At 36.2% G+C, this 72089-nt stretch overlaps 1 long non-coding RNA gene and 1 pseudogene across 1 annotated transcript; both read left to right on the top strand.

Moving 5' to 3' along the window:
• The first annotated feature begins 25681 nt into the window (after positions 1–25681).
• LOC120207393 lies at positions 25682–35302 on the top strand (annotated as a pseudogene).
• A 16133-nt stretch (positions 35303–51435) lies between these two features.
• LOC120207389 lies at positions 51436–52967 on the top strand. Its single transcript, XR_005524202.1, has 3 exons — positions 51436–51792; positions 51877–51936; positions 52583–52967. It is a non-coding gene; the product is annotated as an uncharacterized LOC120207389 (long non-coding RNA).
• Positions 52968–72089: the final 19122 nt, after the last annotated feature.

The following is a 72089-nucleotide window of genomic DNA, read 5'->3' as shown; positions in this document are numbered from 1 at the left end:
CAAAAATGAAACCAAAATATAACGTTAGATATGATTTTGAAACAAAAAATAGTTAGATGACCAAAACAAAATAAAAGTTATAATTGAAATATTAAACGTTTAATTTACCCTTGGTCATAGATTTTTCGATCACCATCATCCTCTTCCCATATTTCTATTAAGGTCCGAAACCCACTCGGAATGCGAGGCCTGCAAAGGAAAGTTTGAAGGACTAATAAATGCCAAATACCGGAGAATACTATTATAAGTTCCATAATTGTGTAACATACTAAAAATAACTAATTATTATCAATTACATATATTGTCATTCATAATGTTGTAGCATTCAATGTGTTCTTCACAATGTTACAGTTTATTGTATTTATTTTTTAAAATTCACTAATTCAGTTGATGTTATTTAGCTATGATATTAAGTTAATAAAAAATATTAACATATGATATAAATATAAAAACAAAAGAATACACATTATATTTGTTTTTCTAGTACTTAATGCATCTTGTTTTGAGGAATAATTGGATTGTGCTTAACGTATAATACTTTGCTTTGAATGAAAAGCAAGATATGTATCCTACTACCCCAAGGGAAAATAAATTAACATATAAGTTTTAAATAAATCCTCCAGAAGAAGTAAAGAAATTTTAGAGTTCATTATATTGTGATTTTTAGAGTTGAGATTCGTGGGACCTATGATGATTGAAGTCCTATAAATAAAGGTGATGTACAAACTTATAAGATAAACAATAGAAAGAATATTTTGTCCTCTTATTTTGCGTTATATAAATCACATAGGCTATCATTCATAGTGTTGTAGCATAATTAATCAATGTGTCTTTGTGTTGTAATTTATTGTATTTATTTTTTTATTCGCTAATTTAGTTGAAATTATTTAGTTTATGATATTAAGTTAATAAAAAAATAATATTCGATATAAATATAAAAACAAAAGGATATAACTTGTTTTGAGTGAGGCTTAAAGGAATAATTGAGTCATGCTTAACATAGAATACTTTGCTTTGATTGAAAATCAAGAGAAGCAACCTACTACCCCAAGGGAGAAGCAAATGGTTCTTTTTCCTTTTTAAGAGGGAGAAGAAAGATGTAGATGCTCGTTTTTGTTCGGGGATTGCATTCGATTCTCGCTCGTGTTTATATATTATGAATTATTTTGATTAAATAGTAATATATTATTATTATTATTATTATTATTATAAGAATATACACACATTAACAAAACAAATTTTAACATTTTACAGGCTGAAATAGTAGCTATGGCCCAAACCCGAAGTGACCCAGCTGAAGTAGGCCCAAACTCGGATGCAGCCCAAGGGTTTGAGAAACCCTAGTTGCACCAAGCTTCCAGCCGCCACCCCATCTCAACCGTTGGATCAGATCTGATCCAACGCCCAATGAACCCAAGCTAGGGTTTTGACCTAATCAGCAGCCACCAAGTGCCAAGCCGCCGCCACGCGCTCCCTCGAGAGTTACACGCCCGTGATTCCCCTCTGGCCAAGGACTGCCACCACCGGATTCGTCGCTGGCTGCCTCGGGACGGACGAAGATAGCCTCGGGGTAAAAAATATTTACCCCTGTGTTGCTGCCATCACCATTGAGTCTCTCTACTTGGACAGACCATCCGAAGCCGAAAGAAGCAAAAAAAAAATCAAATGGGAACAAAAGAAAAATCAGTCCCAAAACATGCAACCAACTCAAAATCAAATATGGAAACTCCCTATATCAACAGACAGAATCGAAAAAGTGAGGAGAGAAAAAAAACAACAATCAAAAATAGAGAAAAAATCAGGAGCATTTGGAAAGAAAAAACAAGAAAGAAAAACAACCGAGAGAGAAAAAAGAAGCTTACCACACCATCGAAGCCGAAACGTCGCCGGAGACCACCGTTTTTTCGAAGGTATCCCTTTGGTCTCGTGTAGATCTAGGGTGGTAGGGGTGTCTTTAGGTTTAGTGGGCTCGGTTCGGCTTTAGAGGAGAAAGATGAGCATTTTGGGTGATTTCCCGAACTCCAGCCGTCGTTGGCGGCAACGGAGCGCTCCGACAAGCGGTGGTCAGAGACCACCGGCTTTCCTCCGGGGAGGGAAAGTAGAGAGAAGGTGGAGAGAATTTTTTCTCTTTTTTTTAGAGAGAGAGAGCAAAGGGAAAATGAGAGGTTTGGGCCATTTAGGCCGAATTTTGGGTATTTATACCCTGCTTGATGCAACGTCGTTTTAGGGAGGGGGTATTGCGTTAACGCATGGGTAAACCCTTCCTCGGGTCCCCTAATTTTGTAAAATCTCGATTTGGTCATTGAAATGAAGGTTCACATATTTTAAATTGGATTTCAAGTTTTGCTTTGTTTCTATTTTAGTCATTGACCTTATTTTCACGTGTTTTGGGTAAATATCTGATTTAATCCTTATATTTTAATAATTTTCATTTTAATCCTAGATATTGGTGATGGTTAAATTATATTCCAGTACCTAGCTTGCATGATGTTCTGTTTATGGCCATTACTTTTGCTTGATTTACAGTTTAGTCCTCAAGTTTTAATATTTTTTATTATTTTAGTTCTGAATAATAATGTTGGTATATTTACGATTCTGGTGCCTAATTTATACAATATTCACAATGGTGACCCTAGGCTTTGCTGATTTTGTAGTTTGGTCTTTAAAGTTTCTGTCTTTTTGTCATATTTTAGTACAGTCTAATCGATTTGGGTTGTGTTGTGTTTTAATCTTTTCTTATTGGTTACATGCTATTAGGAAGCTATTAAACGTGTATGAGTTCGATCAACATATGCATATTAGTATTTTCCTTTTCAGAAAATATCTATTAAATATTATTTTGTGCGAATAATTTATAGAAACGCGCCTTAACAGACAAGGATTGTGTTTCCAATAATTGTTCGAACAAAATAATACCTTTTATATTCGAATGATTTTTTAATATATGTATTTTATTTATAAGCTAAGGCAATATTATTTTGTAAAGGGAATCTATGGAAACGTGCTTTAACTAACGAGGATCATGTTCCCGATGAATGTTCGTACAAAATAACACCTCTTTTATTATTCAAGTTTTTTTTGAAAAAATATTATTATGTATATATGACTTATTAAAATTAGGGCAATATTATGGTGTATAGAGAATCCATGGAAATGCCCCCTTAACTAACAAGGAAGGCATTTTCGAGAATTGTTTGTACAAAATAATATCCCTTTTATTTTATTTTTAAGAGGATCATAATTTAAATGTATATTCAAATTCCACTTTCAACATTCAGATAACATATAATCGCTTAGGTACCGATTTCGGGCGCTGTGGGGTGCTAATCCTTCCCACGCGTAATCGACTCCCGAACCCTTTTCAAAACGAATTTCTGGTTAAACACAAATCATTTTTATCTTTTAAAATTAATTTTCTTAAAATTATTTTAGAAAGTATTTTTAGGTATTCGACCTACCTAACCCCAAAGGTCGATGGAGATTCCAAATTTATTTATTTTTTATTTATTTTTAAACCCGATATTTTCTAAAATTAAGTTGGATCGATCCCCGTCATAGCCCTAAAAAACTTAAGGACCGTTCCGACAAAAGATGAACAATAATATAAACTTATTCAAATATTATGACTTAAAATCTTATATTTAAAATTTTAATTAGATATTATTGCAAATCCTTTTATACTGGTTGAGGAGTTAAAATTTTAATTATTAAAATTATTAATATTGTAAAGATAGTCATTTTATCAAAACTATTAATATATTTCGAAATCTCAAAAGAACAATTGATATGAGGTAATTTTACTCTATTGGTTCAATGTCTCAATTAGAGTATTAGTTGATTATGTACAAACTCACGTATCTATTATATTGTGACTTTTAGAGTTCAATATTTATGGACCTATAATGGTTGAAGTCCCATATACAAAAGCTATGTACAAACTTATAAGCCAAACAATAGAAAATGTATTCTCTTCCCTCATTTCGTGTTTTATAATTTTCTCTCTAAGTTATAACATATAAAAAACGGTAAACTACACAAATGGTCACTGATGTTTGAATAAGTTTTCCTTTTCCCCATTGAAGTTTTAAAAGCAACAAATTTATCACTAACGTTATTAATTTGTAATAAATTGGTCACTTATTGTTAACTGCCATTATAGGCACTTGAGTTGAGTTACTTGGCATCGTTTGACCAGTCTTCTTTTCTTCTTTCTTTTTGTCGGCACGAAAACAATCCCCCATGCAAAATCTACAGCATATCAGACTTACAAGCTGCTTCCTTTCATTAACAAAATATCCTCCTCCATGTTCAGAACCTCTGAGACCGAATTCTAATTACGAAGATCCATTCGCTATTGATGTTCATTTTTTCATCGAAGAACTGATATCCGTTCTCACCTCATTGATACCTAGGATACGAGCCATCAATATGTTTTCCGTGTTTTGAATGGTCAGCTAGGTTGAAAACCTTGTCAGCTGAGGAACTTAGCGTTGGGATTAAAGCCTTTTTATCTGATATTTTTCATTTGACGGAGCAACAAGTATCCAAACTACAGAAGAAACAAAGATGGCCTTTCTGTATTAACATACGGTGATACAACTGATGATGTTTCTTCCACCTTGAGCTCAATACAAGCAAGTTTGACTTGGGTTCTTGATAGACTAAACAAATTCTCCGAGGCCTCATTGAAGATCTACGAGGATGTTTGACAAAAAAGTGATGCTGCTTGAATTGCATACCTCAAGTTGCAGGCTAACTAGATTCTGTAAAGCTATGTGATGATTAAATATAAGCAACATTAAGATTTTGGGTTCTAGAAATAGATGGTTATAGATTAAGAAAGTTGCAAGTATACATGCAGGATTTGATAATCTACATTACAACCCGTCGTACAATATTGATTTTAATGTAGTTTAAACCAAATTTTCCTCAGTGTCATCACCATTTACGATAGGTATACCATTAGAGGTGCCTCAAAGTTGGAGGGTTTGACAGCCATGAAAATACATGCATTGTTATTATGTTTCATGCTTTTCCGTCGTGTAAAGATCATTTGAAGAGTTATTGACATTAATCTTGAGGATGAACTATTCAAGCTTCAGATTGAATTTTTAATATCAAGTAAACAATGATAACTCTAACCTATCCCAAAATTTTATGCTACTTGTAGTGGCTAAGTTGATGATTAAAAGAGGATGCGATGTTGGTCAATAAAGTGAGATTAAAGAAGGGTTTGATTCGTCTTAGAATGATGATGCATCGAATGACAGTTTTAGCAATGAGACTAAGAATTCCGAGCATTGAGTGGTGGAGGTTGCCTAAGTCATCCTCAAATAGTTGTAGGTCACTGGAGTGGTGTATTCCAGTGTTGTTGATATGCTCATATCTTGCTCTTGTTGAGTTTGCTTGAAATGTAACCAGTTTTACTTCTTACATTGGATTTGTGGGTAACAATGTATATTCTAACGTGTTAAGGTTGTTTTATAGTGATGATCAGCTGCTTACATTTGGTCGGACTTTCATTATCAAGGGTATAATTAGTGAGCGTGCTGGTGGGGACCGTGGGGTGGTGGAACAAATGCAGAAACATAAAGAAAGAAGAATTTCCATTAAACCTGGGAGGTCAGACTGTGTCAAGCAAGTCAACCTAAGTACGTAACGTGCCACATCAGCCTTCTATTATGGGTAACGGATGTTAACGGCCGAGTGATCGATTTGTTATAAAACAATAGCATTAATGACCGTTTTATTACAAATCAATAATGTTAGTGATTAATTTGTTACTTTTGAAACTTCAATAAGAAAACAAAAATACTCAAACATTAGTGATCATTTGTGTAGTTTACACTATAAAAAATACTCATTATTAAAAATCACTTATGAGGTCATTTATAATGTTGTAGCATACACTTAATGTGTTTTGCGCCGTAGTTAGTTTATGATATTAAATTAATAAAAAAATATTAATTTTTTATAATATAAAAACAATAATACTTGTCAGATTAACTTTTCTAGTACTTAATACATCTTGTTTTGAATGAGGCTTGAAGGAATAATTGGCCGTGCTTAACATATAATGCTTTGCTTTGATTGAAAAGCAATAGAGGTATCCTACTTGTAGAAAATAGTTGTAGGAAGTTATTTTGTTTGTACAGTTAGAAAGTTAGTTAGTTTGTTTTTGGTTAGTTTGTAAGTTAGTTAGACATCTAGCTATTGTATAAATACATTAGTATGTAACTTTATGCATATATGAGAATGAGGCATTTTCCAGTATTTCTTGGGTTACTATTTTAACATGGTATCAGACGGTACATTTCTGGGCTCTTGGGTTATTCAGCTTATTTTTCACTAGTCCATCTTCTTCATTCTCGTTTTTGTTTCTGGCTATTCCCACCGTGAAAAATTTCCCAATTCTAGTTCTGTTTCTTTGCAATTTTTTTTCTTGCTTCATTTCCTCTTTGCGATGCCTCCACAAGACGTTTCGGAGATCGATTTCACGCATCCCTTGTATTTGCATCCGCCCGATACACCGGGTGTTGTTCTTGTTTCTCACCAGCTCACGGACGTTCATGATTACAACGTTTGGAGTCTATGCGTATTTCTCTCCTTGCCAAGAACAAATTAGGGTTTATTGATGGGGTTTGTCGTCGGTCTGATTTTGTGGAGCAGCTTCAACCGCAATGGGATCGGTGCAACGCAATTGTTCTTTCTTGGCTGATTAATTCTGTTAGCAAGGATCTTTCAGCTGGTATTGTTTTCTCTTCTAGTGCTGCTCTTGTGTGGTCTGATTTGAAAGAGCGGTTTGATAAAGTTGATGGTTCTCGGGTTTATTTTCTACATCGAGAAATTATAACCCTTGTTCAAGGGGATTCTTCAATTTCGTCATATTTCACCAAATTGAAGCTTCTCTGGGATGAATATGGTGCTTTGGTGCCTCTTCCTTTGTGTGATTGTGCCAATGCTCAGCAAAATACTGCTAATGCTCTTCAACAATGTCTTTTTCAGTTCTTGATGGGTTTAAATGAATCATACTCTACTATACGTAGTTAAATTCTTCTGATGCAGCCATTACCATCTGTTAATCAAGCTTACTCGATGATGGTTCAAGAGGAGTCTCAACGATCTCATTCCACTGGTATACCTTCAATCAATGATTCTACTATTTTTTATTCTAATTCTTCTGCATCTCCTGGCAGTATGGGTCGGCGTCGATTCAATGGAACTTGTGACTATTGTAAGGTTAAAGGTCACAAAAAGGATCAATGTTATAGATTTAATGGTTTTCCTGCTAACTTCAAATTCAATCGAAAGAAGGATGCTCCAGCTACTCTTACTGTTCAAATTGAAGATCATGTTACTACTTCAGCTCCAGTTTCTGCTATTTCATCTCATGTATCTTCTGCCCCAATTTTTACTCAAGAATAGTACAATCAAATTCTGAATTTGTTGCACCAAGCTCCTACCTCTGAGTCCTCTGTTAATCTTCTGGTATTGTTTCTTCTGTAAATTGAATCTTGGACACTGGTGCTACTGATCATATTACCTTTGAATTCTCTTGTTTGACAAATCCTATTGCATGTGCTTCAAAAAATTGGTTTTTTCATCTTCCTAACGGAAAAAATCCCTCATCACTTATACTGGTTCTTACATTCTTAGTAATGATCACATAATTCATGATGTTTTGTTTGTCCCTGAATTCAAAAATAACCTTTTGTCTATCACTAAACTGACTAATGAGCTTCACTGTGTTGTTTTGTTTTATCCTGCATTTTGTATCCTGCAGGACATCTCCAGTGGAAAGATCAAGGGGATTGGTAAGGAACGTGGAGGTCTTTACTTTCTTGAGTCTTCTTTTGCGTCCTCTGTTTTGAATTCATCACCTATTGATGCTTCTTCTTTTTAAAATTCCTCTGTTTGTAAACCTGTTGATCATCATTCTCCTATTGTTACTGAACTTTGGCATGCTAGACTTGGGCATGCTGCCATTAATAAAATACACAAGTTGCCTATTCTTCAGTCTGTTAAATTTAATCCTAGTGATGTGCAACAATGTTTAGTTTGTCCTATGGCTCGACAAACACGTTTTCCATTTCCTTTAAGTACCTCTAGAACAGACAATCCTTTTCACTTAATTCATATTTATATTTGGGGTCCCTATGGAGTTTCTACTCATAGTGGACATCGTTATTTTCTCACTGTTGTTGATGATTTCAGTCATATGACTTGGTTGTTTTTGTTACGACTCAAAAGTGATATAGTTATTCATTTAAAAGCTTTTTTCTGATGATTCAAAATTAGTTCTCTACTTCTGTTAAGATAATTCGCAGTGACAATGGGTCAGAATTCTTCAATTCAGTATGTTCCCCTTTGTTTTCATCTCTTGGCATAATTCACCAATCTAGTTGTGTTCGTACTCCTCAGAAAAATGGGGTAGCTGAGCATAAGCATAGGCATTTACTTGAGGTTGCTCGTGCCCTACGTTTTCATTCTAAAGTTCCTTTGAAATTTTGGGGTGAATGTGTTCTTGCTGCCTGTTATTTGATAAATAGGTTACCTTTATCTGTTTTTTCTTGGCTTACTCCTTTTGAATTGTTGTATAAAACATCCCCTTACTTGTCTCATATTCGTGTGTTTGGGTGTCTTGCTTATGCAACTCAGACACATTTAACTATTAAATTTGCTTCGAGAGTTATTCCTACTGTGTTTCTTGGCTATTCATCCACTCAAAAAGGCTACATTTTGTTTGATCTTGAAAAAAAGGTTTTTTTTGTCAATTGTGATGTTGTTTTTCACGAATCTATTTTTCCTTTTAGTTTCCCTCAACAATCTGACACTTTTTTCCCTGCTCAGACTTATGAAGATGATTCTGATTTCTTGGTTTTGTCTCAACCTCCTATATCTCCTGGTAATTCTTTGTCACCAGCTTTACCCGAATCATCAGGTTCTTCGGTTGTTCCTTTGCGTAAGTCTTCTCGAGCATCTAGACCTCCAACATGGCTACAAGATTATGTGTGTTCCAATCAGTCTTCTTCTTCTTTTTCCACTTGTAAGTACCCTCTTATTCATAGCGTTTCTTATGATCATTTACATGTTCATACTCAACATTTTCTTGCTACCACTTCATCCATTGTTGAACCACAATCTTATTCTGAACCCAATTAAAACCCGGTTTGGATTAAAGCCATGCAAGAGGAAATTCAAGCCTTAGAAAACAATGGTACTTGGTTTGTAGTATCTTTTCCTCAATGAGTGACTCCCATTGGTTGTAAATGGGTATTTCGCGTCAAATATAGAGCTGATGGTACAGTTGAGCATTTTAAAGCATGTCTTGTTGCTAAAGGTTACAATCAAAAGAAGGGTGTTGATTTTGTTGAAACATTTTCCCTTGTAGCAAAATTAGTCACTGTCAGGATTGTTCTTGCTCTTACCGCTATGAATGATTGTCCTCTTTTTCAAATGGACGTGCATAATGCTTTTCTTCAAGGTGATCTCTTTGAGGAGATATACATGAAGTGGCCTGAAGGTTTTTGCAGCCAGGGGGAGAATATGGTATGTCGGCTGGGAAAATCTCTTTATGGTTTGAAAAAAACTTCATGACAGTGGAATTTGAAGCTTACTGAAGCATTGGTAGCTGCAGGATATCAGCAGAGTAAGTTTGATTATTCGATGTTTACAAAAAGAAGGGTGAAAGATTGGTGGTGATGCTTATTTATGTAGATGATCTCCTATTGACTGGTAATGATTTAGCTTTGATTAATGAGCTGAAAGATATGCTAAATCACAATTTTAAGATGAAAGATCTAGGAGACTTGAAATATTTCTTGGGGCTTGAGGTTTTGAGGTCAGAAGAAGGAATTGTGTTGAATCAGAGGAAATATGCCTTAGAATTGTTAAAGGAAACTAGTCTTGAAGGAGTTAAACCAGCTTTGACTCCTTTAGAGCAGAACCTAAAACTTACCTCCACAAAATACGATGAACATTTGCAGCAAAAGGAAGATGAATTATTGGTTGAAGAGAAATCAACATTTCAAAGGTTAATTGGAAGATTAATATACCTAACACATACTCGGCCAGACATTACATTTGCAGTTCATCATCTCAGTCAGTTTATGCAACAACCAAAAAGAACACATTTAGAGGCAAAATTAAGAATTGTCAAGTATTTGAAGAAGGAACCAGGACAGAGTATACTGTTAAAGAAAGCAAGCAAGAGCCAATTGATAGCATATTGTGATTCAGACTGGGCTTCATGTCCTGTGTCACAAAAATCGGTTACTGGTTTTTGCATAAAATTAGGTGATTCTTTGATATCCTGGAAATCAAAGAAACATAATACAGTAGCAAGATCCTCAGCCGAAGCTGAATATCGAAGCATGGCAATTGTTGTAACTGAAATAGTATGGTTAAATGGTATTTTGAAGGAGTTACAAACTGATATTTCGCGACCAGCAAAGCTGTACAGTGATAGTAAAGCAGCTTTGCAAATTTCAGCAAATCCAGTATTTCATGAAAGGACCAAGCACATTGATATAGACTGCCATTTTGTTAGAGAAAAGATACAAGAATGAGTAATCAAGGTTGAGTATATATCTTCTGCAGAACAACTTGCTGATATTTTAACCAAGGCACTTGGGATACAACAACACAATCATTTGGTGGGTAAGTTGGGGATGAAAAATGTTTTAATCCCTCAACTTGAGGGGGAGTGTAGAAAATAGTTATAGGAAGTTATTCTATTTGTACAGTTAGAAAGTTAGGTAGTTTGTTTTTGGTTAGTTTGTAAGTTAGTTAGACATCTAGCTATTGTATAAATACATTAGTATGTAACTTTATGCATATATGAGAATGAGGCATTTTCTAGTATTTCTTGGGTTATTGTTTTAACACTACTACCCCAAGAGAGGTTTATTCCTTTTTAAGAAGAAGAATAAAGATGAATAATAATATAAACTTATTTAATCATTATGGCTTAAAAACTTATATTTGAAATGATAATTAATTATTCTTGCTAATCTTTTTATAATAGTCTATGAGTTAAATTTTAAGGAATGTAAGAACAAGTGCCCAAACTATACTTAAAGTTAATTTTAGGTGTTTAATTTTTTTTTTGTTAAAAATAGGTGGCTAACGTTTCCAACGTTACACTTTTAGGTGCCTAGATTGTAGCAGACGTTAAATTTATCCGTTAAGTGACATGTGTCGCTCTCATATTTTTTTGAAATTTTTTATTTTATTAAAAATTTAAGAATATTATTAATTTATAAAAAAACCCAATTTTTTTAAATTGCAAAATAAACCCCAAAACCTTAAAATCCCTAATTCCAATCCCCATAGCAGTCGTCGGCCATCACTGTCCGCCTTCACCATCGTCAAACGACCACCCCACCCGTTGTCGGACCTCCATTGTCGGACCTCCATTGTCGGACCTCCATTGTCGATCATCCCTCTTGTCGTCGTTCTACTCCCCTTAAATCTCTAAACTTAAATCCCTAACCCTAATCTCAAATCCTAACCCTAATCCCAACTCTCATCAGTGTCACCGACCATCATCGGTTGTCGTCGTCGTCGTCGAACGGTCATCCACCCATCGTCATCCACTCATTGACCGGTCATCACCCTTCTCGTCACCCCAACTCCAAAATCGCTAAACCTAAAACACTTTCTTCGCCCCATGCTTGTCGTCACCCATTACCCTATCACTTTATCCTTTATAAAATTCAAATCACCTGTAATTTGATGAAAAAGAAAACCTCCCACAACAACTTAAACCCCACTGCAATTTTGTAATTATTATTCATTTTTATCCATTTTCTCTGCAATTTGTAAATGAAAAATCCCTACTATAATTCTGAAAGTATAATTTAGATGGCGACCAAAGTCCAAATGACCATTGCACCACTGCACTAACACCAAACGGTTGTCTAGGACCGCTACGGCCACTGGGTTGACGGAAACGGTTGCGACGGGGCCGGCTGGCAAGTTTTGGGGGTTTATAAAATTTAGGGGGTTTTATGATATTTTAAAAATTTTATGGATTTTTTAATATTTTAGAAAAAAGTAGGATCTTTTTTTAAAATATTAAAAACCCATAAGCTTGAAACGTGTCAGAATGATCGAATCTAACGGTCCTAACGGACCAGACATCTAAAAATGTAACGAAGAAAACATTAGACACCTAAAAGTGTAACGAAAAAAACGTTAGACATCTATTTTTAACAAAAATTCTTTAGGCATCTAAAGTTAACTTTGGGTATAATTTGGACACTTATTTTTATATTAAGTCAAATTTTAATTATTAAAATCATTAATATTATAGAGATAATCTTCCAATCTTGTCGATGTAAATAATACAAGATCCACTATCGAGAATTGTAAACGATACAAAAAAATGATAAATACGATTAAGTTTCAAATTAATGTTATATAGCTATAATTTCGTTTCATGTGATTGTAGATTTTAATTGCCTGTACATTATATAAGTTTCAAATGAATCCTCCAGAAAAGCTAAAGAATTTTTAAAGTCAACACTCTGAAGCAAGATTTCGGCTTTTGTTTAGGACTATTCTATCTACTCATAAGTAAATGAAAAGCAATCAGTAATGCATCTTTTTCATTATATATATAAACTATACAATTTTCATCGTTGAATAATTTCTACTTTCAATTTATCCTCTCACTCTCTCACTTATTGTTATTATTGTTTTGTTTGGTCTTCTAAAATAGAGTTCCGACATTTTTTTCACCCGCATAAGCTAAGCTATACGGAGAAGAATGGCACTATCCAGTGCTTTGGGTGCTTGGACTCCATTTATGGTCCGGCTTATATTTGTAAAGAATGTGGGAGATTTGAGATGCACAAATCATGCGCTGAATTGCCACCTGAAATACAAAAACATACTTTTCACCCTCATCCACTCATATTCAATCTAGTGGACGTGATTGTGTGCAATGCATGTAGAAAATTATCGGCATGCTTCTTAAGTTACAGGTGCATGTACTGTGAGCTGAACCTTGATTTCAAATGCGCTGTGGCTATTTTCAATGAGATTGAGATAGCTAAAAGTGTCGAGGAGGATCATCAAGGACCTCAATTCATCATTTTAGCCACCAGCACCAACTGACTCACTTTAAGTTTTCTTTTCCTACGACTCCATATGGGGAAGAATTTTTTCGAGCTTTATGGAAGTCGGGAAATTTGAAGTGTGTGGCATGCAAATGGGAGATCCATGGAACTGTAATTTATATATGCCTTCCTTGTAAGTTTATCATTCATGAATCATGTATGAATGAGATGCCGAGGCAAGTTGAAAGGAGTCTGTTTCACCCGCACCATATTCTTCTCGCTCGAGCATTCCTTCATTATGAGATGCCTAGGCAAGTTAAAAGGGGTCTAGAATCCCTTCATTATGATTATGAGCATGCATCGAGACAATTTCGATGTTATGCCTGCAGGAAGATAGTTGAAGGTTTCGGCTTCTATTGTAATAAATGCAATGTCAATTTGCATTTTTCATGTGCAAAGTATCAAACTCGTACTATAAAGCATGGTTGCCATCCTCACAATCTCCTACAATTGGGGAAAATTATTGTCAATAACGTATCATGTAGTAAATGTGGCAAACGTTGCAAGGATTTCAGCTTCAGTTGCAAAGAGTGTGATTTTAATGTGCATCCTGAATGTATTCCTCTGCCGTCTAGTTTTAAACATAGATACCATTTGCATCCACTTGTGCTTGTAACACCTATTGTTGATGATGATTCAGGAGATTATTACTGCGATATGTGTGAGACAGAAAGGAATCCAGAACTCCAAATTTATTCTTGCAAAGTATGCAATTACATTGCACATATTGATCGTATCATTTCTGAGGTAAAACACCAATAGCTACTCTCTTTTTTTCTTCTCTTGAATATTTGATATATGTTTGAAACTTAACTTTTTTACTTATATTCTTGAGCCTGCTATCAAGAATTCACCATGATAGCTACACAAGAATTAACAATGGTGAACTGAGAGAGAAGCAAGGATGAAGATGGCAGAAAATATTGACTACAGTCAACAAGAGAAGAGTTTAACAGCTAAGTGTATGAAAGCTTAGAAACGGATTACATTGATCTGCGTGGAATAGTGGACAGACCCATTATATATACAACAACCAAGACAAACCAAATAGCCCAACTGAATAGAAATCAGTTACAACAAACTAACCATAACGGTTACAACTAACCAACTAATCACATATGAATAATACTCTAATATTCTCATGGCTTTCTTATGATCTGAATTACCACTTCAACATTTTCCCGGTTTCTTTAGATTTGCTTCTCATGGCTGCCAATATTGATTTCTGCCCAAGACTTTACACCAAGACGAGAACACATATCACTAAATACTGCAGGTGATAGTGGTTTGGTGAGTATGTCAGCCACTTGTTCTGCAGAAGGAACAAAATTCACACTGAGTTGTTCTGCCAGAACTCTTTCCCTCACAAAATGAATATCTATTTCTACATGTTTTATACGAGCATGATGTGTTGGATTTTCAGCCATAGAAATTGTAGAGGTATTATCACACCATACAACTGGCTTTCCAGTTACAACAATCCCAATTTCATCAAGTAGTTGTTCAATCCAAATCAATTCAGAAATAGAATTAGCAAGGCTTCTATACTCTGCTTCTGATGTAGACCTAGAGACAACACTTTGTTTCTTAGAACACCATGCAATCGGGTTGCCTCCAAGGTATATACAATAACCTGTTGTGGTTCATCTATCTTCCACCGATGTTGCCCAGTCTGCATCAGTGCAGCAGACTAGACTGAATTTTCCAGCTTGAGTGAAAACAATCCAAGCTCAAGTGTCCCACTAAGATATCTCAATATGTGTTTCACTGCCCTCCAATGGGTATCACATGGACTATTCATGTACTGATTGACCTTGTTAACAGCATAGGCTATGTCAGGTCTCATTAAACATACATATTGCAAGATGAACATCACCAAACAACTGTCCATCGTTTGCCTTGAGTTTATGAGCAAGGACCATAGGAGTAGGAGTGGGTGTTGACTCATCTAAGCTTGATCTTTTCAACAACTCATAAATATACTTCTTCTGATTTAAAATCAAGCCTTCTGAAGTATGTTCAACTTGCATCCCAAGAAAAAGCTCTAACTGACCCAAATTTTTAAGTGAGAACTCATCGTTGATTGCTTGCACAACGACATCCACTTCTATTTCCTGACTTCCTGTGATGACTATATCATCAACATACACCATTAAGAGCACTTGAGAGCATGCTGAATTTCTGATAAACAGAGCCTTCTTTAAAACCATCACCAGAAATTTTCTCAAGGTCTCAAACCATGCTCTAGGAGCTTGTCTAAGCCCATAAAGAGCCTTCTTTAAAAAACACTCTAACTCCTTCCCATCTTCACTTCTCTGCTCAAATCCTGGAGGCTGACACATGTATATTTCCTCAGCTAGCTTTCCATTGAGGAATGCATTATTGATATCGATCTGTCTAAGTGGCCAATCTTTCATGATAACAACAACCAGAATAGTCCTTATTGTACTTGCTCGAACCACTGGACTAAATGTCTCAGAGAAGTTTCTTCCCACCATTTGTGAATAACTCTTGGCAACTAGACAAGCCTTAAACCTGTCAATTGACCCACCAGGCTTCTTCTTCACTTTAAAAAGCCACTTGCAACCTACTGCTTTGCGTGTTGGTGGCAAAGGCTTTAACTCCCATGTACCATTTTTCATAAGGGCAACATACTCACTATGAACAACTTCACGCCAAGCAGGATGTTGCAATGCTTCATAGACATTAGCTGGCTCTTGAGGACTTGTCTCAGCAAGCAACACTTTAGGTTTAAAAATGTCAGTTTTCCCATGAGTGACCACGGAATGAGTATTCTGATCTAGCTGAGATGGTGGCGGTGGAGATGGTGGTGGTGGAGGTGATAGTAGTGAAGATGATGGTGGTGGAGGTAATGGTAGCGATGTAGTAGATGTGAATGGTTTTGAAATGGATAGATGAGATGGAAGAGATGAAGATGAGGTGAATTGTTGTTGTGATGAAGATAAGTCATGTGGTGAAGAAGTAAAAGATGGTGATTCTACTGGTTCAAACGAGTCATGTGATGGTGTGGAAGATGGTAGATTTGAAGGATGAGGTGATGATACTGGAGATGATAATTCTGAAAATTGTTGTGGTAAAGTAGGAGATGATAATACTGACTTGTGGTTGTGTGTGTTAGTGGAAGAAAGAAAAGAAGGATGAAATAAACTGTTTTGAGAACAAATGTTTTTGACACTTGAGTGCTTTTGACTAGTTCCATTATGATTGTTTATCACTGATTGAGTAGAAGTATTAGGAAAATTTTGATGTTGTTGATAAGGAAACTCATGCTCTTCAAACCGAACATGACTTGACACATATACACGACCACTAGAATCTAAGCATTTATATCCCTTATGAGCAGAGGAATAACCCAAGAAAACACAGGCAGAAGAACGAAACAGAAATTTGTGTTTATTATAAGGCCTTAAAAATGGGTAACACATGCAACCAAAAACACTAAAAAAACTATAATCTGGTGTTTTATGAAATATCTTTTCATATGGTGATATGCCAGACAATGCCTGTAACACTCCTAACTCGTATCCGACCCGGATACAAATCTGAGGTGTCACATTTGACTTTTCAAATCATATACAATTCATAATTAAGAATAAATTTAAAGTTTTATTTCAAAATAAGATAACATATACCTCTTTAATAAGATAACCATTTAACATACATTTTTACATAAAAACATAATAATTTACATAAATACCAAAAGGTAGAAGTTTACAAAATAGATCAGAGCATTTCCAAATTAAATGCTTAATACATGCCAACATTTACAATAATACAAAACACCTACATTTAAATTGGTTCTGATCTGATCTTCAAAATGTACGCTATCCATGCTAACTTCACTCTTCTGCTTTCTTCAAACCTACGCGTGAGAAAATCACAAGCTAAGTCGATGACTTAGTGAGGTAAATACTAAGAGTGCTAAATAAAATCTTATTTGTTTTATTCGAAATGTTTTACAAAGAACTTCCATTATTTTTTTGTATCAAAGTATACTTATGAATAGTTTCTCTTTGTATATCTTTGTTCCAAATGCCCAATGTATACTACTGAGAACTCTAGGTATTTGAGTACTATGAGGTTGTGCACTAATGCTGTCACCACAGCTCGTAATTTGCACCGAAGTGCCACATAATTGTCCCGAAGGACCACATAGGTTTGCACCGAAGTGCCACATATATTTGCACCGAAGTGCCACATATTTGTCCCGAAGGACCACATAAAACCCTCGACTCTTGGCATGCCAACTATACCTCTAATCCTCATACATATACTTGGGCTATTAATCACATAATTATGTTCAATCATTATTCGAAGTGTTTCTTATTCACATAGTTTCTCTCTCATAGAGTCTGTTCACATTCAATGGTTCAAAGTTCACATTTCCATAATCGTATAATCATAAAACATAACTTGTATAATAAAACTTGAATAAAACATTGAAATATAACATAAAAGAAATTATAACGTTTTCGATCGAAAACACTGAGGTTGGTTTATCGCAAGCCTTCCTCAATTCTATTGCAAAACTGAGAAGTTGCACTCACCTTTGCCTCACGGAAGTCTAATCCAAATCTTTAACCCTTTCGAATCGATAATTAATATTCTGAGCTGACCGGAATTCGATTACGTTCAATCACTACACAAAACAATCAAAAATTCAATATCGTTCCTCAACTCAATTATATCGAATCAAAATAACTTGGGATACAAGAACCCTACATTTCCATTTCATGTTTAGAAGTATCGATACTACTTTAACAGTACCGATACTTCCCTTCAAGGGTATCGATACATTCTCATGATACCGATACCAAAATAGAATTCGATGTTTCAAGGGTATCGATACCTCCTCAAGGTATCGATACCAATCTGGCATTCGATGTTTTAAGGGTATCGATACCATCCTTCAGGTATCGATACTACCCTTACAGTATCGATACCTCTTCAACAGGTATTGATACTACCCTTAATAAATTCACATATTTTTCCCTTGAAGTATCGGTACTATTCTAACGGTACCGATACTCCAAGCCCAAAATTGCCACTTTTACTTCAAAATTACCAAAAATCCTCTCAAATCTATTATAACATCCTTCCTTAAGCCTTTAAACTAAATCCCTTTCATTCAAACCAACTTGTCAACAATTTCTACTCTTAAACACACCAAATTCTCACTAAAACACTTACCTTTAAGAATCATGCCATGTTTTCAACCAAGATCTTAATCATTTCTAATACTCCTAACCCTTTAATTAACTCATTGACAAGTCAAAAATCTCACCAAAACTCTAAAAACCAAACCATATCAAAAATTCATCTTAAAACCCATTTTACAAATCCATCTCTAAAGCACTCATCTTATTGCTTTAATACTATATAAGCTTTCCTTAAGCTTATATAACACCCCGAATTCCACTACCAAACCAAAAATTAAAGGAAACCATAAAATTCAGATTCTTAGCTTATGGATGGAGCTCACGTAGAAGAAGAAGAGATAAGAAAATGGTTCCAGACTTCTCTTTTCTTTCTTCCAAAACCCACGTGCATATCTCCCTTAAAAAGGAAGATAAAATCCCTCTTGGAAAAGACCATATTGCCCTATTCACTAAACCAAACTTCCATTAAGCCCTACACATAAATTCCACTATAAATCCTTGAGTTTAATGATTTATTCTAATTCAAACGAGTTTAGAATTCTTACAATTTGACCACTGACCCGATGATTGGGATGTTACAATGCCCGTGTAGGCAACCGATTAATAAGAAACACTGCACTAGAAAAAGCATCATTCCAAAAACGTAAAGGCATTGAAGCTTGAGCTAGCATAGAAAGACCTACCTCAACTACCTGTCGATGCTTCCTTTCTACCAAGCCATTCTGTTCTGAAGTATGAGGACATGATAATCTATGCACTATACCTTGCTCTTTCATGTAGGCTTGAAGAGCACCAAACTAACCCCATTATCCGACTGAAACACCTTGAGCTTGACACCAAATTGTCTCTCTACATGTCTATGAAATTGAAGAAAAACATACTTTACCTTAGACTTTTGTTTTAAGAAATAAATCCAAGTATATCTATTGTGAGCATCAGTGAAAGCAACATAGAACCTAAATCCATTAGAATATACAGGAGCAGGGGCCGACACATCAGATATTATAAGCTCTAGAGGTTGTGTATAAACAGTGTGTAAGTCATAAAAAGGCAGCTTGTGTGATTTAGCAAGTTGACATGCTTTGCATAGCATTTGTTCTTTATTTATATCAGAAGGGATTACATTGCAATGTTTTAGTGCAGAAAGTAAAACTTCTTTAGAATGATGGCCAAGTCTTTTGTGTTACATGTCTACAGACACCCTAGCACTTACAAAGTGACAACTTATTGAAGACAAAGAATTATTATCAGAACTATTAATATGAACCCTATCACCAGTAGCCATGCAACAATCATTATTAACAGAGTTATTCATAGCAACATTGAGTTTGTACAACGCTCTATCTTCACTTCCTTTTAATAGCACTTTCCGAGTATACAGGTCACAAACTTGACAAAAATTAGGATAAAATTCAAGCAGAACCTGATTGTCCTTAGTGAATTTGGAAACAGATAACAAGTTTTTAGTAATGTTAAGAACATACAGTAACTTATTTAAACGAAACCTATTGGAATTAGCACAAAAATAAGATTGACTAGTGTACTGTATTGGTAGAGAATTACCATTACCAACAACCGCACTACCTGTTCCAGGGTGAGTGTCTTTAACCTGCAAGTTTCTAAAATCTTTAGTTATATGATGAGTTGCTCTAGAATCTGGATACCATGCATTGTCATACTGTGAGGACTTGAGTAGACCTGATGATGAGCATTAAAAGGATAAACATGTGGACGAAAAGCAGAAACTTGAGGGGTTGTTATCAAGGATGAAGGTGCATAATACATCGAATTATAAGGGGTGAAGTTGTCATTGTTGGGATTATAAGAGCTGATATTGGCTTGAATACTGGAATAGCCTCTATTATTACTATTCTCTGTAGGGCGAGATGACTCATTCTTGTAACTCATATCAAACCTGTAATAGCATCTTTCAACAAGATGTCCTATCCGACCACACAATTGACAATGTGGTCTAGAGGATGAAAAACGTCCTCGACCTCTACCCCTACTACTGTTGTTACTATTATTGAAGTTTTGACCAATATTATCAACAAATTCACCCTTGTTTTGATATTCAAATTGTGAAATATTATTAGAGACCACTTGTTCATTTGTAACTTGAGTAGTGACATGAGAACAAGCTGTGACATGATTAAAAGAATGTGACTGTCTAGTGTCAACATCCAGTAATATAGTGCTAACAGATCTTAAATCTGGAGGAGTGGGAGTAGCAGTTATGACAATAATAACTGATTCGAATTCAGGTGGCAATCCATTCAATATAGCAGTTGTATGTTCATGTACTGATATTATCTCACCACGGCTAGCTAGATTGTCACAGACAGATTTAGTTTTCATCAAGTATTCTCTCATACTCAGTTCTCCCTTCCTCTGAGAATGTAGCATTCTCCTATAGGAAATTAACCTAGAAGTAGTTTTGCCACTGTACAACCTATGCAATGTATTCCAGATCTCAGCTGCAATATTGAGTCCTATAAGATGAGGTAAAACTTCTTCACTAACAGTGGAGAGCAACCACGAAGCAAGAGCTCCATCTTGCTCCTCATAAAGCTCATATTTAGGATTCAAACTAACCACACCATCTCTAGTTACATACTGTGTAGGCCAAGAAATATTAAAATCTATATATACAACAACCAAGACTAACCAAATAGCCCAATTGAATAGAAATCAATTACAACAAACTAACCATAATGGTTACAACTAACCAACTAATCACATCTGAGTAATACTTTAATACCTGCGAAAGAGACGCTCTTGGATATTCAAAGAGTGAAATAGAATTTTGGGGACGAAAGTTTGGAATTAGAAGAGAGGTGCACCATCAAACGGTTAGTATCTGCGTAATGATTAACTAACTCCCCTTAATTGTATTAATAATTAAAATCAAATACAAGAAAAAAGAACCAAAACTCACTTCATCTTTCATATAGAAACATGGCGAACCAGTCTTACAAGTAGTAAACTGGAACTGTTTTGAGTTTAAACTTTACAAGCTCAAATTGTCTTGAACATAATTGAATGCTGTCTCGTTTATTAGCTAATTAAGGTCATAATATCTTCATATTTATAGGGTTTAATGACATTTTATCCCTTAAACTCTTTTCAGCTCTCTTGGCCTCGAACTTACAATATTTTTTAATATTTGTTTTTATAAATTTTGCTATAAACTTACTTTAATTTTTTTTTGTCAGATACAAAGAGATGTTATTCATCCTCACCCGATAACACGAAATGATGACCCAAAAACAAAATTTGTGTGTGACAATTGTGAAGAACTGTGCAAAGGTTTATAATATAATTGTCAACTTTGTTCGTTCATCATTGACAGCAAGTGTGCTACTTTAAAGGATGAAACACAACAAGTTAGAAAAAGCAAAACGACAGTCAACCATTTTAGTCACAGGCATCAACCTACACTGTGCAAGTTCAATATTTGCAAATGGACCCAAAGTTTGATGGGTGTTGCGGAGCATGCAAACAACGCCTTTGTGATATAATATATGCTTGCATTTATTGTGAATTCTTTCTGCACGTATCCTGTCTTGAGGACATGGTGGAAGTTCAGAGTCTGTTCCATCCACAACATCCTCTTCGCATATTACAATACCTATTCGCTGAAGAAGCTGATTGCCTCGGCTGCAAGTTAAAGATTGAAGGCGAATTATTGTTCACTTGTATGGAATGCAGATTTTCCGAGCACTATTCATGTGCTAAGTATCAATTTCGTGTGGTTAAACATGATTTCCATCCCGATCATTACCTTCTACATTTGGGGAAAAGATTTTTCGGTGATGTATCTCCCCTATGTGATGAATGTGATCAAACTTGAAAGAACACTTTATGGTGCTGCCTCAAGTGTGCGTTTTGCATTCATCTTGAATGTATTTCACTACCATCGGTCGTCAAGCACAAACGTCATTTGCATCCACTTGAACTTTTAACTGTGACTGAAGATGATTCTGGAGAATACTATTGTGATACATGAGAAACACAAAGAAATCCAGAGCATGATGTTTATCACTGCAAAGAATGCAACTATATTTCACATATTGACTGTGTGATTCTTGGGGCAAGTACATCAGTTTTATAATAAAAAATCATATTTTTCTCCAGATATTTGATGAAAGCCTGAAACTGAAATTTGATATACATTTGTTATTTAGGTTAAACCTCTAGAGCAACAGATACTTCAGTATCTAACTCCTTATTCAAGGAAAAAATTAAGAAGGCTCCCCGGAAAATCAGTCTTTGCAAGTAAGCATATTTTATTGATCCTTTTTCTGTGACATTCCATTTTAAATTAGTAATTGAATTCACTCATTTATTTAAGTTTATTTTGTTTTTATCGACTTTAAGAAACTAACAAAACTTGTATTAATTTATCTTTGATAACTATTTTAATATTCTTCAAAGTCCCATCAGACCATCCACATGCACCGTAACTGAAACCACCATCACTGCAAACAAACACAGGGCAAGTCTTTTGGAGAGATGGAGAGCTACAAAGATGAATATTTGAGTTGAGAACACTGCAAACAAAGATGAATATTTGAATTGTTGCCTGTTGGGTTGGATAAAGTACTGTAGTTAATGCATGTATGTATGAATGTGTATGTATGAATTCAACTCATAATTAATCTACTGATAAACTAAGTACGTATTGAACTTACCCTCTTGGGGTTGGTAAAACTCGGAAATCTACTTTTAAGGTTTCTAGATAGATACCACATAATGAGGAAATTTATGTTTGATTCCTTTAGAAATCACTTTTTTATCCAAATCTTTAAGCACAACTCTTTTCAATCCATAATTAACTTCACATCGAGGGACAAACACTGAATTTTAAGTTAAGAGGGTGAACTTCTAAAATTTAAAGAGATGACAGATTTATAACATTTCAAGGGCGAAAACATATTTTTAATAGAAAATACATAAAAAGAATCTAAAATGAATGATAATTTTAAATTTTCAGGGGCGACTATCATATACGCCCCCTCAATCCATCCTTATTCACATTGATACATAAAAGTAATTTGATCCCATAATTAAATCAAAATCATGAAAGAAAATTTCATTAAATGTGTAAAAAATTGATCTATTGAATTATAATGTGGGCAATTTCGAGCAATTTTATCTATCAATACACTTTGCCCCCATGGAACTCGAAAGTGTTACCCCTTTATTTGTATTTCTCATCTCTAATCTTTTCTTTCGGACTAATTAAATGCAAATGAATGAATCGAATTGATATTTTTATTGGCTTAATACCTACCTACTTTAGTCCTCTATTTTGTAAAATTGTTAATTTAGTCCTTTTTACTATTTTCAGTTAGTTTTGTCCTCCAACATTCATTCCCTAGACACTTTTAGACCTTGGATTTATTTGCTAAAAATTCCGTGGCCCAATCAGGTTTTGGCAGGTGGTATTTAAAAAAAACTCAAAAATAGCTAAAATTTAAATAAAATCATAAAAATGCAAAAATCCTAGATAATTACCAAAAAAACGTCAAAAATGTGTATATGCTTTCAAATTTTGTAATTACACTTAATTTATTTTTTTAAATGTATAAAAAATAAATTATAAAAAATCCTATAAATAAAAAATTGAGTACTTTTAATTAAATTCTAATTTTTTTAAAAAAATAATTTTTTCATTTTTATGATAAATTTTTAGTTTTCTATTATTTTTTTTTAATTTTTTTTTAATTTCTTAAAACTCTATGTAGTAAAATCTGATTGAATCACATTATCATTTTTAATTAAAATAAAATCTAAGGGCTAGACGTACCGCCGGAATAAAAGTTGAAGGTCCAAACTGACACAATAAAGTAGAAGGGCAAATTGAGAATGTTATAGAAGTAGAGGGGCTAAAGTAAGTATTAAGTCTTTTTATGTTAAGTTTTTTTATGATTTACTTTTAAAATAAAAATCACAATTGTAAAATTCAACATTTATATGTAATTAATTAAATTATTAATTTAATTTATTTCCTATTTGGATATTTAATTTTCTATATAGATTAAATTAATTAAACATATAACATAGATATACTTTAGGAACCTTTAAGCCTAAAATAAAAGGGCAATTTCATATCTAGACCCCTAAAATATATATATTCTTTAAACAACATATACACCATGTTCTTAATCTTTCAAAGGCTAAAGAAGGTAAAAGTATTTTTGTAATCGTTTTTACATGGATAACTCGAAAACCAAGAAAAAAATAAAGGGTAAACTACATATTTAGTCACTCAATTATTTTCATAATTTTTTATTCACTAAAATATTTTTTCAAAATTATACGTAATCTTACACTTTTGTTCTATTTGATCACTCATTATTAAAAATTAACTACGATACTGACATGTCATAACCTGATGTCATCTCATTACTGAAAAATAAAAAAATGAAACGTCAATAGTTTTGTTTATTTTGGGGTTAATGGTATGTGAGACCTTTAAACATTTCTAAAAAAAATGACCCTCAAATTATTTTTGTACTCAATGTGATCCTCAAAGTCAAAAAAAAAATCTAATGTGGCTCTTTGACCAATGATTTTCGTCATTGATCATTATGATGTTAATGTGACAGTTCATGGTAATGACATAATAGTATATGATGCTGACGTGATGGTCCACGGTGATTGATGATGTGATGATGACCAAAAAAATCAATTTAGTCAAATGGCCACGTCGTAAACTGCCACATCAACATCGTAACGATTAATGAAGAAAATTATTAGTCAAATGGCCACATTGAAATTTTCTGAGTTTGAAGGTCATATTAAGTGTAAAAATAATTTGAGGGTTATTTAATTTTTTTTAAAGAAGTTTGAGGGCCTTACATACCACTGACCTTTATTTTTAAATGGAAGACGATTAAAACAAAATAAAAACGTAAATTTTAAGTATGATATTAAAAAAATAATTAGATAACAAAATAGAGTGACTAAATACTTAGTTTACCCCAAAATAAAACTCACACCAGTGAACCACCAAGAGCCAAAGCCGAAAGACTTTTACAAGCCGCTGTTTTTGTTTTCTTTTCTATATTGTGTCAAAAAATCCAACCAAATCTCACGTAGTTAAGTTCTAAAAATTCCACCTCCAAAACCCGCCCCTTCCATTCATATCTGTTCCAGTTTAGATCAGGCTTTCACGATATCCTTCATGTAATAATAAAGAAGCTTCCCCTTAGTTTTTTGGAACCAAACACACACTTGTCAGAACCCAACGAAAACCTCAATCTTCTTCTAAACTTCTTTTCTTCTTAGTTTTTTGGACTTACCCATTGTTTGCTGATGAATTTTCTTCTTCATAGAACCAGTTTCAGCCTGAATGTGAAGGGAGAAAAGATGGTTGGTGGTAGTCATCATCGTGTTGTCAAAGTAAGAGAGAAACTTTAGATTCATGCATGACATGCCCTCTTTGTAATAAGCTTTTAAAGGAAGCTACAACTATTTCCCTGTGTCTCCATACGTGTTAGTTTCTCTTTTCTTTTATGTTATTTTTCATGTGTGTTGCGGAAGACGGCTATCGGATAGAGCAAAATCACAACTGATAATTTGAGAAAATAAAAATGAAGATAAAAGAGACACAAAATTTACGTGGAAAACCCCTAAATAATATAGGGTAAAACCCGGGCAACGGTAAAAGAATTTCACTATGAGAAAATAGGAATTACAACTTCTCTCTATCTACCAAGGAGAAAAACAATAATATTCTCTCTTGATAAAAAGGAGAAAACAACTCTCAAGAAACTCTCTAAATTCTCTAGTATTAGAAGAAAACTAGAATGCTTTGGGATGGTTTTGAAGCTAAATGAGGTAAGATATTTATAGTTGAAGCTTTAAGGACTAATTTGTAAATACCCTAAATTACAATGGCTAAAATTGAGGTTCTACCATTTCCAAAATTCAGCAAAATCAAGCTCCTTTTTGACTACACAATTCGGTGGAGATAAGTTCTTTTTTTTCAACATTTGCATGCTACTTTCGGTGCATGCATATTAAATTTTCAACACTTTGTCCGTCCTTGATAATTGTTGATCTGGGTTTTCTTCTTTTTCTTGTTGTATTTGGATGATTATTTTATTTTGGGTTGTTTTTCCTTTCTGGGTTTTTTCATCTGAGGTTCACTATTTTGCAATTTATGATTAGTTCTGTTGTGTCGAGATATGTATTTCTCGATGTCTTACATTCATTAAACTATACGTTCCAGATGTTTTGTATTTGATTTCTATTGAATGTCAAATTTCAGATTTTTTTTTCTCATCCGATTTATAATTCTTTTAAATGTGATTTCATTTTTCTTGCAACATGGTTGTTCTGGTCAATACTCCTTCAATTTCTGTTTTCACTTCTTTACCTTTGTTGGTCTCATGCATATACGTATGTTGTATGTACATAGTGGTGGTTTGAATTATATGATTGTATAATAGCCAAAGGATATGGCAGACTTATGTAGGAGATTTAGAGTATGCCATAATTTGCCACCATAATAGCCAAAGGATATGGCAGACTTATGTAGGAGATTTAGAGTATGCCATAATTTGCCACCATGAATGATTCTGGTATGCAAGACAACAAGGACACCAACTTTTCTGTCTCATGTTTTAAGGACTGCCTTTTGAACAAGTTGGTATATAGGTTGCTTTAATTAACCCACTTTTAAGTTGAATATCAATGTTGTCATCTTCAAAGAGAGATCATCTACTAAATGCTTCTACATTGTACAACTTCTACTTGAACATTGTACTGCTTTGTGTTGTGCTTTTGATTCATATAATGTGTCGAACTGCGAAGTCAAGGTTGCTGCTGTTTTTCCTTGGAATGTTTGATGTATGCTTTTGTGGCTCACTTCGGATGCACTGAATCTGGAAATCAATTCTGTAGGAAGTGCATATATGAGCTCTCGGATGAAGGGATGGATTGTTGTCCCGTATGCAACATTGAGCTGGGATGTCTGCCAGTGACAAACTCAGGTTATTGATTCTGGGTATTCAGAAATATATGAATCTTGTGTCATTATCCTTTTTCAAATATAAGAACTATAACTGTTACCCTGTAAACAGTGCAAATTGTTAGCAGTAGAATTCAAAAGCTCTGATCAAGTCCCACTGATGTCAAATTTGTTATTTTTTTTTCTGAATTATAGCTGGAAAGATTGTGTCTGGTATTGTATGTTTTTATCTCTGTAACCACTGTCGCTGGACAGAAATTGTGTAACTGTGCTGTTATATCAATTTCAACGTCGTAAATGAATGTTTTTATGCATTGAGTCACTCGTCAGCATGCTCTGACTCACGTCCCGTGCTGCACCTTTGCTTCTTAAGGACTTTTTACGAGTCTGTGTCAGCAGATGTTGCTTTTAGCATATTGCTTTTAAAATATATGCTAGGTAGATGCACTCCATTTTTTTGATACTATGCAAGTTTCCGAAGAATCTTTATATATGAAAACTTACAGTCGGTGTGTTTATTATGAAGTTTTGTGTTGTTATAAGCTCGCACAGAATTATTTTTCCTATAAATATGCAGACCAGACAACAGTACAAGCAAGGGCAAAATTTTCCCTTACAAAAGAAGAAAGATAAGTGCTCCCGAGGTTATGCCTTCAGCTTCACCACCAGCAAAAAGAAAAGAAAGATCACGTTCATCATTGGTGGTCAGTACTCCCAAAGTGCCAATGCAGCGTGGTTTGACTGGAAGGAGAACGAAGGCTACTGCACGAAAAAGGATTGCTGATTTTCGAGGGTGTAGTTTCTCTGTTGAGGGGTCCCCTAAGAAAGAAGATTCCGCAGAAGATCATCCCTCAGGCTCAACCTCACCTGATTCCTCAAACAAAATTAGTCAACGTAAAAGGCAGGTAAAGGAGGCTGAAGAAATATTGTTTACGATTATGTTATGTAAACTTCAAACTTAGTTTTTGAAAACTTGTCCATCTTCCTTAAATCAATGCAGGATTGTTCCAGGGTAAAACCTTCTAGTGAACACAGGTCTAATGAAGATAGATGTTGAAATTATGGAAGGGAAAAAGCAGATCTGAAGACATCCTTAAACTGTCTTGTCAAAGCAGCTAACAGAAAGTCATCCAAGTTAAATTCACAAGCATCACCAGTTTCTGCATCTGAGCCACATAATAGCCCTTATCGTCACTTATATGCGCCTGAAATAAAAGCTGGCCTTGAATCCCCTACTGTTCCTGATGGAAAATTGAGTTTTCATAAATAAAAGTAGGGAGCATCGGCTGAATTCAAAAGTCCTGGATTAAGAATGGGGCAAATTTGATTACAAAACCTGTGAAACGTAGAAGGTTGCATGCAGAAGCACAAAAGAAGGCAGCTGGCTCCAATAGGATCATGCTAGACACTTTGGGGTCTAAGTGGAATACAAAAAACAATCCAATTTGGTTCTCATTAGTTGCTTGTGAAGACCGGTACGATACTGATTTCACACTATATACGCACTTAGTAATGATTTGCCTCTTACAATATGTTCTTTTCTTGATGAGCGAATTCTCAATGGCATGCTTCATTTTCTGATAGACTTTCAACTTGAGTATTTCTGATTTACTATCGATTTTATGAACTGGTTTCAGGATAGGACATATTTCCCTTCCACAGCTTTCTGCATGCTACTTGAGGATAAAGTGAGTAGTCTGTCCGTACTAGCCACTCGGAATCTGCTTTTTCCCCTCATTTGCTTATGCTGAGTTTGTGATATCATAAAAATTGCTATAGTGTCCGTATGATTTGACTTCTTCTTATGGTAACAGGGACGGTAAAATGCCAGTCTCATTCATCCAAAAGTACGTTGTAAAGAAACTTGATCTTACAAGTGAAGCCGAGGTGAGATGACCTTTACCAGGTTTTCTGTTTTTCCCAGAAAGCTTAGAGTGCCTACATTTTACATCATTCTAAAATAGTGATGCTATTTTGCCAAAATGCCAGTCTCATTCATCCAAAAGTACGTTGTAAAAACTTGATCTTACAAGTGAAGCCGAGGTGAGATGACCTTTACCAGGTTTTCTGTTTTTCCCAGAAAGCTTAGAGTGCCTACATTTTACATCATTCTAAAATAGTGATGCTATTTTGCCATAATTTTACGTTATCACGATGCTTGCTGTTCTCCTTTTCTTGTTTTCTGGGGCTGAATGCTGAAATGAAACTAAAGGCAAAAACATCAGTAGCACTTCAGTTTTAATTCCTTGGTTTCATATCGGTTTGCATATTGTCGGATAGAATGTTTCAGCTCTGGTTCCAGAAGATTCTTTGACCCTTTTCTTGGTTCAGTATATCCATGTTTATTCTCATTTCTTGCATTTCTCTTCACAACTTATTACCTCTTTCCGTAAGTTTCGAACCGGATTTATCTACTTTTGTAAAGCACATGGAAGTTAGCAAAATCTAAACTGTTCATGGCATAAGCATGTTTTGATGGCATTGATGAAACTCTTAACCTATCAATGATCTTTCTTCATTATGGTTTAAGTGAATTCATTTTTTGCAGGTGGAGATCATGTGCCAAGGTCAACCGGTCGTACCGTCATTACAACTTCATAGCTTGGTAGACTATTGGTTTCGTACTGCATCTACAGCGAAGAAGATCCCAGCAACCGTCGGTTCATCATCGAAGGACTTCGTTATGGTTCTATCGTATTGCCGAAAAGTCCAAGCTCCCTGAGACGCCCGTTTAATCTTTTTTTTCATGTTCTATCTGTTGTGGAAGATGACTATCGGATAGAACAAAATCGCAACTGATAATTTGAGAAAATAAAGATGAAGATAAAAAAGACACTAAATTTACGTGGAAAACCCCTAAATAATATAGGGTAAAAACCACGGGCAACGGTAGAAGAATTTCACTATGAGAAAATAGGAATTACAACTTCTCTCGATCTACCAAGGAGAAAACAATGATAATTCTCTCTTGATAAAAAGGAGAAAAACAACTCTCAAGAAACTCTCTAAATTCTCTAGTATTGGAAGAAAGCTAGAATGCTTTGGGATGATTTTGAAACTAAATGAGCTAGGGTATTTATAGTTGAAGCTTAAGGACTAATTTGTAAATACCCTAAATTTCAATGACTAAATGTGAATTATCCCATGCCAAATAATTCAATATTTTACAGTTGATTTTGTCTGCCCCATTCGGTGCATTTATTGCACCGAAAAAAATCTGATTTTTTAAGCCACAAAAAACTGACTTTTGACAATCTCTCACTTGAAGATTTGATTGGAACAATCATATCTTTACAGCATTCTTTCTACCTTGTACCTTCATGTTGCTTACATTTCTGACAGGCCACAAGAGGATCGACACCAGGTAAATTTATCAGCATTGATTGCCTTCGTCATGAAATCTGCTATGTTGTCTTTGGTATGAATTTTCTGCATATCTACCGTCCCTTCTTCCACCTTTTCACGAATGAAATGATACTGAACTCGTATATGCTTTGTCCTTGAATGAAATGCTAGATTCCTTTCTCGATGCAAGGCGCTTTGACTGTCACAAAATAGAGAGACATACTCTTGATTGTGCCCAAGCTCCTCCAATAGCATCTTCAACCAAATTGCTTCTTTATTGGCTTGTGTAGCTGCTACATATTCTGCTTCTGTTGTTGACGTAGCCACAACTGACTGCAATTTTGAAACCCAGCTTACAGCTCCACCAGCAATTTTGAACACATATCTTGTAGTAGATTTGCTTTTATCCAAATCCCCAACATAGTCAGAATCTACATACCCATTGATTAGTAAGTTTGATCCTCCGTAACATAATGCAACATTTGAGGTCCTTTTGATGTATCTCAGGATCCTCTTTACTAAATTCTAATGCTCTTTGTCTGGATTCGTCATGTACCGACTAACCATTCCCACTGCTTGTGCAATGTCTGGTCTTGTGCATATCATAGCGAACATTAAACTTCCCACTACCGATGTATACGGCACTCGAGACATCTCCATCCTATCTTCTTCACTGCTAGGACTCATACTGGAGGATAATTTGAAGTTAATAGGAAGAGGGGTAGAAATTGGCTTACAATCTTGCATGTTGAATCGTGACAAGATCTTCTTCAAGTAATTCTTTTGTGAAAGCCAAATCTTCCTATTACTTCTGTCTCGGTGTATTTGCATCCCCAGAATCTTGTTTGCTGATCCCAAGTCCTTCATTTCAAATTCCCTAGCCAGTTGTGCCTTCAATTCTTCAATATGATCTTTGTTGGGTCCTGCAACCAACATGTCATCCACATACAATAGCAATATAACAAAATCGTTATCACCAGACCTCTTGAAATAAGCACAAGGGTCTGCATTAAGTCTGTTGTATACAAGGCAGATAATGAAGGAATCAAATCTCTTATACCAACACCTCGGTGCCTGCTTTAGATCGTACATAGATTTGTTCAACCTGCAAACCAAGTTCTTCTTTTCTTTTTTCTTCAAAACCTTCAGGCTGGAGCATATAAATCTCTTCTTCAAGATTTCCATGAAGAAAAGCTGTTTTAACATCTAGCTGCTCTAGATGTAAGTTCAATGTAGCACATATTGCCAAGACTACTCGAACTGTTGTTAGTCGAACCACAGGAGAAAAGATTTCATTGAAATCAATACCTTCTTTTTGAGCATATCCTTTGACCACCAGTCTTGCACGATACCTCTCAACTTGATCATCACCATTTCGCTTGATTTTGAAGACCCATTTGTTACCAATTGGCTTCATTCCTTGTGGTAGTGGCACAAGATCCCATGTATTATTTTTATGAAGGGATTCAATTTCTTCTTGCATCGCCATCATCCACAGTGAAGCATCTGAGCTGTTTATTGCCTCCTGAAATGTTGATGGCTCACCGTCCTCTGTTAAAAGGCAGTATGCAATATTTCCTTCTATAACATAATCTGAGTGCTAATTGGGACGTCTTCTCACACGATCTGATTGACGAGTTGTTGGAGCTTCAGAACTTTCTGGTTCTTGTTCATCATGTGTTGGTTCTGCTTCAGAAGAATCTCCTTGTTCAATCTCCTTTTCCACATGTATCTGTGTAGTCTCTGACTTTTCAGCGTTATTATCATCTTCTTTTCTTTGTAGTTTATCCTCTACAAAGATAACATCCCTACTGATGATCACTTTGCGGGCAGTGGGATCCCACAAGCGATACCCCTTTACACCATCAGCATACCCCAAGAATTTGCGTTTCCTGGATTTTGGTTCCAGCTTTGAAATTTCTTGGGGAGTTGTACATCACGTACACAATACTTCCAAATACATGGAGGTTTGAATAATCAACTGGTTTACCAGTCCACATCTCCATTGGTGTCTTCAGCTCTATTGCAGTTGATGGAGCTCGATTCACCAAATAACAGGCGGTATTGACTGATTCTGCCCAGAATGATTTTTCTAGGCCTGCATCCCTCAACATTGCTCTTGTTCTTTCTAACAAGGTTCTGTTCATCCGCTCTGCCACTCTATTTTGTTGAGGAGTGTTTGCCACTGTGAACTGCCTTTTGATGCCTTCTTTCCTGCAAAAGTCATCAAATTCTTCACTGGTGTATTCTCCTCCATTATCTGTTCTGAAACACTTGATCTTATTTTCAGAATCAAGTTTCACCCGCGCTTTGAAGTTTTTGAAAATAGAAAACACGTATGACTTCTTCTTAATAGGGTACACCCAACATCTCCTGGAGTAGTCATCAATAAATGAGACAAAGTATTTTGCTCCGCCTAGGGATGTAACTGGTGCTTGCCATACGTCAGAATGAACCAATTCCAGAACACTTTTGCCTCTAGAATTTGACGTGCTGAATTTCAACCGGTGCTGCTTACTTGTTATACAATGCTCACACAAAGTAAGTGATACCTTTGTCAAGCCTGGAAGTAGCTTTTGCTCCACAAGGACTTTCATTCCTTGTTATGACATGTGTCCAAGTTTCTGATGCCATAGCATTGCAGAATCTGAACTACATGAGGCAATAGAGGCTTCTGCTTCTAGCAAAGTTTATCCCTTCAGCATGTACAAGTTTTCTGCTATCTTTTCGCCTTTCAACACCACAAGCGCTCCACGGAACACCTTCATGATTCCTTTCCGTGTTTCAATCTTGCTTGCATTATTATCCAACAATCAGTAGGATAATAAATTTTTCTTCAGGCCTTTCACGTGTCGCACATCTCGAACAACTTTGATTGTTCCATCATACATCTTCAATTTGATGGTTCCCACGCCAATGATCTCTAAGGCATGATCATTACAACTATACACAGATCCTCCTGAGACAGGTTCATACTGATGGAACCATTCTCTTCTTTAGGTCATGTGATATGTTTCTCCCGAATCAATGAGCCATATATCTGCAAATCTTTTTCTACCTTCCACGGTGGTTGACGCTTCACAGCATAGAGCATCTCCATCATCTGAAGTGTTTGCGGTATTGCCTTGTGAATTGTAGTTTTTATTTAGACTCCAACAATCCTTCTTCAAGTGACCCTTCTTTCAACAGTTGTAGCACTTTAAATTCTTCTTGCTTCTCGACTTCGATCTACCATGTTTGTGACTGATGCTTTGGTCACGTTCTGTTGATCTCCCTCTCATCGTTGTCAACGCTTCTGCTTGTTGCAGATTTACTTGTCTTTCTTCCTTGTTCTTGCGCCGATTTTCTTCTTGTAGAACATCAGCTGCAACGTCATCGAAGACTAGACTGGTGACATTACTGTTTGTCAAGTTGATGATGAGTTGATCATACGAATCAGGTAGACTTTGAAGTAGAAGTTCAACACGTTCTTGTTCTCCTATTGTACAACTTAAGGATGTAAGCTGAGAAAATAAAGTGTTCAGCGTGTTTAAGTGCTCCGTCACTGAAGTAGATTCTGACATCCGGAGAGTATACAATTTCCTCTTAAGGAAAATTTTATTGTGCAATGATGTGGCCTCGTACAATTTGGTGAGATGATCTCATATCTCCTTAGCTGTATTTTTCTCCTCGATGCTTGACAATACTTCATCTGCTAATGCTAGATGAAAGTTTGCCATGGCATTCCCGTCCATCTCGATCCATTTGTTGTCATCTGTGAAATCTACCGGTCTTTCACTGATAGCTGCTAAACACCCGTATTTCCTCAGGATGACCTTCATCTTCAATTTTCACAATGAGAAATTTCTCCCATTAAATTTTTCAATATCAAATTTCGTTGACATAGCTTCTATTGCGGATAACTCCCACTATTTCACTATCGTGTATAGTTCTCTAGAACCTTCAAAGAATGGGTAATACCTTCTTACTTTTTTATGTTGGAGGATCCACCTTTTGGTGGCAACCACAAAGACAATAAGTAGATATTACACACTCTAATCTGGCTCTGATACCAATTGTTGCGGAAGACGGCTATCGGATAGAGCAAAATCGCAACTGATAATTTGAGAAAATAAAGATGAAGATAAAGAAGACACTAAATTTACGTGGAAAACCCCTAAATAATATAGGGTAAAAACCACGGGCAACGGTAGAAGAATTTCACTATGAGAAAATAGGAATTACAACTTCTCTCGATCTACCAAGGAGGAAACAATGATAATTCTCTTTTGATAAAAAGGAGAAAACAACTCTCAAGAAACTCTATAAATTCTCTAGTATTGGAAGAAAGCTAGAATGCGTTGGGATGATTTTGAAGCTAAATGAGCTAAGGTGTTTATAGTTGAAGCTAAATGAGCTAAGGTGTTTATAGTTGAAGCTTAAGGACTAATTTATAAATACCCTAAATTTCAATGACTAAATGTGAATTATCCCATGCTAAATAATTCAATATTTTACAGCTGATTTTGTCTGCCCTATTCGGTGCATTTATTGCACCGAAAAAATCTAATTTTTTAAGCCACAAAAACTGACTTTTGACACTGTCCGAATCATTCGCAACTCCAATCATCTAAACATATATGTCATCTTAGGTAGGATCATCATAGTTTTAACTGGTTTCACAGGACATGCATGTAATACACATTAAGTTACTGAATTTTTTTTTATTTCATTCTTGAATATTTATAACTAAAAAGTAATATCGTTTAATACTTTATTACCTTTTAGAAAATTTGGATTGAAACATATTTAGGGTAAATTGTAAGAAATGAATCGTTTAAATTAATTTTCTAAATATATAAGATTTGGTAAGTAAATAAAATTTAAATTAATTATAAGAACATATATGAGAATTTTAAAACAAATTAATGTAGAATGGCAAAGTAAATGAATACAATCATATGATTTTGGCACATTGATAACTTTTTAATTGACGTATCAACTTCTTGTTAATACAAAAATATAATTGTTTGTTTAATTAATTTAGAAACACATTATCACCGATTTCAAATTTGACAATTGAAATTTTATAATTTTATTTATATATTGATTTATTCGATAATATAGGCTTTAGCTCCTTACTTTATATAATATATATGATTGTAATATATTTATTATCTTTCAATATAAAAAATATAAATCTATCATATCATTTAAATAATTTTATAATTTTCAAGTTAAATAAATTTTAAATAATGGAATGACATTTTTTTATTTAATAAAAAAACTAATGAATTATGTTATAAAATGTTTATATGCATGAACGGACGTAAAATTTTATGTTATAGGACGAACTTATAAAATTTTAAAGACAAAACCAGATTATCGATTAAAAATACAAAGAAAATATCTAACTTATATACTAATTTGAAATTTTAGGAAACGACTGCCCCGACCTACCCACCCTTCGGTCCATCCATGCTTATATGCCAAAACAAACTCCTAGCATAGCATCATGCTTTGAAACACCAATATGTATGCTCGATAAAACCATTCGGCTTTAACAATTGTAAAAAAGCCAAGTTCATGTAACCGAGCTCGAGTCAAGCATGATCGAACTTTGTCCGAATCAAACTCGAATAATTTGTGATAAATCTCATCTCATTTACAGCCCTCTTTGGCAAATTGTAAAACAGACAAAGCTTATAAGCTGAAACAAACCTGTCAATGCTTCAAGGTTATCAAACAACCATTACGAGACATGTTCTAAGACACCGAGTTTGCAAGCAAAGAGTTGATTGATCTTTAGATTCATCCAGATTGTGCTACACCAAAAAGCAACGAATCCAGTGATAACTTTTTTTGTTGAAGAAAATCAGTGATTACACTTGAGTGACTAAAACAGTAACTTCAGGATCGGAACAATACGATAACAAACTAATCACCTCAAAGCTCCCATGGTGTCATACTTGTCAGCAATTTTAACACAGCTTCATCATCATCATCATCATCATCATCATCCCTATCCACACCGACCGACGAGGTTTCATTTAACAGTCATGTTAATTGGCCAGAAGACACGACCAACATTACCATCAAATAAGCAGGCAGCCACACCTTCTCCTATATTTCCAGGATATACAAACTATTAAGCCGCAAGATCACACCTCTTTCAAGCTTCAATCAGAAGTACTGAAGTTGTTATATCCACTTCTAACCCGAGTGCCTCAAATACTAACCACTAAAAGGAGAAATGAGAAACACCAGGACCAAAAGACGCCCTTCGATCCCCATGACACAATTCAATGCAAAACCCCAAGAAACCACCAACTTCCACACCAATGCCAAACCTGAAAACACCTAAATCACAAGGATGAATTCATGCATGGAACAAGTAAGAACTCGAACACTATCGACCTCAAAGATTAAACTAGTAGCACCTAAACCACAAGCCAGACATCAACCAAAAGCTTAACCACTAAAAGGATCATTTAACAAAAATGAAACAACCAATTCCTCCACTCCAATTTCCACATCCTTAAAGCTAAACCCCACTTGAAATCAACACCCATAAAACAACTTTCGCAACAATTCGACACCGAAAAGATGGAATCAAATCCTATTATATCAAGAAGTTGGCCTCAAAGGCTGACTTCCAACAACAGAAAGCAACCCATTTTCCTCCTCTTTGTTAGAGTATGCCCAAAGACCAATCATACGATGATTGTAATAATACATTTATTTACTGATTTTATTAAATAAAGGCATTGCCACTATTATTTTCAGTTATGTGTCTGTGTTTAACATAAACTGAAAGATAATAAAGTCCATATAATAACATTATTAAAAGATCCATAGTCAAGTATTATTATGGGCATGGACAATAATAATACGCTTAAGACTAACGTGTTATTTATTGATGACAAGGAGTTGTCATTGACATAGAGATCTCAGAATTGATACATGATTATATTGTTAGAGAACAATGTATTGGATTGACCCATCATGAGCATATGTCTTGGATTATTATGTAACGGTCATAACATTGCTCATGGTGATGACTATATGTATGATCCTCAGACTTGAGATCAATGTTATCCCAACATATATTGTTGTATGTTTTGATACAGTTAAACATTCTCCGTAACTGGTTGCACTATAAAGATTGTTATTGAATATATTTCGATATATGTAGTGGGGTGTATATGGTTAAGATAGGATTTGTCCTTCCTACATAATAGGAAAATATCACAGGCCACTTGACTGAGTGAGACTAGAAATGCATGGTCATGCTCGAATAAGTTGATATGTGATATCATATTCGTTAATTATAGTCTACTTTAGATATCAAGAAAGAATAGATGGGCTATACAAGTGTGACTATTCTAAGACATGTGTCTATTCTAGATATAAAGGACAAAAAGATGTAATACATAAAAGAGTTAATCACGAAGATGATATGTCGAATCATAATTTCTTGTAACTTAGGTGACAATGATATATTGCTAGTGTCGAAACGATTTTTAAGTGAGGGGCGCGAACTTTTGAAAACCACGTCATTTTAATTATTCTCTTTACGATTGAATTTTAATTAAAAACAATGTGATTTTAGAAAACCTCTTGTTTCGAACATTTGGAAATTCCTTTACGATAAAAAAACATACGGTTCGAGGAGTCGCCACCAATCTTTGATAGGGGTGTGACTGGGTACCCAAAAACGTTATCATTTTAAATAAAAATTAATTTTAATTAAAATAACAAATTTAGGTCCGCGTTACCAGAAAGTGAGTTTGGGAGTCGGTTATGCGTGGGGAAGGATTAGCACCCCCACAGCGCCCTAAATCGGTACCTCGTCGATTAATTAATGTCTTTGCAATGAAATTTACAAATTCGAGTTTAATTTGGTTTATTATCCCCAACAAAACAACACATGAATTTTACATTATTCGAAAGCACCAGAATAGATTAAATTAAAATTACCCAGCCTTTAGAAAGATAAAGAATATTCGATTATTTAAAAATATCGAGACCAGATCTTAAATCAGTTATAACAACCTTTTCTCGATAAATTTAAATAGTCGAATATTTCTTTTTCTTCCCTTCCCAAATTTTAAAGTGATAAATCAATTTCTTAGGTGTCACTAATGGGATACACTTTTAATTTAAAATCGTTAGAAGCGGACCTCTAATCAGTTAAGACAACCCACTTAAAACGATTTTAAATTAAAAGGGTATTACCCTTAATCCAATTATGTAATAATGTCGAGTTATGCACATGAGGATATCATACATATTATGCAAAAAAGGATGACATGCAAAAATATTTTAATACCACAAATTATATACATTATAACTTATACATATATATACACATTAATATGTAATGTACGAAAGTGACTTAAAATAAAATAAAATAAACATATTAACTCAAAATATGAATTTCAGGAAATATCTATATTTAAGGACTAAACCATATTAAACAAAACCTTACTATTTTAAATACAAACATAATAAAAATTAAAGTATACATGCAAATATTACCATATTCAATACCAACAATTGAAATAAAACTACTATTATTATTATGGACTGATACCATAATAGACCCGACATATACAAGATTAGAGAGTAACATATAAAAATTAAATGATCAAATGTATGAATAAATAAATCAACCTTTAGGACCTAAAAGAAACATGCAAAATATAGAACCCTAATGTCTAAACAGTAGGAAGTGCATGCGCGCAACAATTGAGAACTAAATTAAAAACAGAAAAGATTTTATTCGAGGACTAAAATATTACATGCAAAAACTTGAAGACCAAATGTGCAAACGAAAGAAAATAAATACACTAGCATTCAGGACTAAAATCAAATGTGCATAAAAGATAAAGTCCAAATTACGAAACAAACAGGACTCGACTTCAGGACCAAAATGAGTTACAAGTAAAACCTAAATGACTCGTAAAATGAATAAATCAAATGCCAAAACGGATGCCCCAAACTGCTCAAACTACGTCGTTTTAGTAATCTTATATATTTATATCTAGGGTAAAAATAAAACCCTAATTTCATTTGTTCTCTTTACGCCGTTTCTCTCCACCCTTTCCCCCCATCTTCTTCTTCTTCTTCTTTTCTCCCTCAGCAGCCGTTCTGAACTCCGAATGAAGGATCCAGACCACCGACGAAAGAAGCCTAAGGACTTGGCCACAGACGAAATAGACCTAGGACCTCCTCAAACAAACCGACACCCCTCAAATGACCAAAACCTTCCCTAATGTTCTCCGACACCCTCTGAAAATAGGGTAAATAAACGTGAACCAACGAGACCCTCCCCTCTGACCACCGTTAGAAACCACCGAGGAAACCTAAACGACCGATGACCGAAGACCCAACTCCACTGTTATTTTAGTGCCCCAGAAATCTCGACTCCGACGACTACTAAAAGACTCTAGGTGACCTATCAAAACACTCCTAATATTTATCACGTTTATTATGCTTCGATTTTTAAGACTAATCTCAACTCTTTTTCCTTGATAGCGGGGACCCGAACGGCTAAGGCGGAGCCACCGAGACCCTACTGTCATTTACACAACCAAGGTAATTTTATAATTCCTCTCTACTTTCTATTTGTTTTCGAAATAAGAACAATAAACATGAATCACTGCTTAATATTTCTTAAAAAAATAACGAAAAGGAAATGCTTGTATTTCTTTCAAAATAGATGGGGAAGACCCCTGTTACACTGTCGATCCTTGAATACCGAAATGATGTTTACACGCACTGTTTTTTGTTGTTCTTTTTGTTGCTCTTTTTTTCTGATTTTTGCTCGTTGTTGATGAAAAATCCCCTTTGTGTTACTATCCCCTCCTATCGCTGGTGTTTCCCGTTTTTGTTAACTGCACCCCCTGTTGGTTTCTGGTTCTGCGCTTTTTGTTCTCCCTCTCGATTATCATTGGTTCATTTCTCTCATTGTTCCCTCTGTTCGTGAACCTCTCTCCCCCTAATGATCGTGAAACCCTCCCTGGGGTAATGGTTTTTTTGCTTCTGTGATTCCTCACCCCAATTACCGAGAGCCCCCTTTTGTTGTGCTAAAAAAATGGTTTAATATGCTTCTCTTGAGCTATTTGTTGCTGCTAATGGTTGATGTCTCCTCATTGATGATCAATCCCTTAATTTTTTAATATCCCCATAATATGTTGCCCCTCATTTCATGTGTTGAGTCTGCTAATCTTGTATTTTGCAGGGCATGGGGTCTTCACGAGGGAGCATGGGCAGCATGGGTGGTCTTCACGTGGGTGTTGTAGTGCTTCACATGGGCAGCTCGATGGTGGACCACTATGGCACTAAGTATGGGTCTTTCTTGGTGGGTGACAGCAGCACGGGCTTTGGTGAGTGGCGCACTGTCTCAGTGCTCGTGAGTGGTGTCGGGTGTGCGGTTGGCTGTGGCTTCTGCTCGGTCAGTGTGGCGCATCATAAGGTTTTCACGTGGGCAGCAGTGGCATCGTGTTAAAGATGGTAATGGTGCAAAATGGGTCGGGTCTGATGTAGTGGGCTTCCATTTTGAGGTTGATGTTGGGCTCTGTAATTGGGTCCATTATTTGTAATTTGGTTTGGGCTTGTAAGATGGACTCTAGACAATTAATTTGGATTTTGGATTTCAATTTGTGTCTCAATTTCCATATACGATTACAATTCCAATTGAGCACCAAAGCTTCCAAACTCAAACTTCCACGCTTCATCATTTGAATTAATTCTTCATCGAGAACCAACACCTTCAAATTATTTCTCGATCATCGTTAAATGGATTTAAAAGGCCCGGAAAAAAACGGGTGTCTACAGCTGCCTCTCTTTGCTCATTCTTGTGTTAACAAGAATAGGGCAAAGATAAAAAAAACAACGCATTTTTGTGCAATTCCATCTTCGCTTTGAAACTTGATAAGGGATTTGCTTCACTCCTTCTTCAGGAGACTTGAAAAATCTTCTGCCAACGGGTTCATTCCCTCTTTCTTTTAGGGAGTAGAACTCGAACAATCTTCTACGAACGGGTTCGCTCCCTCTTTCTTTAGGGAGTGGGAACTCGAACAATCTTCTCCCTACGAGTTCGCTTCCTCTTTCTTTAGGGAGTGGGAACTCGAACAATCTTCTTCCTACGGGTTTGCTCTCTCTTTCTTTAGGGAGTGGGAACTCGAACAATCTTCTGCCTACGGGTTCGCTCCCTCTTTCTTTAGGGAGTGGGAACTCGAACAATCTTCTGGTGTGATTCTGCTTCACTATTCTTCCATGAAGGCTCAACTTTGAAAGTCAAACCTCTATCTTATTGGGACTTTGAATTGGTCAATGACTCTTTGTGCGCATTTTCTTTTAATCAATTGGTCCGCTTCTTCGTACTCGAGAATCTTCGATTTCCTTCCACATCTGATGATCTGATGGTTTGCTCCAATACTTCTGAGAAGGCTTAAAATGGCCCCGATGACTTATCATCTTGGTGTGAAAACATCCTACCCGAAGGTCTTATGGATGACCCGATGGGTTTATCATCTTGCTCGAAAGGCTCACAAATGACCCGAAGGATTTAATCATCATGCTCGAAAGACTTACTGATAGCCCGAAGGACTTCATCATCATGCTCGAAAGACTTACTTATGGCACTTACTTATGGATTTGCTTCACTACTCTTCTGTGAAGGCTTACAATTACCCGAAGGATTTACTCATCACGCTCAAAAGACTTACTGATGGCCCGAAGGACTTCATCATCATGCTCGAAAGACTTACTGATGGCACTTACTGATGTATTTGCTTCACTACTCTTCTGTGAAGGCTTACAAATTACCCGAAGGATTTAATCATCATGCTCAAAAGACTTACTGATGGCACTTACTGATGGGTTTGCTTCACTACTCTTATGTGAAGGCTTACAAACTACCCGAAGGATTTAATCATCATGCTCGAAAGACTTACTGATGGCCCGAAGGACTTATATAGTGCGAAATATTGGAAATCTCCTTACTTCTCAAAGATTTCATTTTCTTAAAACATCACTTTCTCATTTTCTCAAATTCATGTGAAAACATCCTACCCGAAGGTCTTATGGATGGCCCGAAAGACTTATCATCTTGCTCTAAAGGCTTACAGATGACCCAAAGGATTTAAGCATCATGCTCGAAAGACTTATTGATGGCCCGAAGGACTTACTAAGTGTGAAATTTTGGATTCAAAAATTTCATCTCCTTAAAACATCATTTTCTCATTTTTAAATTCATATGAAAACATCCTACCCGAAGGTCTTATGGATGGCCCGAAAGACTTATCATCTTGCTCTGAAGACTTACAGATGAGTTTGCTTCACTACTCTCTGGTGAAGGCTTAAGATGGTTTGCTTCACTACTCTCCGGTGAAGGCTTAAGATGGTTTGCTTCACTACTCTCCGGTGAAGGCTTAAGATGGTTTGCTTCACTACTCTCCGGTGAAGGATTAAGATGGTTTGCTTCACTACTCTCCGGTAAAGGCTTAAGATGGTTTGCTTCACTACTCTCCGGTGAAGGCTTAAGATGGTTTGCTTCATTACTCTTCGGTGAATGCTTAAGATTGATATGCTTCACTACTCTTCGGTGAAGGCTTAAGATTGAGTTGCTTCACTACTCTTCGGTGAAGGCTTAAGATTGATTTACTTCACTACTCTTCGGTGAAGGCTTAGGATAGATTTGCTTCACTACTCTTCGGTGAAGGCTTAAGATGGACTTTGCCCCAATCTTCTGTGTGCAAGTCACTTTAATCGATTGATTCCTCTCTTCATACACGAAAATCTTTGTTTTTTCTTCTAGATCTGATGGTCTTCACTTCAAAGCAATGCTTCTTCTGTGGATTAGACCTCTCTGTTCTTCAAGGTATGCCTCTTTAAACAAAACTCCTTGCGTTTGAGGTTTGAACTCTTCCTTTCAATCGTCGGGATTTTAACATCCTGTATCTTCTCTTTTCAATGGAAGATCTGTAAAAATCATGTATTTACGTAGGAAACACGATTGCAATTCAATGTATCAGTGTAATGCATTTTCTTTTATGCAAATGATGTTTTCATGAATGCATAAATGTTGAATCAATTTTCACTTGGCTCCAGAGTGGTGAGCTTGATCTTCTTCCATTTGATCATTCCTTTCCAGGGTTTGCTCTAGATATCCGTGTAACGACTCTTAATTTCCAATTTGCATTTTGGAAGAGCCCTCTGATCTTCTCCTATCCTCTTGTCGTCTTTGTTTTCCGTCTTCATTTCGAATAAAGCGTTTTCTCTCTCTACTTCTTGCTATGGTCAGAAATACGACTGTGTTGCCCCATTTTTTGAGACTATGTATATGACTGCGCCAAACTCCACAAAGATCAATGGGATAGCGACATCCAATCTGATTTGACTCTTGCAACATATCACAATGAGGATCTATCCTGATTTTTCATGTCACCACATCTAATCATATATCAGACAAGGCTTATTTATACCATATCATGTCGGGAGGTTTAACCACAACCCTTCATTCAATCTTAGTTGGTTCCACTAGTCTCTTGCTATTAAAATTCTATTGACTTTTCCGTGGAAAGTAATCTTCACACTTCTTATTTTCAACCTTGGCATGGGATTGTAGAAGACAATATTCATCTTAGGTAATGGAAAAAATCCCTAATCGCAACACTGATTCATCACCATATTCACTGGTTCGTAAAACATTTGACACTACATTCATCTCTTGAAGTGGCTTCTGCTCATATCTTTCAACCAGATAAGCTCTTTGCATAGCCTTCAAAGTTTTTGTATGGTATTACCAGGATACCAAAACTCAGTGGAAATCACAAGAGTAATGCAACTAATGATTGACAAAATGATCATATACAGTAAACCCCACTGTCATTGTTTCACCATTTTCACTCTTCACACATTTCTATCCCATTGGAACTATTTGTTCAAATCAATAATCATTCCACAAGTCTTCATAGGCTTCCAAAGATGCTCCACATTAATACCTCTAGCTGAAACAGGCCTTCATTAGTGCCGCAACATTATCTTATACTGGTACAGGCCTTCAAAATGCCCCAACACCTCAAATTGTAAGGCTCAATCTAATGCCTTCTTGGTCTGAATCTTGTCATCTCAACATGATGTGGGTTCAGTCATGCCCCGACATTATCTTGTACTGGTATGGGCCTTCAAAGTGCCCCAACACCTCAAATTGTAAGGCTCATTCTCAATGCCTTCTTGGTCTGAATCTTGTCATCTCAACGTGATGTGGGTTCAGTCATGCCCCAACGTGTGTATTCATGGCTCCCCTCGTACCAAAAATCTCTTGACTTTGAATGCTCTCATTCTAGTGCTACTAAACAGGAGTGTTGTCAAATAGCTTGAGGGCTTTTCTTCATGTTGCCATTGACACTTAAGAAGTGATCGACCCTTCTAACACAAAGTCTTGCATTTTCATTCGGGTTGAGATATGCGCCCCTTATGAACAATGAGGTCCTCTTCTTCTTGATGGGTTATTGATAACTTCACAAAGAAATATTACAATTTCTATCCTTCATCCATTCTGATCTCTTGGACCATCTGCTTCTAGATCGCAGAATGCTTCATGTTCTGGCATCGCTTATTCTTCCTGACGGGTTACTGACAACGTCACAAGAAAATATTATAATTTCTCTCTTCATCCATTCCGATCTCTAGGACCGTTTGATTCGAGATCCCGGAATGCTTCATGTTCTGGCACCGCTTATTCTTTTTCTCCAATAGAGGCACAATGAGCCTCACCAGCTTCAAGGACCTTACACATTTGAAACTGTCCTGTTTGAAAATGTTTTTTTCTTTCTTTTATTTTAGGGATCAAAGAATGAAAGAATTTTATAAAACATTGCCCCTTAATTCAGGCTCACAATCGAATCAAATCATAAACATGAGTTCACAGAATATTAAAAGAATCAATAGCTCTTTAATGTTTTCAGGGTTATAACTCTTTGACAAGTGTCAAAACTGAGGGGTTGGCTTCAGGTTGGCTTTCTATTTCCTAAGGTTTCGACCACCAAAATGTCATTTCTTTCTTGATCATTGTGAACATCGCAACATGTCCTTCTTTCTTGGCTTGGTATTTTAATCGGATGCGGACAAAATGACGCAACTAGCATAATCAATTACTAGACTTTCTAGAACACTTCTATTTCAGTTCTTTGAAATCTTCCATTTGTTCAAGCTTCGTAGACTCCTCTAACCAAGGCCAGTGCATAAATATCGATCTAAAAATGAAATTTCTGAGTGCTCGTGTGAAATTGACTATAACAGGTGTTTCTTAACTCCCTTAGTCTATCTTTACCGAAACTCCTTATTCGTAAAATTGGTTTAATTTGCCATTTTCTGGCTAGCTGAAATCAGCTTTATTGTAATTTGCCTTTATCGGGCTAGCTGAAGGGTTCATCTCATCACAAAGTCTTTGACTTGACAATCACAGTGGAGCATACACCGAATTGCCAGGTACCCGATCAAGGTCATGGTTTGAATATAATCTATTCATATAGCCATGGCTTTCGAGTTTCCTCTATAACCAATTGCCTTAGCGAAATAACTCAGGTTTATTGTATACATATAATATTAATCACCTTTATCAGGCTTTATTATATGCATATAATATTATAATTTGGGTATACGGATCCAATTTCTTAAGATTATCAAGAAGAACCTGTCATAGTCTAAGTGTTGTTGAAAGTCAGAAAATCTCATCGTTAGAGTTCAATTTCCAAGCAACTGACCTAAACTAGATTCACATACTCGACTATTCAATCCGTAAAGATTATAATCATCATCGAACGTCGTCAACAAAAGTATGGTCTAGACAGGTTTGTGATGTCATACACAAAAGATGCCCCATGTTGTCCGCTCCTATACATACCTGAATACCAAGCCTATTGTTCATTTCCTTATAAGATGAGAAGGTTATATCGGTCCATGCAATAGAAAGGTATGGTGTTCGATTGTATCTTCTGGGGATAAGGTCAGGGTCCTTGTTTTATCAGGTTTCAACCTTGTCATTTCGTCAAGGATTTATAACCCTAATTATTAAAGAGCTTTTAATTCAGTTGATATTCAAAGAATTTCAAGTCAAATTTGATTCAATGCTCACCATCCTTAAAGTAACATGAATTCATTTAAATATCATTACAAAAAAACTGATGATAAAGTTCAAAAAATGTTGTTCAAACAAGATGTTGCAAATGACAAAAAGTTTCATGATGAACAAAATGGTTTATGCGCAGTCAGAATGCCCCATTATTCTTCTAATGCTGTGGTGTTTGATTCGATCAGGTGCTCCACATTGTGCTCTGGTGCCCCACTCGAGCTCATCATCCATTGTTTCACCAATTCTTGTGTCAATGTCCCATTTTCCACAAGCATCTCTATCTCCTTTAACAGCAGCCTGCAATTTCCCGTAGAATGCCCCAATGCCCCCAAGTGAAAATCACAGGCACTATCTTGACCATAGCTGTGAGTAGAAGGGTATGGTTTCACTTTTATTGGCCTCGGTGTGAGGTATTGACCTTTAACCAAATAGGGATACAGATCCGAGATAGAAGTTTGGAACACTTTCAAAGCATTTTTCAATCTTGGGGCTTTCTTTGGACGACTCGAGTAACTTGCTGCCCCTTTTTTTTACGATTGTGGGAGCTATGGATGTGACATTCATTCACCTCATCAGCTTTTTCCTTTTGATCGGTTGGACATTTGGAAGTGACTTTCAAGTTTCCCTTGCTGATTGCATCTTCAATTAATTCTCCAGCCATCATAAGATCCTTAAAGCCATTCGTCGAGTTTCCCAGCATTAACTCAAAGAAAGGAGCTGGGAGAGAATCGTGAAACATACATGATATTTCTTCTTCTAACAAAGGAGGTTGAACTTGTGCTTCCACTCTTCTCCATCTTAGGGCATATTCTCTAAAGCTCTCAATAGTTTTCATCCTTATCCTTTGAAGGTCATGACGTTTTGGGGCTAAGCCTTTAACATATCGATATTCCCCCAGAAAAACATCAGCTAGGTTGACCCATGTCTTGATCTTCTCTCTGTTCAAACGATTATACCATACTATAGCTGGCCCAACAAGACTATCATGGAATAAATGAATCAGGAAGTTATCATCATTTACATACCCTTCCATATTTCTACAAAACATCTTTAGATGAATTAGGGGGAAACTTGTGCCATCATATATTTCAAAATTAGGCACCCTAAATTCATGTAGGATGACCAAATCAGGGACCAAATTGAGTTCTCTAGCTTCTAACTCCTTTTAGGAGGCATTAACAATCTTCATATCTGTAATGGCTTCATCCAACCACTTGAATTCGTCTTCAAATTGCTCATAATTGACGAGGCTCATCCCTAGGTTTGAGTTAGATGCTCTAGGGTAGATTATCACTCTTGCTGTATTAGTATGATGGCATTGATTTCCTTCATCATCCATTTTCTCTTTACTAACAGCCTATGGTGCCAGTACCTGAATCATTTGATTCGATACACTTTGTAGGGAACCCGATGCTTGATTCCTCGTATCTTGTTGTAACCCAACCAACTGTTCTTGCAACTGATCTTGTGATTTCTCATTAGATTGCTCCATTGCTTCCATTTGTTTGCTAATGATGATGAGGAACAATATGAATGAACGATCTTGCTATTAATGTCACATAATCTTCCATAAGTTATTTCCGTGTTTTCATAATTAATGCATATAAAATGCTTATGCAATGCAAATGCAAATGTCAAATGCAAATGCAAAAGGTGTTAATTCCAAAAGTGACCACCATAGAACAACCTTCATTTAGACAACAAGATTTCATTACACCATGTAATCAAAATACAATTGTGATTCTTCATCTCTTCATTTCCTTGAGTCGTACTCTTCATGGAATCTGGCATTGCACCTCCAAAATTGTCGGCGTATTTTATCGTCTTTGATGATGTCGGAGTCCTTAAATTGAATCTTGGGATCTCCATCTTCACTTTCAGTGCAAAGTGGTCTTCGTGTCTTTGTGAAGGGTCTTCTCGTCCTTGGTATTACTGCATCTATCTCCTGAGGGAACATCTTCAGCCCCCGCTCCTTTGAAAGAAGTCTTCGATCAACTTCAAACTTCATTCATCGGATGTCCTTCTTCATGAATCGTTCTTCAATCAGGTTCAAATTTCTTCATTCATCGGATTTTCTTCTTCATGAATCATTTGAATGTCTATGGATCTCCCGATTTTGAGTACATGGTTAAGAATTTCTCGCCTCATTACGACCAGCCTTCTTATTAGTCAATCACTTGCAAATTAACACCTTTGAATGACATGAAGATGCAAATGCAATAAATCCAAAATAAAATAGACATAAGACAAAAAATGGGTTAGTACTCACAAGATAAACAACAAGATAGTAAGTACCGTAAACATCAAATAAAACCTACCCTTACATGCTGACTACCCAATCATGCTTAGTAGATCCTACCCAACATGATATCTACCCCCATGCTTTTGTTATTTGCAAAAATCCTAACCGCATGATATCTAATTCGCATGCTTGTTCGAGAAAATAAACCTAACCACATGATTTCTAGTTCGCATGCATTTATTCGAAAAAGCGAAAATAAATGACTCAAAAAGCTTTTCCTTGTTTACCCTCCTCACGGGACTCCTTAGGTTCGGATTAGGCTCGATCTAAGTTCAGGCTCTATGTTCACTACATGCTGGGTTCGGTTCTAAAGTGATAGGTTCTCGAATTGTCGAGTTCAATTTCGAGGGAACACACCTCCTTATGTCCATGCGGAGGTGAATACCATCACGAGGACCATAAGGCGTGAGCTCCAGGAGCGATCCACTATCCCATGCGGAGGTGAAAACCACATGAGGGAGTAGTCTCTCACTCCTACTTAAATAGGACGGAGCGGGGTTTTAGCTCATGTTATGCAAATGCAACTGTGCAGTGTGTGAGGAAAAGCGAAAATAAGACAACACATAATCACAAAACACTCAAAAATCAATCCTCTTTAAACACATAATCTGAAACTATTAACAAACAGATCAGTACAACTATTTATTAGTTAATCAAATTCTAAACAAACAATATTAAAACCAAACCGGGGATTAAAAACCAAATTAGAGAGAATTTATAACTTTCAATTGCAAAGACAATCAATTAATCGACTATAGGCTTGACTCTCTAAAAAAGGTCCCCAGCGGAGTCGCCATGCTGTCGAAACGATTTTTAAGTGAGGGGCGCGAGATTTTGAAAACCACGTCATTTTAATTATTCTCTTTACGATTGAATTTTAATTAAAAACAATGTGATTTTAAAAAACCTCTCGTTTCGAACATTTGGAAATTCCTTTACGATAAAAAAAACATACGGTTCGAGGAGTCGCCACCAATCTTTGATAGGGGGTGTGATTGGGTACCCAAAAACGTTATCATTTTAAATAAAAATTAATTTTAATTAAAACAACAAATTTAGGTCCGCGTTACCAGAAAGTAAGTTCGGGAGTCGGTTACGCGTGGGGAAGGATTAGCACCCCCACAGCGCCCTAAATCGCTACCTCGTCGATTAATTAATGTCTTTGCAATGAAATTTACAAAATCGAGTTTAATTTGGTTTATGATCCCCGACAAAACAACACATGAATTTTACATTATTCGAAAGCACCAGAATATATTAAATTAAAATTACCCAGCCTTTAGAAAGATAAAGAATATTCGATTATTTAAAAATATCGAGACCAGATCTTAAATAAGTTATAACAACCTTTTCTCGATAAATTTAAATAGCCGAATATTTCTTTTTCTTCCCTTCCCAAATTTTAAAGTGATAAATCAATTTCTTAGGTGTCACTGATGGGATACACTTTTAATTTAAAATCGTTAGAAGCGGACCTCTAATCAGGTAAGACAACCCACTTAAAACCATTTTAAATTAAAAGGGTATTACCCTTAATCTAATTATGTAATAATGTCGAGTTATGCACATGAGGATATCATACATATTATGCAAAAAGGATGACATGCAAAAATATTTTAATACCACAAATTATATACATTATAACTTATACATATATATACACATTAATATGTAATGTACGAAAGTGACTTAAAATATAATAAAATAAACATATTAACTCAAAATATGGATTTCATGAAATATCTATATTTAAGGACTAGACCATATTAAACAAAACCTTTCTATTTTAAATACAAACATAATAAAAATTATAGTATACATGCAAATATTACCATATTGAATACCAACAATTGAAATAAAACTACTATTATCATTATGGACTGATACCAGAATAGACCCGACATATACAAGATTAGATGGTAACATATAAAAATTAAATGATCAAATGTCTGAATAAATAAATCAACCTTTAGGACCTAAAAGAAACATGCAAAATATAGAACCCTAATGTCTAAATAGCATAAAGTACATACGCGTAACAATTGAGAACTAAATTAAAAACAGAAAAGATTTTATTCGAGGACTAAAATATAACATGCAAAAAAGTTGAAGACCAAATATGCAAACGAAAGAAAATAAATACACTAGCATTCAGGACTAAAATCAAATGTGCATAAAAGATAAAGTCCAAATTACGAAACAAACAGGACTCGACTTCAGGACCAAAATGAGTTACAAGTAAAACCTAAATGACTCGCAAAATGAATAAATCAAACGCCAAAACGGATGCCCCAAACTATTCAAACTACGTCGTTTTAGTAATCCTATATATTTATATCTAGGGTAAAAAAAAACCCTAATTTCATTTGTTCTCTTTGCGCCGTTTCTCTCCACCCTTTCCCCCCATCTTCTTCTTCTTCTTTTCCCCCTCAGCAGCCGTTCTAACTCCGAATGAAGGATCCAGACCACTGACGAAAGAAGCCTAAGGACTCGGCCACAGACGAAATAGACCTAGGACCTCCTCAAACAAACCGACACCCCTCAAATGACCAAAACCTTCCCTAATCTTCTCCGACACCCTCTGAAAATAGGGTAAATAAACGTGAACCAACGAGACCATACCCTCCGACCACCGTTAGGAACCACCGAGGAAACCTAAACGACCGAAGACCCAACTCCACTGTTATTTTAGTGCCCCGGAAATCTCGACTCCGACGACTACTAAAAGACTCTAGGTGACCTATCAAAACACTCCTAATATTTATCACGTTTATTATGCTTCGATTTTTAAGACTAATCTCAACTTTTTTCCTTGACAGCGGGGACCCGAACGACTAAGGCGGAGCCACCGAGACCCTACTGTCGTTTACACAACCAAGGTAATTTTATAATTCCTCTCTACTTTCTATTTGTTTTCGAAATAAGAACAATAAACATGAATCATTGCTTAATATTTCTTAAAAAATAACGAAAAGGACCTGCTTGTATTGCTTTCAAAACAGATGGGGAAGACCCCTGTTACACTGTCAATCCTTGAATACCGAAATGATGTTTACACGCACTGTTTTTTGTTGTTCTTTTTTGTTGCTATTTTTCTCTGATTTTTGCTCGTTGTTGATGAAAAATCCCCTTTGTGTTACTATCCCCTCCTATCGCTGGTGTTTCCCATTTTTGTTAACTGCACCCCCTGTTGGTTTCTGGTTCTGTGCTTTTTGTTCTCCCTCTCGATTATCATTGGTTCATTTCTCTCCTTGTTCCCTCTGTTCGTGAACCTCTCTCCCCTTGATGATCGTGAAACCCTCCCTGGGGTAATGGTTTTTTTGGCTTGTGTGATTCCTCACCCCAATTACCGAGAGCCCCATTTTGTTGTGCTAAAAAATGGTTTAATATGCTGCTCGTGAGCTATTTGTTGCTGCTAATGGTTGATGTCTCCTCACTGATGATCAATCCCTTAATTTTTTAATATCCCAATAATATGTTGCCCCCCATTTCATGTGTTGAGTCTGCTAATCTTGTATTTTGCAGGGCATGGGGTCTTCACGAGGGAGCATGGACAGCATGGGTGGTCTTCACGTAGGCGTTGTAGTGCTTCACATGGACAGCTCGATGGTGGACCACTATGGCACTAAGTATGGGTCTTTCTTGGTGGGTGACAACAGCACGGGCTTTGGTGAGTGGCGCACTGTCTCGGTGGTCTGGAGTGGTGTCGGGCGTGCGGTTGGCTGTGGCTTCTGCTCGGTCAGTGTGGCGCATCATAAGGTTTTCACGTGGGCAGCAGTGGCATCGTGTTAAAGATGGAAATGGTGCAAAATGGGTCGGGTCTGATGTAGTGGGCTTCTATTTTGAGGTTGATGTTGGGCTCTGTAATTGGGTCCATTATTTGTAATTTGGTTTGGGCTTGTAAGATGGACTCTAGACAATTAATTTGGATTTTGGATTTCAATTTGTGTCTCGATTTCCATATACGACTACAATTCCAATTTGAGCACCAAAGCTTCCAAACTCAAACTTCCACGCTTCATCATTTGAATTAATTCTTCATCGAGCACCAACACCTTCAAATTATTTCTCGATCATCGTCAAATGGATTTAAAAGGCCCGGACAAAAACGGGTGTCTACAGCTAGATGTCACTCATTGTATGTAATATTAGAATTGTTCTAATAATTACTACTAACGTTACAAGAACCTACAGGGTCACACCCTAAGATTGAAATGATAAAAAAATGTACAATTTGGTGTATGTTACTAAAATATATCTAGAGTTATGATATGTATATTTGATATACATATGATTTTAATTATCCCGAATATAGTAAGTAAGCATTAAAAGAATGTAATTTAGATTACAACTCTTTTAATTGGTATATATAATTCGGAATAATTAAATAAGTTTTTTTTTTAAATAAACATTAAAGATTATAATTCAGATTATAAGTCTTTAATGTATATTTAATTGAATTAATTAAATAATATTTTATTTATTAATTCGAAATAACTTTAAAAACCCTAAGATGTTAGGGTAATGGATATAAAAGGGTGTGTTAGGTCTAGCAACCATTTTTTAACACACAAACATAAACCTTCAACCGTTTTTCTCAAAATCAGTTTTGGGGAAAACATATATTGCTCTCAATCGGGTGAACTGAGTAGAGGCCGAGACGTGATTTCGTGAAGGCTTACGATTCGAACCGATCTACACCACCAGTATTCACTACTGTCCTTGCTGTTTTTCAAGGAACCTGCTGTAAGTATTCGCATCCCTTCCTCCCGATTTTGGTTTTACGTACTTGGATCGCTAGTGAGACCGTCGAGTTTTGTTTTCGCTGCGCCATGGGGTGCGCCGACGGTCCCAACACTCTTCGCCAGGGGAACCCAAATCTTGGTTACAAGGGCCATTGCCTCTTTAATTTTTTATTATTAAAAAAAATATATGGGTAAATATTAAATTAGGGCTTCAAATTTTAGTTTATTTTGATTTGGCCCTATGATTTTCTATGATTAATTATACTTTGCTCCTTTAAGTTGGAATCCTAGCTCCGTCCCAGTCCATCAAGTTGATTGTTTGGTACAACGCACTATGTCAAACTCAGATATGACGGAATTTTATTCTTTAAAGGAGGAATTGCAGTGCCTCTTACCTAGGGACGAGGTGTATCTAAAACAAAGATCCTAAAGTCTTTGGCTATCAAACGACTATAAGAATACATCCTATTTCCATACTCAGGCTAACGATCGACGCGAGAAAAGTTTTATCCAAGTTTTGTACGATTCTAGGGGTCTTTGGATTGATTAGTTGGATGATATTCATCGCGTTGTAGTGACATTCTTTTGCGGCCTTTATCGCTCCACTTGTTGTCAATATTGAATATGTCCTTTCTTCTGTCTCCTTGGTTATTACTTGAAGAAGTATATGACGGATTCTAAGACTGTCGGAAAATTTGTGATTAATTGATCACGAACTATAGTAGGCAAGGATAGCCTGGGCATACTCTGATGGCTGTTGTCAACAAAATGGTTTTGGTGCTTATTCCAAAAGTCTCTTATCTGACTTTGATGAAGCAATTCCAACCCATTTCTCTTTGCATTTTGATATACAAAATCTTTTCGAAGGTATTAGTCAACCACTTGAAACCATTGATGGGGCACTACATTGATCGTTCACAAGCTACTTTTATCCCAAAACGACATATTTCACATAATATTCTCATTACCTAAGAAGTTATCCACTATCTCTATTCGGTTAAATCAGGTTCCCTACAAGGAGCAGCGTTGAAATTAGACATGGAGAAGGCCTACGATCAAGTTGAGTGGTCATTTTTGCATGAAATGCTACTTCACCTCAGATTTGATTCTAATTGGTGTCTTTCATTATGACATGCGTTACCACTTCCACCTTTTGCGTGAGCATCAATGGTAGTTTGTCCGAGGAGTTTTGTCGGGAGCGTGACCTCCTTCAAGGTTGACCCCCTTTAATTGTTCCTATTTATTTGTTGTACTCAAAGTTTATCTTCACTATTGAATCAAGAGCAGCGGTCGGGTGGTACTCGTGGACTCCGGGTGTCAGAAAATGGTCTTCGCATTCCTCACCTATTATTTGCTTACGATAATATGTTATTCCTTTGCTTCCCCAAGGGTGAATTTCGTCAGTTGCGTGCATTATTGGGTTTGTATGGAAATGCTTCTGGGAAGAAAGTTAATCTTGCTATGTCCCACGCCTACTTTAGTCCTCACAAACCCACGACTGCCCCATCGGATCTCTATGGTATTCTTGAGGTCATTCAAGTGGATTCTACAAGAATGTACTTCAGCATGCCACAATATATTGGCTGAAACAAATATGTGGCTTTAGGGTATATTTGAGATTGGATTGTTACTCAAATTACATCCTAAACACAACATTTATTATCCTTCGGTGGCCGAAAGATTTCCATCAAGCCCGTCGGGTAAGCAATACCGATGTATATCATGGGTTGTATTCTACTACCCACAAGGATTGTTCGACGACATTGTTCCTGCAATCCGGGATTTTTGCTGGGCACTCATCTCATGGGATTCTCTTTGTACGCCTATCTGCATCTGTTCTTGGGGCTTCTATGATCTCCACAAATTCAATCTTGCTTTACTTGTGAAGACTCTATAGCGCTTCATCCGATAGCCTAACAGCCTTGTCTCTCAGGTATTTTTAGTAAAATATTTTTGTTGAGAGACTTTTTGCATGCTACACTCGACCCTTACCTCTTATTCGCTTGGCGTAGCATTTTTCAGGCAGCGCATTCCTCGAGACACAACTTCCATTAGAGGGTTGGAATGGATAACAATGTCTGTGTCCATCTTATTAGTGGGATGGGCGTCTCCTGCTTCAGTTCATTGATACTTACTCAAGCAATGGCAGATCATCCTATGGGGTGTGGAGACCTCATGCGATCAGTAAAACTAGGGTGGGACGAAGCTCGCATCTGGGTTGTTTTCTCTTATGAAGATGCTATAGTTATCCTTCAATGCCTCATCTTACCTACTACGTCGGATATTTTGATTTGTAGTCACTACTCCTCAGGTGTATATTCAGTCTGATCAGGCTATAACTGGTTAATGGACCCCACTCACTCTATGATAGCCATCTCTTCCTTATGGCTTTATCTAAGCTGCTTTCACACGTAGTCAAAGGTTAGGGCCTTCCAGTGGCGTCTTGCACATGAAGCATTACCAACGGGTCACCAATTATTCCTTGCTGGTTTAGGTGATGGTTTGTGTTGTTTTTGTGGAGTCCATGAGGAAATAGCACTGGATTCACTGCATGATTGTGTTAAATCTCGAGATATTTTGATAACAGTTGGGATGACATCTCCTGTCTTCTTTACTGATCACGTTTTTTGGGAGGCTACCTACCAACAATGCCCTTCAGCATGATTACTTTTTAGTTGCCTCCTCTCATTCTCTCGATATAGACTGTGTTATTCCCTCAATCTGGAAGAAGCCACCTTGGGAGTCTATAAAGGTTAATGTTGATGATGCCCTGTGATCAGCTGCGTCAGCTTCTTTTGTTGGTGTGCTGGCTTATGATTTCACTGGCAGTTGTAGCAGGGCAAGCTATTCTGTTTTCGTCTATGCGTGATGCCGCTCTTGTGGAAGTTTAGACCATTACTTATGGAATATGTCTTGCTTCTCAACTACAATGTCGGAAGGTGATTGCCGAGAATGATGCTTCTAATGTCGTCACTCAACTGCTTTCCAGAAATGACGATATGTCAATTATTCAATTTCATCTTGCTGAAGCACGAAACTTACTGCAATCTCATCCCCACAATGTGGTCCAATCGTTTCGCCTATCTGCCAACACAGTCGCTCATGATCTTGCATCATTCCCTATATTGAACCTTTGTATTTCTAGACTGATTTCCCTATTTGTTTGGTTTAGACTATACTTGATGATGTCAATTATGGCTAATGAAATATATCTCGCATCCTTTTCAAATAGATTTAATACAAAAATAAGTGTCCAAAGTTAACTTTAGGTGCCTAAAAGTATTTTTCATTAAAAATAGATATCTAACGTTTTCTCTGTTACACTTTTAGGTGTCTAATGTTTCCGACATTATATTTTTAGGTTCCTGAGCTGTAACGGATTTTAAAACAATCCGTTAAAAAAATCAATCAATCATTGTTTGACATGTTGCCTAATTGTTTAAAAAATAAAATTTATAAATTTTTCAAAAAAGGTCGATATCTTTTCCTATTTTTCACAAAATACCCCAAAAATCATAAAACCCCCAAATACCCCAAATAAAAGGATATTGTGTTCTCTGCTGGTGACATCATAGAAAACCAGATTGATGCGTACTTTCAATCACATTTTGGTTTATCTTCTTAATAATTTTATTATTATTTTAAAAAAATACTTAATATATTTATAAATATCAATTTAAAGTATATGTTATAACAAATAGTGTGAAATATATAATTTTTCATTTCACTCAATTTAATTGGGTAAAATATAAATTATATAATGTAGGTACAATTTTAGAAATTTAGTTTGCAAGCTCACCCTTTAGTAAAAGGGTTTGAAGAAGTCAAAGAAGAAAGTTGAGTACCAAACAGAATTTAAAGTTAGTGCATAGGAGTGTAAATGAATTGAGATTAAATGAATAAAGTTATATTCATGTTTGTTAATTTTTGAATGTGTACATATTTTATTTGTGTTCGTTTAATGACAACTGTCGTTTCGATGTCAAAATAATTCTTTATTCTCAATCAATAAATTAAGAAAATACGTAGCAAAGAGAAGTAAGGGTCGATTCCACAGGGACTTAGAAAATTATAAATTTCTGTCTGAATTATTTATGCCAGACGTGAAACAGTAAAAATGAGGGAATTTTGGTAAAAATATAATAAAAGCGATTAAATGAATAAAAGTAATTAAAGTAAAATAAGAAGATGAAGATTGTGAATAAATACGATAAAAGTAGCCTCAAGCTTCACATTGATTCAATTTCCTTTAGATCATCGAATAAGATATTCTCTTCGGGATTCACGTCGGTTACTTTGTCTACAAGGGCTATCCTTGTGACTCTATCTTGTATACCGAATACCCAAGGCAACCTTTGATTCCGACTTCGGTAATTGATTCTAACAACATCTATTGTCGTAGATCAAATACCGTTTAAGTTCGTGGCGACCGACTCGGATTGTTGTTTCTATAACCGTCAATTCCGATCTCAATTCCCTCTTGGCGAAGCTATCTCGCCAAGTGTGTTCCCAGGAAGTCGAATTGCTTTCTATAAGCCGAATCTTCCTCCCACACGTTTAATCGCAACAACCTCTTGACCAAAGTCAATCTTTGATTTTGAAAACTGTTTTGATTTTGAAAAATAAGCGCAGAGATTGAGAGAGATATTCCAAAGATATTAAGGGACCGTTTCAATTCTCCCGTTGGAATTGAATCATCGCGACAACTCTCGGCTTATGAAAAGTTTAGCTAAGCATGACAAAAGTCATACTTAGCATAATAAAAACCAAACTTGAAAATAAGAAAAACGAAAAGAACTTGAAAAGTAAAAAGAAAAGCTTTTATAAAAACTAGAGAGAAAATAAGAATGTATTCTGAATGATGATTTTAGGCTTACCCCAAGTGGGTATTTATAGCCTCTCAAAGCCTAAAGGATAAGCAAAGAAAATAATAAAATAATACAAAAGATAATTGTTTTTAAATTTAAATTCAAACTTAAACTGGTCTCCTAATGCAACTCTGCTCGTCAATCTTCCAGAAGGCGTGCGGACGAAGTCTTCTAGAAACCGCCGCTGACTGGACCTTCTAGAAACTGCCACGTCAGACCGCGTCGTGCCCAGAGTCGTGCCCATGTCTCCAGCCGTGACCAAATAATAATAAAAATGCAGAATTCGCCCGTTTTATCACTAATTCTGGAAAGTAAGGACCTGCACGAAAATAGACATAACACAACCAAATCAGCAGCAATAACTCCACAAAATCGAAGAAATAACGAACAAAGATTAACTATTCTAAACACTCATCAAATTCCCCCTCACTTATCTCATGCTTGTCCTCAAGCATGATTAACCAAATCAGTCAAAAACTTCATTAAACGTTCTTTCTCAAGTTTCACATTTAGGGAAGCAAGGTAGAGACCACAATAACTATTCAAGTCAAGAAATCAATCAATTGAACATCACCAATTGGAACAAGTCAAGTGCAATTGTAATATCCATTCATTCATTAATTTCAATGCTCATAACTCAACACCTTACCGAGATTCACTCAAATCACTCAATGTGTTTAGGGTAAAGAAACGCTCAATGTCAGAATTGACACGATATTACCATAGGCCTGCAAGTAAATCAAATCTCCACTACTAATAAGAACAAGATGCATAAATCAAAGGGTCTTTTATTGGTTGTAACGGGGCTTAGGTAAAGATGGGGAAAAGGATAAATATATGGCTAAAAATTCAAGGCAATGAACTAACAAATAATAATCTCAACTCCATCAAAACATTAAGCACAACAAGATAAAAAGACGACATATCAAACAACAATTTTCTCGTCGAAATGCATTTTTTCTTTTTCACACTTTTGTTGTTTTGTTTTCCATTTTTTTTCATGTCTTTTTTTTTCTTTTTCTTTCGAACAGTTTCTCTTTTTTTTCGAACTGCTATTTTTTTTTTCAACATTTTTTTCGATGGAGAATACAACGGTAAGATTATTCACTTGCCCTGAAAAAGGTAGAAAAGATGGATAAAAATAAAAAAGGCTCGGGTTTATGAATATGGTGAAAACAAAGAAACGGGAATAGGCTCAAAAGTGGTTAACTAAGGGAAAATATGCATAGGTAGGCTATTTAGTGGGGAAACGGAATGGTTAATCCTAATGTGCCCAAATCATATTTAAGCATCATGTTCATGTGTAATCTCGACAGTATTTAACATGCAGGTTCTAGAATATCAATGCCAAATTCGACACACTCAATACAACAAAATGAGAGCGAAAATGATATGCTCGTAAAGGCTCAAAACTCACCAAATTGTTTTCATGTATTGAGCTAATCACATTTCAACCAACAAAGTCATGGAATATCGCAAAAACACCAACTTATCACAATTCATGCTATTTGCTATCAAGAACATCCTAACCTAAACAATTATGTGTTCCCAAACAAGCATAGCATTCCAAAAATTTTCACCAAGACAAAGACAATCAATGAAATTTCTGACCAATTCAACCAACACATACTAGACTCAAAGCATAAAATCAAGCGAAAGGAAACTCAATCCTACACTCTACTCCCCCTCACTTAAAGCGTTTTGCCTCAAAACGAAAAATTAAAGTGCAAGAGAAGGAATAGAGTACTCCCTGGATTTTTTCTCCTTTTTTTTGCTTTGTTCGATCGTGTACTGCATTGTAGGTTCCGAAATTAACATTGTTTGAATGAAACCTTCGCAATTCCTCGTTGTTTAAGTTTGAATAGAAATATTCGGTTCCTGCAAAATAAAAATAGAAATTAAATTAAACATGCTTGAATGAATAAAAATAAAATGAAACAAAAAGTAGAGATAAAATAAAAAATATAACGGAATTGAAAACAATGGGTTGCCTCCCATGAAACGCTTTTGTTTAATGTCGCTAGCTCGATGACCTGATTCAGACTACAGGTTCTTCTAAGTTGAGATCTTCAATTAAGAAAACTTCGCTATTCGCATAATACGGTTTAATCCTGTGTCCATTGACTTTAAATCGAGTGCCCGAATCATCTTCAATTTCGACTGCGCCATGAGAAAATATTTCAGTTACCGTATAAGGTCCGCTCCACTTTGATCGAAGTTTACCTGCAAAAAGTTTTAATTTTGAATTAAAGAGAATAACTTTTTGTCCGATAGAAAAAGATTTAGAAACAATTTTTCGATCATGGAATTCTTTTGTTTTGTCCTTATATATTTTGGCGTTGTCGTAAGCATCTCTCCGGATTTCCTCAAGCTCTTGTATATGTAACTTCCGTGTTTCGCCAACCGCTTCTAACTCCGTATTGCATTGTTTCACGGCCCAATATGCCTTGTGTTCTAGCTCGACAGACAAATGGCATGGCTTACCGAACACAAGGCGATATGGCGACATACCGATAGGTCCTTTATATGTGGTTCGATAAGCCCACAAAGCGTCAATTAATTTCAAGCTCCAATCCTTGCGATTTGGCTTAACTATCTTCTCAAGAATCATCTTTATTTCACGGTTTGAAATCTCTGCTTGTCCGTTCGTTTGCGGATGATAAGTTGTGGCAATTCTGTGATTCACTCCATGTTTTTTCATAAGAACATCAATTACTCGATTTATGAAGTGTGTGCCGCGGTCGCTTATTATCGCTCTCGGTGTACCAAACCTGGAAAAAATACAATTCTTTAGAAATTGAACAGTAGTTTTAGCGTCGTTATTTCAAGTGGCTTTAGCTTCTACCCACTTCGATACATAATCAACCGCATGGATTATATAACAATTGCCAAAAGAAGAAACAAATGGACCCATATAATCAAGTCCCCAAACATCAAATATTTCGCATATATGTATAGGATTAAGGGGCATTTCGTTTCTTCGACTCAAATTACATGCACGTTGACAATTATCACAAGATTTGCAAAACAAATAAGCATCGCAGAAAATATGAGGCCAAAAGAATCCACATTCCAAAATTTTATGAGCGGTTCGCTTCGATCCAGAGTGTCCACCACACGAATAGGAATGACAAAAATTCAAAATTGAGCTTACCTCGCTTTCGGGAACACACCGTCGAATTACCTGGTCTGAACAATGCTTCTAGAGATATGGATCATCCCAAATGAAGAAACGAGATTCTCTCTTGATGCGGTTTACTTCGGCTCTCGTTAAATCAGATGGCAATTTACCTGTAGCTAAGTAATTAACTATATCTGCAAACCAAGGTACTAACTTCTGCGCCATCATCAAGTTTTCCTCCGGGAATTCTTCACGAATGGGAGGATCAGCTGTAGTGATCGGAAGCCGGCTTAAGTGATCAACTACTAAGTTCTCACATCCTTTCTTGTCTTTGATTTCCAAATCGAACTCTTGGAGGAGTAAGATCCAACGGATTAGTCGTGGTTTTGCCTCTTTTTTGCTGAGTAAATACTTCAAGGCTGTATGATCAGAGAAAACAACAACTTTAGTTCCAAGAAGATATGATATAAATTTATCTAATGCAAAAATAATAGCGAATAATTCTTTTTCGGTCGTGGAATAATTCCGTTGTACGGAATCTAAGGTACGGGACACATAAGCGATAACGTGAGGCTCTTTCCCGATCTTTTGTCTGAGCACAGCTCCAACACTTCCATCCGAAGCATCACACATAACTTCGAAGGGAAAATCCCAATTCGGCGGTTGGACTATGGGCGCCGAAACTAACTTTTCCTTTAACACATCAAATGATTGCTGGCATTCTTGGTCGAAATTGAAGGTTTTATCCTTCTGTAATAGCTCGCACAATGATTGCACCACCTTAGAGAAATCCTTTATGAACCTATGGTAAAAACCTGCATGACCAAGGAAAGAACGAATTTCCCTCACCGTAGTGGGGTAAGGAAGTGAACGTATTATATCGGTTTTCGCCTTATCTACCGCAATTCCTTTAGATGAAACAATATGTCCTAGAATTAAACCTTTATCAACCATAAAGTGACATTTTTCATAATTCAAAACAAGGTTAAATTATAGGCACTGACGCAACACATTTTTCAAGTTAAATAGACACCCATCGAATGAATTACCGTAAACAGGTGAAGTCATCCATGAAGACTTCAATACCTTTCTCAATAAAATCAGAGAAAATACTAATCATGCACCTTTGGAACGTGGCAGGTGCATTGCAAAGTCCGAAAGGCATACGTCGGTAAGCGAAGGTGCCGAAGGGGCATGTGAATGTCGTCTTTTCTTGATCTTCAGGTGCTACTAGAATCTGGAAGAAACCTGAAAATCCATCAAGACAACAATAGTGAGATTTACCGGCTAATTGTTCTATCATCTGATCTATGAATGGAAGAGGAAAATGGTCTTTTCGAGTTAAAGAATTCAACTTCCTGTAATCGATGCAGACTCTCCATCCATTCTGAACTCGTGTCGGTACAAGTTCTCCTTCAGAATTTTCGATCACAGTAACTCCTGTTTTTTTAGGAACTACATGTATCAGACTTACCCATTTGCTATCCGAAATTGGATATATAATATTTGCATCTAGGAGTTTTTGTATCTCCTTTTTTACCACTTCCATCATTGGTGGATTTAGCCGGCGTTGACCTTCACGTGTTGGTTTTGCGCCTTCTTCAGTTTTAATTTTATGCATACAAGTAGATGGACTCAACCCTTTTATATCAGTAATGGTCCAACCTATAGCCTCATTGTATTGGCGTAAAATAGTGATTAAGTCCCTTTCCTCCTCCTCGGATAACTTTCTTGATATGATTACTGGCAGAGTGTTGTTTGCTCCGAGGAAGGCGTATTTCAAATGATCAGGCAATGGTTTTAGATCAACTTCGGGTGCCTGCAAAATATAAGGTAAGACTTCAGGCTTGGAAGAAATCGAATTCAATTCGGTATGATTAGAATTCACGTTTTCATCATGATCCTCTAGCTCCTTGCATATATCAAAGTAAAAATTAGTCCTTAAAAATTCATCAGCCAAAGGTTCAATTAAATCGACAGAATTTAAACTTTCCACTTTATTAGGATATTTCATTGCCTTATATACATCAAATTTAACGATCTCACCATCAAATTCCATAGTTAAAATTCTGATTCTCACGTCAATTTTTGTGTGTGCAGTGCTTAAGAAAGGGCGCCCCAGCAGGATATCAGAGGATGTGCTTGTGCGATCATTCTCCATGTCGATTATATAAAAATCGGCGGGAAATATCAAGTCGTTTACCTTTACTAATACATTTTCTAAGAGTCCTTCTGGATAGATCACTGACATGTCGGCAAGATTTATCGAGATCTTTGTATCCTTCAAAGGATCGTTAGTAACCATTTTATAAACAGATAGAGGCATTACATTAATTGATGCGCCAAGATCACACATTGCTCGTTTTATCTCAACCTTACCAATTTTACAAGGGATTGCGAACATACCTTGGTCATTCAGTTTAGGTGGTAACTTTCGTTGGAAAATGGCTGAGACATTTGCTCCTAAGCTTACTTTCTCGACTCCGGTAAGCTTCCTTTTATTCGTACAAAGATCCTTCAAAAATCGGGCATACCTTGGAACCCTCCGAATAACCTCAAGGAGAGGTATGTTAACTTCCACCTTCTGAAGTACGTCTAATATTTCCTTTTCCTCAGCTTTTTTATCCTTTTTAACTAACCTTGATGGAAAAGGCGGTGGCATGTCGTAGGGAGATGGCGTCGGGTTGTCTATTTGTTCTTCATTATTCTCTTTCTGAGACCCTGAATCATCAGTCTTTTTCTTCTTTTGGGTTGCTTCGTTTGATGGAACATGTGGCGCCACTACTGTACCGTTCCGAAGAGTGATGGCGCTGACGTTCCCCCTCGGGTTTACTTCAGTTTTAGATGGAGGTTTATCTCGTGATTCCAAGCGACTTATGGTTTGAGCCAGTTGGCTCATCTGCTTGTCTATCTCTTGTAAGTGGGCTTGAGTATGATTCTGGAATTTTTCCTGGGAAAGTGCTAACCTCTCGACAATCGACTCTAATGATGATGTCTGCAGCTGTGTTGGCGGAGGTAGTCTCGCTTGATAGTCTTGATCTGGTCTTGTCTTACCTGCAACAAGAGAGTTTACGACTTCAGTTAACTTGTCTATTTTATTTTCTAAGGAAGATGAAATTATCTCATGAACCATTTGAGAAGGTTCATTATTTGCGCGGAACTGTTGGGGATTTGCATCCATCGTCGATATTAAGTTCCTTGCCTCAGTGGGAGTCATATTCACCAAGGCTCCGCCACTGGCAGCGTCGATCATCTTCATTTCCAGGGGAGATAATCCTTCATAAAAGTGTTGAATGAGTGTTTGTTCGGTTAACCCGTGTTGTGGGCAACTAGAACATAACTTCTTAAATCACTCCGAGTAGTCGTAAAGTGACTCTCCGTCAAGCTGTTTGATTCCAAGTATTCTTCTTTGAAGTTCACTCACTTTTGCCGCAGGAAAAAAACCTGTCAAGAAAAACACGAGTCATTTGAGCCCATGTAGTTACAGAATAAGGAGGAAGATAAAATAACCACTCCTTAGCCGAATCGGCTAAGGAAAAAGAAAAAGCTCTGAGTTTTATTTGGTCCTCGGTTACTCCCTATGGTCTCATGCTGGAGCAGACCATATGAAATTCCTTGAGATGTTTGTGTGGATTCTCGTTCGACAATCCGCGGTATGTAGGGAGGAGATGAATAAGGCTAGTTTTCAGTTGGTACGGAGTTTCGCCTTGGGGAAAATCAATGCACATAGGTCCTTGTTCAGTGGGTGCCGCGGCTAACTCCCGAATAGTAGGTTCGGCCATCGGATATGTATTACCTGAATTTGATTCTTCTTCTGGATTTGTTTGGTGTCTCCTTCTTTCCCGAAGTGTCTGAGCGTGGAGTCTCCTAGCTTCAGCTTCGATCTCCGGGTTGTACTCCACTAATGTGCCCGGATTAGTCCTGATCATAAATCAAAAAACAAACAAAAAATTAGTAACTTTGGCGAAGTCCCCGGCAACGGTGCCAATTTGACAACTGTCGTTTCGATGTCAAAATAATTCCTTATTCTCAATCAATAAATTAAGGAAATACGTATCAAAGAGAAGTAAGGGTCGATTCCACAGGGACTTAGAAAATTATAAATTTCTGTCTGAATTATTTATGCCAGGCGTGAAACAGTAAAAATGAGGGAATTTTGGTAAAAATATAATAAAAGCGATTAGAATAAAAAGTAATTAAAGTAAAATAAGAAGATGAAGATTGTGAATAAATACGATAAAAGTAGCCTCAAGCTTCGCTTTGATTCAATTTCCTTTAGATCATCGAATAAGATTTTCTCTTCGGGATTCACGTCGGTTACTTTGTCTACAAGGGCTATCCTTGTGACTCTATCTTGTATACCGAATACCCAAGGCAACCTTTGATTCCGGCTTCGGTAATTGATTCTAACAACATCTATTGTCGTAGATCAAATACCGTTTAAGTTCGTGGCGACCGACTCGGATTGTTGTTTCTATAACCGTCAATTCCGATCTCAATTCCCTCTTGGCGAAGCTATCTCGCCAAGTGTGTTCCCAGGAAGTCGAATTGCTTTCTATAAGCCGAATCTTCCTCCCACACGTTTAATCGCAACAACCTCTTGACCAAAGTCAATCTTTGATTTTGAAAACTGTTTTGATTTTGAAAAATAAGCGCAGAGATTGAGAGAGATATTCCGAAGATATTAAGGGACCGTTTCAATTCTCCCGTTGGAATTGAATCATCGCGACAGCTCTCGGCTTATGAAAAGTTTAGCTAAGCATGACAAAAGTCATACTTAGCATAATAAAAACCAAACTTGAAAATAAGAAAAACGAAAAGAACTTGAAAAGTAAAAAGAAAAGCTTTTATAAAAACTAGAGAGAAAAGAAGAATGTATTTTGAATGATGATTTTAGGCTTACCCCAAGTGGGTATTTATAGCCTCTCAAAGCCTAAAGGATAAGCAAAGAAAATAATAAAATAATACAAAAGATAATTGTTTTTAAATTTAAATTCAAACTTAAACTAGTCTCCTAATGCAACTCTGCTCATCAATCTTCCAGAAGGCATGCGGACGAAGTCTTCTAGAAACCACCGCTGACTGGACCTTCTAGAAACTGCCACGTCAGACCGCGTCGTGCCCAGATTCGTGCCCATGTCTCCAGCCGTGACCAAATAATAAAAAAAATGCAGAATTCGCTCGTTTTATCACTAATTCTGGAAAGTAAGGAACTGCACGAAAATAGACATGACACAACCAAATCAGCAGCAATAACTCCACAAAATCGAAGAAATAACGAACAAAGATTAACTATTCTGAACACTCATCATTTAAATTTTCAGTATCATGTTCATGTTTGTTTATTCATTTTTCAAGGTATTTGTGTTCGTTCGTTTAGCGTTCACAAACATGTTCGTTTAATGTTTGTGATCATGTTCATTTAACGTTCTTTTAATGTTCAACAACCAACACTCTCTTTATAGTCTTTTATTTTCAAGCCAATGAAAATGATGAAATTATGCCACTAGCCCTTAGCTTCCTTAGGTTTCACAGTTTGAACTTCAAAGTTCAGCTTATATTCAATTTAGTCCCTCTATTTATAAATATTTAAAATGAAAAAAAATAATAAGTAAATGAGAACCCAGTAAATGAGTTTATAAATGAATCAGTAAACGAGCTTATAAATGAGTTGATAAATGAGTCGATAAACGAGCTTATTCATGAACATAACTGAATCGAAGACACCTTTGTTTGTGATCGTTCGTTTATTAAATGAACATAAAAATTTTTTCATACTCATTTATTTAACTTAATAAACAAACATTATACGAACAATTCGTCCAACACTATATTCATTCACCCCTATGAGTTCTCCATATGTTTATTGGAATGTGGCATTCCAGCCTGAACCGACGGTACTAAAACGGAACTGAAAACATTGCTCTCAAGACCTTGAACTTGGTGTGCATAGTTGGTTACATTTATTTTCATGCATAGTAACATTGATTTTTCATGTATTTTTTTTCCTTTTCTTTTTATTTCTGAAGAGCAAAGTTGGGATCTCATTGCATAAAAAACAACTAAAATATGCATGCCTATCACAAATGAAAGCGAGTCAAGATCAGTATGCCTTTCTTCATTCTTTTAATATTTTTCTTGTTTAATTTATTTGAGAATTTAACATTGATCTTGAAATTTCAGATTGTCAAACACAAGATCCATCCAAAAAAATCAAGATTGTCATCCAATTTCCTATCATTTTTTTATCTAAATAATTTAGAATAATTTTATTTTAGAAAATGGACAGAATGTGAGTAGCTGTAAATAAGTATAAAATTAATTTTTTCTCAAGTGTATGAAATAAGTGAATTTTCCTAGGCCTGTAAACGAACTGAACGCACACGAACGGAGGTATGTTCATGTTCGTTCATTTAATAAATAAACGAACATAAACGAACACGAACATAAACGAACAAAATTTTTTTTGTTCATGTTCGTTCATTAAGGAATATAGCTTGTTCATGTTCGTTCATTTAATAAATAAACGAACAATAACGAACGAACATAAACGAACACAATAAACGAACATAAACGAACAACACAAACAAAAAAAAACTTATTCAAACACAACAAACAAATGTAAAAAAAAAGTAAACAACAAGAATAACAACTTAAAATTCATTAATATAACATGCAACTTTAGCGTTAATTTGTTCGAATATGACAAAAACATACATAAATCATAAATAAGCTATATGAACATAATAAAGTATTAAAGTTAATTTGTTCAACAAAACAATCTTCTTGAAATCGAAACAACTTCAATAATCTTCGTAACATATTCAACTTGTCATCTGTTCGAACATAAATGAACGAACATAAATGAACATAAATGAACGAACATAAACGAACATATAATCGAACGTTCACGAACGTAAATGAACGAACAAGCCCTTTGTTCATGTTCGTTCATTTAATTAAACGAACACAAAATCTTGTTCATGTTCGTTCATTTAATAAATAAACGCACATAAACGAACTTCCCGCCGCACGATTCATGAACGGTTCGCTGAACGTTCAGTTCATTTACAGACCTAAATTTCCCCTTTGTTAGTAACTACATAGGTTTGGTAGAAAGTGGACAATGCCAGAACTTGGTGGTAGAGTTAGGAGGTCAACTTAAAACTTTAGAAAAATTAGAGTTTGAAATTAAAATTTTCAAAAAACTTTGAATGGTTTATGATGAGTGTTCAGAATAGTTAATATTTGCTCGTTATTTCTTCGATTTTGTGGAGTTATTGCTGCTGATTTGGTTGTGTTATGTATATTTTCGTGCAGGTCCTTACTTTCCAGAATTTGTGATAAAACTGGCGAATTCTGCATTTTTTTTATTATTTGGTCACGGCTGGAGACATAGACACGACTCTGGGCACGACACGGTGTGACGTGGCAGTTTCTAGAAGGTCCAGTCAGCGGCGGTTTCTAGAAGACTTCATCCGCACGCCTTCTGGAAGATTGACGAGCAGAGTTGCATTAGGAGACTATTTTAAGTTTGAATTTAAATTTAAAAACAATTATCTTTTGTATTATTTTATTATTTTCTTTGCTTATCCTTTAGGCTTTGAGAGGCTATAAATACCCACTTGGGGTAAGCCTAAACTCATCATTCAGAATACATTCTTCTTTTCTCTCTAGTTTTTTTAAAAGTTTTCTCTTTTCATTTTCCAGTTCTTTTTATTTTTCTTTATTTTCAAGTTTTATTTTTATGCTAAGTATGACTTTTGTCATGCTTAGCTAAACTTTTCATAAGCCGAGAGCTGTCGCGATGATTCAATTCCAACGGGAGAATTGAAACGGTCCCTTAATATCTTCGGAATATCTCTCTCAATCTTTGCGCTTATTTTTCAAAATCAAAACAGTTTTCAAAATCAAAGATTGACTTTGGTCAAGAGGTTGTTGCGATTAAACGTGTGGGAGGAAGATTCGGCTTATAGAAAGCAATTCGACTTCCTGGGAACACACTTGGCGAGATAGCTTCGCCAAGAGGGAATTGAGATCGGAATTGACGGTTATAGAAACAACAATCCGAGTCGGTCGCCACGAACTTAAACGGTATTTGATCTACGACAATAGATGTTGTTAGAATCAATTACCGAAGTCGGAATCAAAGATTGCCTTGGGTATTCGGTATACAAGATAGAGTCACAAGGATAGCCCATGTAGACAAAGTAACCGACGTGAATCCCGAAGAGAAAATCTTATTCGATGATCTACGAAAATTGAGTCAAAGCGAAGCTTGAGGCTATTTTCACAGTATTTATTCACAACCTTATTTCTCCTATTTTTACTTCAATTGCTTTATTTAATCTTCTTTATTACTGTTTAAATCTCATTCTACCCAAAATCCCCCATTCTACTATCTTTCACGCCTGCCATAGACCAATCAAACATTAAATTAAGAATTTTCCAAGTCCCTGTGGATTCGACCCTACTTCTCTACGCTACAAATTTTCCTTTAATTATTATCCGAGAAGAATGAATTTATTTTGACATCAAAACGACAGTTGTCAAATTGGCGTCGTTGCCGGGGACTTCGCCAAAGTTACTAATTTTTTTGTTTGCTTTGATTTATGACCAGGACAAATCCAGGCACATTAGTGGAGTACAACCCGGAGATCGAAGCTGAAGCTAGGAGACTCCATGCACAGACACTTCGGGAAAGAAGGAGACAACAATCAAATCCAGTAGAAGAATCAAACTCAGGTGAATCTGTTAATACAATTCCGATGGCCGAACCTACTATTCGGAAGTTAGCCGCGGCACCCACTGAACAAGGACCTATGTGCATTAATTTTCCCCAAGGTGAAACTCCATACCAGTTGAAGACCGGCCTTATTCATCTCCTCCCTACATTCCGCGGATTGCCGAACGAGAATCCACACAAACATCTCAAGGAATTTCATATGGTCTGCTCCAGCATGAGACCACAGGGAGTAACCGAGGACCAAATAAAACTCAGAGCTTTTCCTTTTTCCTTAGCCGATTCGGCTAAGGAGTGGTTATTTTATCTTCCTCCTTATTCTGTAACTACATGGGCTCAAATGACTCGTCTTTTTCTTGACAGGTTTTTTCCTGAGGCAAAAGTGAGTGAACTTCGAAGAAGAATACTTAGAATCAAACAGCTTGACGGAGAGTCACTTTACGACTACTGGGAGCGGTTTAAGAAGTTGTGTTCTAGTTGCCCACAACATGGGCTAACCGAACAAACACTCCTTCAATACTTCTATGAAGGATTATCTCCCCTGGAAATGAATATGATCGATTCTGCTAGCGGTGGAGCCTTGGTGAATATAACTCCTACTGAGGCTAGAGACTTAATATCGACGATGGCCGTAAACTCCCAATAATTTCGCACAAATAATGAACCTTCTCGAAGGGTTCATGAGATAAGTTCATATTCCTTAGAAAATAAAATAGACAAGTTAACTGAAGTCGTAAACTCTCTTGTTGCAGGAATGACAAGACAAAACCGATTATGTGGAATATGTGCACTACCTGATCATCCAACAGACGGTTGTCCACTGATTCAAGACGATGCAACAGCTCAAGTCAATGCAGTCGGAAACTTTCCGGGACCTCCCCAAAGAACTTATAATCCTTATGGTAATACATACAACCCAGGATGGAGGGATCATCCGAACTTCAGTTATACTCAGAACTCAAGACCAAATCAAGGCTATCAAGCGAGACCTCCACCATCGCAACAACCGCAGAAGTCATCATTAGAATCGATTGTCGAGAGGTTAGCACTATCCCATGAGAAATTCCAGACTCGAACTGAAGCCCACTTCCAAGAGATGGAAAAGCAATTGAGCCAACTGGCTCAAACCGTGGGGAGATTAGAGTCACAAAGGAGGCTACCATCACAAACTGAACCGAATCCAATAGAGAATGTTAGCGCCATCACCCTCCGATGCGGTACAATTATTGAACAACCAGACCCAAAGGAGGTAAGCGCAAGATCCCGGAAGAAAGAAGAAGATTCAAACTCCCAAAGGGAAGAAGAAGCAGTTGACGCAGGATCCAAGAAAGAGAACGATGAAGAACAAATGGACGATCCGAAGCCATCTCCCTACGACGTGCCACCACCTTTTCCATCAAGGTTAGTTAAAAAGGATAAAAAAGTTGAGGAAAAGGAAATATTAGACGTACTTCGGAAGGTGGAAGTTAACATACCTCTCCTCGAGGTTATCCGGAAAGTTCCAAGGTATTGCCGATTTTTGAAGGATCTTTGTACGACTAAAAGGAAGCATACC

Source organism: Hibiscus syriacus, unplaced genomic scaffold (genome assembly GCF_006381635.1).
Source record: "Hibiscus syriacus cultivar Baekdansim isolate YM2019G1 unplaced genomic scaffold, ASM638163v2 tig00014728_pilon, whole genome shotgun sequence".
Classification (NCBI taxonomy): Eukaryota; Viridiplantae; Streptophyta; class Magnoliopsida; order Malvales; family Malvaceae; genus Hibiscus; species Hibiscus syriacus.
Note: the sequence above shows the minus strand (reverse complement) of the source record. Positions and strands in the feature narration are given on the sequence as shown.